The sequence below is a fragment of the Eretmochelys imbricata genome, chromosome 4, assembly GCF_965152235.1.
Source record: "Eretmochelys imbricata isolate rEreImb1 chromosome 4, rEreImb1.hap1, whole genome shotgun sequence".
NCBI classification, from domain to species: Eukaryota; Metazoa; Chordata; order Testudines; family Cheloniidae; genus Eretmochelys; species Eretmochelys imbricata.
In genome coordinates, this window is record NC_135575.1 from 131,171,350 (window position 1) to 131,243,438 (window position 72,089).

At 42.8% G+C, this 72,089-nt stretch overlaps 1 protein-coding gene across 2 annotated transcripts; it reads right to left on the reverse strand.

The window, feature by feature from the left end:
* Window positions 1-16,803: 16,803 nt before the first annotated feature.
* ST3GAL5 (ST3 beta-galactoside alpha-2,3-sialyltransferase 5) lies at window positions 16,804-49,945 on the reverse strand. 2 transcript variants are annotated; one of them, XM_077814679.1, is made up of 7 exons: window positions 49,931-49,945; window positions 40,754-40,860; window positions 34,340-34,454; window positions 32,262-32,605; window positions 25,142-25,328; window positions 20,772-20,930; window positions 16,804-18,419 (listed from the first exon to the last, which is right to left on the reverse strand). In XM_077814679.1, exons 2-7 carry the CDS (start codon window positions 40,795-40,797, stop codon window positions 18,156-18,158), a joined length of 1,113 nt encoding a protein of 370 aa, XP_077670805.1. In that variant the 5' UTR covers window positions 40,798-40,860; window positions 49,931-49,945; the 3' UTR covers window positions 16,804-18,155. The 2 variants fall into 2 exon arrangements, with proteins under 2 accessions (XP_077670805.1, XP_077670807.1); XM_077814681.1 differs by lacking the exons at window positions 34,340-34,454; window positions 40,754-40,860; window positions 49,931-49,945 and adding an exon at window positions 32,933-33,022.
* Window positions 49,946-72,089: the final 22,144 nt, after the last annotated feature.

Here is a 72,089-nt window from a genome sequence, read left to right on the forward strand (position 1 = left end):
CTGGTCAGCTGTCCTGAATGGCCAGAGTCCCCTGCAGCCCCTCCGCGCATCCTAGGGGCTCCCTACGCAGATCGGAGAGTAAGTTCTTCCTTCCTTCAATAAAGCATAGTTTACTATTCTTAGGCCTGAGTGTCCTCCTTTCACTGGTATCTCTCCCCCCGCCCCTGCAGGCACACTGAGTTTTCAATTTGATCCAGAAAACGTGGCCCTTTGTTTCTGTATATTATGTAAATAATCCTAATGGAAATATTACTTACTCCTATAGGTCCAGTTCTTTGACTGCATCCTGTGTTCTTTCTGAGTGCATCCTTGGCAGTTTGCATCAATTTCAGCAGCAGTTCATCCAATGAAAGCCTAAAAACCTATGTTTCAGACTCAAAAGTCTCATGAATACCTCATCTAGTCACTTGCTGCACTGCATTGGCCTTCCTGTTTTGCCCAATATGTTGAATTCATGTACATATTTTTGTGAGCAACATTGGATTAACATTGCAAATATTTATATTCTCAAAGTAGAGTAGGGAGAATGGGCTGGTGGATAGCACACTAAAATAGGACTCAAGGGACCTGGGTTCAATTCCTTGCTTAGCCACAGACTTCCGTGTAACCTTGAGTAAGTCACTTACTGTACTCTGTGTCTCAGTTCCCAAGGGTGCCATTTAGGGAGGGCAGAAGCCTCCCCCTGAGTTTCATATAGGAGGTGTGCAAGCTCCCAAATGAAGGTCTTAACTACCGCATTAGTGTGAAATGTAAGTTCTGAAGAGGACAGGTGCCCCTGGGGTAGGGAGTCAGTGTTTTGTTTACAGACAAAGGCAGGGTGATTAAGATAAGAAAGGGTTGCACTGCATTGGATCTGGATCTGGAAGTCTAGCCTGTAAAACAAAGATTCCTGGGAGGGAGGAAGCAAGGGTTGTTTTAGAGAGAACACCAGGAACTCAGAAAAAATACAGCTCAGACCTCTGAGCCAAGGTTACATTCCGAAAACAGGGAGATTTGGGGGTGAAGGTGAAAAGAAGGGGACAAAACCAAGGGAAGGACTAGCCGTGGTATAGAGAAGATCCCACTCTACCTGTGGTACTCTTGTGGCCCCATCACCATGGTAGCTGATCCTCTCACAAGGTCCAACCTATTTCTTCTCACAGCCCCTCAGTGAGGTAGAGCAGTGCTGTTATCCCCATTGTACAGATGGGGCACTGAGGCACAGAGAGACTAACAGCCAAATTTTCAAAGGTATTTAGGCACCTGGGGTTGCCAGGTGTCCAGTTTTCAACCGGAACACCTTGTTGAAAAGGGCCCCTCCCCAGCCTGTTGAAAATGAGTGAGTGAGTGAGGGTGGGAGAGAGTGAGTGACAGAGGGAGGGGGAATGAAGTGAGCGGGGCAGGGCCTCTGAGAACGGGCAGGGCAAGGGTATTCGCGTTTTGTTTGGTTAGAAAGGATTTTCTAAAGCGCTTAGAAGTTTAGGTGCTTTGTAAAGCCCACTAGATGCCTAGCTGCATCTTTGGGTGCCTAAAAGGTTTTGAAACTCTGTCCTTAAGGCACTGGCCTCAGGTCATACAGGAAATCCATGGTGGGGAGTAGAACCCAGGTCTCTCGGGGCTAGCTCCCTATCCAGCAGACCAGCCTCTCTCTCTGCTGCAAAAAAAGACGACTCTGACAGATGGGAGCAAAACCAAGGCGGCCAGTTCTCTAAGACGCCAGCAAATGGTCGCAGGACATTGGGATGGCTGTCATGGTTGACAGCATGAAAAGCAGCACAGAGGTCGGGAAGGATGGAGAATAAGAGTCAGATGAGAGGAGATCACTTAACCTGCAAGGGGTAGCAGCTTCTGCCCCAGGCTGGGTTGTAGAGCAATGCCTGCTGTGCAATTTTACATTTCAACTGAAAACCATTTTGTTTGGTCATTTTTTGTTCCGAGTTTGAGAAAAGGAAGGAATGAGAAAGTGTCGTATGAATATCAGATGTGTTTATGCCTCAAATTCGTAGAGTTTCAGCTCAATTCCAGAACAAAGATGATGAGGACCTGAAAAGGGGCTAGCCAGGGCTCGACCCTCTCTGGGGCAGCGGGGAGCCACACCAGCTCACTACACCCAGCTGAGGTTTGGGGAATTAGTTCAGCCCTGGGAGTCTTCCCTGGCGGCTCTTGTGGAAGCAGAAAATAAGTACAGTTATGCCGGGGCCCTAGGTCAGGGTGGGGCAATAATGCGTCAGGAGCTCAGGCCGGGCTAAGCAGTGACAGTACAAACAATAGTGAGCCCAGGCCTCCAAACGGTCTGGGAGAGGGGGAGACTGCCACCCGCCAATTGGGTGGCAGGGGGACGCAGGCCCTCCCACTCCACTGAGTCCCAGCCCGGGGCCCTAGCAGTGGCAAACGATCCGCTGCTGTGTCAGTGGGGATCCTGGCCGCAACACACTGACATGGGCTCTGGCAATGCTACAGCCAGACTAGGGTCGGCTGCCCCCAGGCTACTTCCTGACTCCCCCTCTTGTGGTTCCCGAGTCCCAGTGGTGTCCTCCGGGGGGGCCAGCACCATGGGTTCCTTGGGGTAGCGGGCACAGGGCAGGTCCGGCAACTTCGCCGGGTAGCAGGCACAGGGCAGATTGGGCCAGTCCTGGCGTGCACCTTGGGCTGCAGGGGCTTCCCAGTCGTGGGCTAGGCTGTAGGCATCTGGCTTCCCCGGCGTCTGGCCCTCCAGTGAGCTCTGAGAGTGAGCCTTTATACTTCCGGGTCGCCCCCTGAACTTCTGAGGGGCGGGCTCAGAGCTCCCTAGCTCTGCCCACCCAGGTCTCCGGATGGGCTCGTCCCTCTCCGGGGCGGCAAGGAGCCACACCGCCTCACTACAGGGCCATTATAATATGATGATTTTTATGATGCTGTAATGGTGTGGCACCAGGGCCGGCTCCAGGCACCAGCGTTCCAAGCAGGTGCTTGGGGCGGCAGTTAGAAAGGGGTGGCAGTTTTTCTGCCACGGCGGCAATTCGGCGGCAGCTCCTCTGTCCCGCCAGCAATTCGGCGGCAGCTCCTCCTTTTTGCCATCCGCGGCTGATATGAGCAGAATCATCAAGCCTTACCTGAGAGAGAAACAATTTGAGGACTTCCCAAGGTGCATCCTTCATGCCCCCGGGCAGAGAAGTCAAGACTGTGTGAACTAGACCGTAAATTAAGTGAAGTGTAAAAAAAAAAAGAAATTAGTGGTAATTTGTGCATCAAGAGTGTTTTAAATATGATCATATTGGGATATGCCCTGCAGTGCCTCCGTTTAACCCAGGAGCATTCAACTCAAGGGGCAGAGGCAGAGGACCCAGATAAAATATGAGATGAAATAATCAAACTAACAGATAAATGGGGAATGTTGAATGGCTTCTTCATTCAGAAAATTACAAAATCCTGTTGAGCTAAAATCCTAAGTTAGAAGTGGTTTGGGAACAGAATGGGTTATGTTGAAAAAATAAAATAAAAGCACGTGGTTTAAATAAATGTCAGTTGCAAATGATTGTAGGTAGTGTGTTTTGATGGAGTCCCCCAGTATCATACAAACAGATCAATAAACAGCTATACAACCCCTTCTTGGGCAAAGCCTTTCAAAGCACAGCCCCCACCAAGCAAACCAGTATAGGAAAATATAGTCTGTAAAGGCAGTAGTAATGCTTACGTGCTCCACAAAATTGTTGTGTAGCTTCATTTCAGAAATTTACCTCCTAAAACAGGCCGGCACGTCCAGAAAAGCCCAAACATGTTTCAACACGTTCAGACTTGTCTTTTTTGTCATGAGGTTTTGGGTTTGTTTAATAGATGGTACATTTCTGAAAAACTTTTTCATGTTGAAACATGTTCAGGACAAAATTAGAAAGGCTAAGGCACAAAAGGAGTTAACACCTATCAAGGGACATAAAAGGCAATAAAAAGAGATTTTATAAATATATTAAAAGCAAGAGAAAGATGAAGGAAAGCGTAGACAGATATCAAGAAGGCTGAGGTGTTTAATGGCTATTTTGCTTCAGTCTTCACTAAAAAGGTTAATGGCAATTAGATACTTAACACGATTAATATTAACAACAAGGGAGAAGGAATACAAGCCAGGATAGGGAAAGAACAGGTTAAAGAATATTGAGATAAGTTAGATGTATTCCAGTTGGCAGGGCCTGACGAAATTCACCATAGGGTACTTAAGGAACTAGGGTGAAGCAAACTCAGAACCATCAGTGATTATTGTTGAGAATTCATGTAGGATGGGTGAGGTCCCAGATGGCTGGAGAAAGTCAAACATAGTACCTAACTTTAAAAAGGGAAACAAAGGGGACCCAGGGAATTATAGACCAGTCTGCCTATAACTGGAAGAGCACTGAAACAAATTATTAAGCAATCAGTTTGTAAGCACTTGGAAGATAATAGGCTGATAAGTAACAGTTAACATGGATTTGGGTCTTGCCTACTGGATCCTCACGACACTCTGAGATTGAGTTTAGGCTGCAATCCAATTACCCTCCCTATTGAGGGATGTCACAGTTGCTCATGAGACCTCAGGACTGAATCTGAACACTGGAAACTATGGCAAAGGAGTTTCCAAATCGCCTCACCCTGTCATCATGGTTTCTCCTCCCCAGTTGCTCCTTTTACCCATGTCAGATCCACTTGAGAGGTGGACTGCTCTCACCCAGTTTCTAGCTACATTCCCAATAGTTAACATACGCTTAACTGGGGTAGTAGCTTTTATCTTGAACTAAACTGCTAAAAAAGGGCACGTACAAAAACACCAAATCAAACCAAAGAATGATCTTTCCCAGGAACAGCTTAAAAATGGGAGAGAACCTGTTAGCAGGTTTCAAAATATATGAAAGGAATCTTTATACTACTTCCTACACCCAGATGAAAAAACATACTGAAATACTTACTCTATATGTATTCATACCAAAAAAACCCCAAAACAAAAAAAACCCACATTGAAAGGTAACAGTCTCATCTGTGCAATGGTAAAACTTGGCTCTTTGGATTGATAATTCCAAAAGAGGTGTGTGATGAGGACAATGCCCCGCCCCAGCACCTTGTCTGTCACTCAGAATTTGACAATTTGTCGCAGCAGTATCTAGACCCCCCTTTTGCACAAGCCCCAAATCTTCCCCTATAACAGAGACCCTGGTTCAAAAGGTCACTAAAGGTAAGTGTACACCGCAGTTAGACACACACTGACTTGGGCTTATGGGGCTCTTTAATTGCAATGTAGACATTGTGGTTCGGGTTGCAGCCAGAGATCTGGGACCCTCACAGGGTCCCAGAGACCAGGCTGCAGCCCGAACCCAGAAGTCTGTACAGCAATGCAATAGCCCTGCAGCCCAAGCCTGGCAAGCCTAAGTCAGCTGGCATGGGACAGCTGCGGGTGTCTAGTTGCTGTGTAGACATACCCACAGAAGCTGAGACCTGAGAAGGGGCTCCTTGGTCAATCAGACTGATTTGGCACGCTGGCTACTTCCCATTGGCCCTGGTCTGGAGCTCTCTGATAGAGGCCCTTTTGGTCCCCAGATCCCGACTCCTCTTTGCCCGCTCCCCTCTATCCTGGCATAGGAAGAAGGCCAACCAAAAACAAACCCAAAAAGGCAATTTGTGAATGTAACCCAATGAGGGATCTACAAATGCATCCACACATCTGGCAGACGTGACCACGTTTTTGCCAGATCCTGCTTTCTTTGCTGAGTCTTCTCCTTGGCTTTTTCTGCTCTGCTATTCTTGATGGCTTTAACTGCTGACCAACAGGTCTGCTGCTATCCTAATCCTCCAGCAGCAGCAATTTCCCATATGTTCGGGTCGACTTGGCCAGCTTTTAGATGAGTATTGAGAGTGTCCTTATATCATTTCCGTTGCCCCCGCTTGGGGAGTAGGGTATCAAACATACATACGAGACGACTAGCCCAGCGAAGTTGCACCTGTATGATTAGTGTTCAATCCTAGTCGTGCAGCACTGGTCTAAGACTTTATTTTTGGTATCGTGTCCGACTACTGGATGTTACAGACGAGATGCAGACAGTGCATGTGAAAATGCTCTAGGAAAGTTGCTTCAAGTTCCTATTACAGAGTGTCCATGTTTCACACCATAGAGAAGAGTGCTTAACACAATTGCATGATTGATATTAACCCTGGTTGCCCAGCAGAACTGGCTTTAGAAATGTGCTGTGTGATTTCATCATTGATCATGGCATTATTAGATCAAGTGCTGCCAGGATAGCAAACTTTTTCTACTGCATTAAGCAGCATCTCATTGACTGCAATTTCGGTGGCAGAATACATTGTTCCTGGAGCAGGCTTGTAAAGCACCTCAGTTTCCCTGAGGCTGATAGAGAGCCCAAATTGCTTTGCAGATCTGGAAAAGCAGTCGATTAGAGCCACATGTCTTCAAGAGTATGTGCTACAATTGCACAATCAGTGAAGAGGAACTCTCTGACAAGAGAGTCAATCACTTTAGTGACACACACAGGCACGGAGATTGAAGATGCTGCCATCTATGTTGCATTGCTTGTAAACACTCTGGTCACAGTCTTCAAGGATCTCGCAGCATAGCACCAGAAAGAATGGCACATGATGTAGGTGCAAGCATACAGCACAGCTTCATGGCCATTTGTGACAAAGATGAAGCACCATTTCCCAGCACTGTAGCCAGCCTGCCGACAGGGAATAAGGGTATGACGGTGATGAATTTGTGCAAGCACCCAACTTTGTGCAAGATCCACCAGAGACCCTCTTGACTAACAGTGTCGAAGGCCTTTGTCAGATCTACAGACACCATACAGAGGCCACAGTTTTGTTCCCGGCACTTAGCTTGTATTTGACAAGCAGCAAAAATCATATCCGCGGATCCGCACCCTGGGTGGAATCTGTAGTGATACTCTGAGAAAATGTTACTGGTGGTGGTGGAGAGTGTATTGTGCAAGACACATGCCGAAATCTTCCCTGCAATGGAATGAGGCAAGCAGTCTTAGAAGAAAAGCTCCCATCAGAGTTTCTGGAAGAAATTGAGGAACACTGGAGCCAGTTGAAAGCAGTAATTGTCAGTGCCTGTGAGGAAACTATAGGCTACCAAACCAGAAAACATCAGGACTGATTTGACAAGAATGATGCTGAAATGGAGCAACTCACCAGTGAGAAGAGAATGTCATTCCGTGCTTGGCAGAACAACATAAATTGTAATATAAAGAGAGAAGCCCATGCCAAGGTGAGGGCAGAAGTCCAACGTAAAACCAGAGAACTCAAGAACAAATGGTGGACTGAGAAAGTGCAAGAACTCCAACATCTCGTGGACATCCACAATACATGTGGTTTCTTTAGTGCCATCAAGGCTATTTATGGGCCAATTTGTCATGGTATGAATCCTCTTCACTCTAAGGACGGAACTACACTTCTGAAGGACAACAAAGCTATCAATTCTTGCTGGAAAGAACATTTTGAAGGTCTCCTTAACCATAATTCTGTGGTTGCAGATGAAGTCCTTGAGCAAATCCCTCAACAACAATTTAGGGACAAGCTCGGAGACCCTCCAATTTGTATGAGGTACACAATGCCACCAAGCAGATGAAGAACAACAAGGCAGCAGGTCTAGATGGGATCCCCGCTGAAATCTTTAAAGACAGTGGACCAGAGCTAATTCAGCAGCTTTACCTGCTTATCTTTAAAAGCTGGATAAAGGAGGAGATACCCAGTGAATTGAGGGATGCCCTGATTGTCACCCAAGAAAGGGGATAAAGTGGATTGTGGAAATTATCATGGTATCTCCCTCCTAGCCATTGCAGGCAAAGTTCTGGTGCGGATCCTTGCAACCCACCTTCTATACCTGTCAGAAGAAATTTTACTGGAGTCACAGAGTGGTTTCTGAACAAGTCATGGAACTGTGGATATGATCTTCACAGCACAGCATCGCAGGAATAAAAGTTGCAGTAATACATTAAAAATAGCTTTATATGTGTACATTATGTGATATTTTTAGCTAATCTGAATATTTCCCTGAAATTAGTATCTAAAGAAATCCATTATTTCACAAAAGCATCTGGCTTTAAAATAAATTATGCCAAAACTAAAATGGTAGCTATACATTTACCAGACTCTGAGAAGTCATACTTATAGAAAACATTTAGTTACTAATGGGCAGCCAATTCAGGTCTCAAAACAACCTAGAAAAGTTGTATGATTTAAATATTAAACCACTACTTCAGCAAACAAGATTCGGAGTGCTGAGGGAAGTATGCAATTTCTTGGTACGGAAGAACAGCCACAATCAAATTAACATTTTACCAAGGACATTTTTTTTTGTTTTAAAATATTCCTCTAATTATCCCACATAAAACTCTAGCAGGAATACAGAGAATGTTGTTGAAATTTATATGGAATAAGAGTGCATTAAACCTGGGTAGTCTAGCTTTTCCAAATACTATATGGTACTAGCAAGCCGGCCGGCAGAGTGGGGGTGCTCTAATCTCGCCATATACTGAGTCATTATTGAACAAGAAAACTGTTGCAATGTAAATATTACTGTGACATTTCACTCCATATTCTTTATGAAAATATGCTTATGACATCAATATGACATAACTGAGATGTACTTTATGCAAAATGAGTCTTGTAAAAGTATCTTTGGAAAGGTTATGATTTACTCAATGTGATTATCCAGTTTGTATGCCTGTATCATTTCTGTATCTGAAGTTAGGAAAAATAACTATGTGTCTGTATTTCAAATGTGTTACTTTGGGTGTCAACCCCAGCCAGCCCTTCAGGTACAACAATGGAAAAGCCAGACAGGACTAATGGGCCATTAGCAGAGACAATGGACTGTGAAAGAGCTTAGTCTTCCTGAGACTGCTGGAGACAGCCTACGAGCAATGGCTGCCACAGCCATGCAAAGACCGGGGTCTGAGTCACCTGGTACTGGAGCAATGGCTGCCACAGCCATGCAAAGACCGGGGTCTGAGTCACCTGGTCCTGGATACCCCTCATCCCCTTTTGGAATGCCAGTGGTTTTCCATGAGGAGACAAAGCGTTCCCGCCTTACACAACAGCTATATAAGGCAGGGGAGTGACATCATCAAGGTGCTCTTCAGCCTCCCCACCCTAAGAGACACTGAAAAAGACCTGGATGCAAGAATCTCTTATATTCACCTAAAATTAACCTTTTGTAGTTAATACCATTTGTTTTGTTTATTAGTTAAACACAGTTTCTGTAATTTCTAAGTGGGCAGTAAGAGAAGTTGTGCATATCTCCCTCCATGTTGAGGGAGGAGGCGAATTTCATAAAACCTTTGGGTTTGTACCCCTCTAGAGGGAGTGGGCACCAGAGTGTTGGGGCAAGCCCTTAAGGCTGAATCTTTCCTGAGTGGATCTCTGTCTCTCTGTGCAGCTGGGTGTGGCCCTGCCTGTGTGCTTGACTGGAAGAGGCTTGTGAGCCTAACCCAGCAAGGCCAGGTAAAAAGGAGCCAGTCTGGCATAACAGGCCGACTCGATGGTATCTCAGCACATCAGGTGACACCCAAAAGGGCCCCAAATCGTCACAATTACTAGGTTACCATGGACTACTAAAAAACATGCCCTCTGGAAATTTACACACATCACTTAGCAAAGGCTACAGGATAGAACTACTTGGTGGGGAGGACAGGGGAAAGCAGCTCTTTAGTTCTTTTCCTTCATCAATGACACCCATTACAAATAATACCCAAGTCACAAATCAGAGAGTTTTTAAAGACTGGGATAGCCACGGAATACATATGGCTGGCCAACTGTTCACCAAAGAAACTTTTCTAACTTATTTTAAAAATCAAAACTAATTTCAGTGGGCCCACTCTCCCATGGTACCAGTACCTTCAAGTTAGGCACTAGGTTTCTCAACTTTTCTAGGAAAGTTTTTTTATTCAGAAAGCTAACTTTTATCGAAGTGATGGCTTCTTGTCAATTAGGAAACAATCTTTGCAGATACTTTTCTAATAAAGTGGTACACATATGTGACAGGTGTAAAGGAATTTGGATAGACAAATTACTACAGAGGAATAGACTTTGATCTGGAAAAAGAGGACCAGAAACCTCAATCTCTACTACAATAAAAGAAAATTTCTTTAAGATACTGTTTCTGTGGCACCTCATATTTAGTATGGATGGATGGATTGAATGGGAATAAGTGTTGGAGAAATAGTAGTGAAAGAGGAGATATGCATATATGGTGGACACGTTCATTAAAGTTTCCAAAAAATTATAGATAATTTTCTAACACAAATGGTATTGCAACCAAGATGATGTAACTATTTTGGACCTTATGAATTGGTCACTGCACATGAAGATGTTGATTGCCTAGGGACCAATGATTTAAAGAATATAAGAATGGCCATACTGGGACAGACTAATGGTTCATCTAGCTCAATATGCTGTCTTCCAACAGTGGCCAGTGCCTGATGCTTCAGACGGAATGGGCAGAACAGGCCAATTTTCAAGTGATCCATCCCTTCTTGTTCAGTCCCAGTTTCTGGCAGTCAGAAGTTTAGGCATACCCAGAGCATGGGCTTGAAGCCCTGACCATCTTGGCTAATAGCCATTGATGGACCTTGTTATACTTTTTTGGCCTTCACATGGCCTGATATCATTCAATATGAGCAAACAAAAGACAGTCCCAACCAGTAATATAAGACTACACACCCACATACACGTGCTTCAACTGATAAAATAATTAAAGCATAGAAATACAGTTAATGTCAATTCAACATTTTATTGAAAACAGACCTTGTCAAACAAACCTGGTTTTACTCTGATGAGATTACAAATTTGATTAAGGTACCTGCACAGAGATAACATACTTCGATTTATGTTAGGCCTTTGACTTTGTACCATGCCACATTCAGATTTAAAAAGTGGCACTAAACAATAACTACAAAGCACATGTTAAATGGATTAAGAGCTGGCTCACTGATAGATCTCAAAAAGTAGTTGTCAACGAGGAATCTTCACTGAAGGAGGACGTTTCTAATGGAGTTCCGAATGCATTGATACTAGGCTTGACACTATTAAACATTTTCATCAATGATCTGGAAGTAAATATAAAATCACCGCTGATAGTATTTGGGGATGACCAAGATTTCTGGAATGGTAAATGATGAGGGCAGGGCAGTCATGCATAGCAATCTTGATCGCATAGTAAGCTTGGTCCATTCAAAGAAAGCTGGTTTTGATACAGCCAAATGCAAATGAAACGTCTAGGAACAAGGAATGCAGGACCTATCTACAGAACAGGGAACTGCAGCCTTGAAAGCCATGACTCTGAAAAGGATATAGGGGGTCACAGTGGAGAAGCAACTGGACATGAGTTCCCAGTGCAATGCTGTAGCATAAACAATGTATAAACAGGGAAGTAGCGAGCAGGAATAAGGAGGGGATTTTATATGCTATCAGTGAGACCAATCCTTGAATACTGCATGAAGTTCTGGTGTTGTTTTAAAAAGAATACTGAAAAATTGGAAAGGGTGCAGAAAAAGCCACAAAAATTATTCAAGGGCTGGAGAAAATGTTTTACAGTGACAGACTTAAAAAGCTCAATCTCTTTAGTTGATCAAAAAGACAGAGGTGACTTGATTACAGTATATAGGTACCTTCACACAGAGAAAATACCAGGTGCTGAAGTGCTCTTTAATCTACCAGACAAAAGGCATAACAAGAACCAATGGCTGGACGCTGAAGCCAGACATATTCAAATAAGAAATTAAGCACAAATTTCTAAACTACCGTGATTAGCAATTGGAACAAAATTGCCAAGGAAAGTGGTAGATTCTCCATCTCGATGTCTGCACATCAAGACTGGATGCCTTTCTGAAGATATCCTTTAGTCAAACAAGTTACTGCGTTCAGTTACAGGGGTGACTGGTTGAAATTTAATGGCCTATAACACGCAGAAGATCAGACAAGATTACAAAATAGTCCCTTCTGGTCTTAAACTCTATGAATCCAAATAATGTCATAGTCTTGGCACTGCATTTTCTCCACTTTGAGTCTCCTAGTGCAATGCACAAGTACAAACAGTTCATTCATAGAACTTTTCAGGGCACAGTGGCCAAAGCAGCAGGTAATAGCCACATGCCTTTTATGCAAGTGAGGAAAGAATTTGTTGATCCCGTTTTTGCAATGCCGATCTGTAGCCCACTTCCTCTCTTGCCCCCAGCCCTACTTAAATAACAATGACAAGTTACATTATATGGAGATATTGGTATTAGCCCTGCCCACATTACAAAATTCTTAACAGCAGTATTCAGTGCAGGTAGTAGGTGGTACTTTGAACTCACTTTTGATTCCCAATAAATCCTGCAGTTGTGAAGCACATCCTCCACTCAGACTGGGTCTCAGCTGCGAGAAAAACCATGGTCTTCCCAGTTACACAGAGTGTGAACTCTCCAGAGTTTCTTCAAGTTTGTTTTCTTGACCACTTGATTTTCTCCCCTTTGACATTGTACAAAGCACTGGTAAGACCTCATCTGGAATACTATTTACAATGCTGGTCACCCACATTGAAGAATGATGAATTCACACCAGAACAGATAAAGAAAGTGCTACTAGGAAGATCAAGATAAAGGAGAATATATCTATCAGTGGAGACTAAAAACTTGGCTTGTTCAGACTAGCAAAAAACATAGGCTAACAGGGGGTATGAGTACGCTCTGTAAATAGATCGGAGGTAAACAGCAGCAAGGGAGAAAAGCTATTTAAGCTAAAGGGCAATGTTGGCACAATGGATATAAAGTAACAATTATTAAATTTAGGCTGGAAATTAGGTTTTTAGCCATCAGGAGTGGAAGTCTGGAACACAATTATAAAATGGGGTTACCTGTGGTAGCAGGGCAATGGACTTGATGACCCTTGCAGCGCTCTTCCAGTCCTATGTCTTTTGAGCATGCCTGCAAGAAACATAACAGCCCTGGGCTTTGGAACAATGCATCAACGCTACAGACCTGTTATACCACGGGTTTATCTCCATTACAGTCCAGGAAATTAGAACAGGCCTGAATTTGATCCTCTATCTGGAATATAATGCAGTAAAGAAATAGGCTAAAATTGCTCCCCTTCTAAAAAAGCAGAGATGAGGCTGCTCGTGAAGGGTGAGGGAGCTTGGGTAAGTGCATACATGCATTATTCCTTGAAATGTGTTTTTTGCTTTTCCTCTCCCTCAAACCTCACCTCCCTCCCCGCCACCAAGCCACCTTTGTTTCCCATTTAAAAATGGCACCTGGCCCACCTGCAAGTTAAGACCAAGGTATTGACTCTTCTTTGCTTTAGCGGTACAGTGTTAGAAAATAACAGGTTAGGGAACAAGTTCTAAAAAGGGTTGTATGGCAATCCAGTTACACAACCCACATCAGAACAGTCCTGTGCTCAGCCAGAGGTAATCAAACAAAGGTAGAGTCAGCATTCGCTTTTCCTTTCTCTGAGTGCTCAATTTCCCTTCTTTGGCTTGTCTGGCCACGTGTGGTGCTGCTCCATCAATGTCAGCAGCAACCTGGCATTCCCCCACCACCACTATATACACATCAGCATTCAGTCAGCACGTGAGAATTCTGTTGAGCTCAAGAGGGTCCAAGCTTCTGTCAGAGAAATGATGGCAAAGCACTGCATGGAACTGAGGGAGTTTTCAAAAAAAAATGCAAAAATTATGAGATGTGGAAAGTATTATGGGATGAAGAAAGTGGCATGGTGTGAACTTGACCCCTATCTTTAAGAAATCCTGAGACAAATCACGGCTATTCCACAAAGCACTCAAAAATATCACAAAAGGTATTTTGCCAGACAGTGGCATGAGGCATGCTGGGCTACCTGTGTTGCTCCTAACTTTACATCAACACAAACACTCCCGGTACGTATGCACAGCCAACAGCCAACTGTGCACATACGAACCCTGGTGGCTGTTCACAGATGTTACTTGTGCCAATCAAACTTCATTGCGTAGGCACAGCCTTAGTTACATAGAAAACAAGGCTTATGCTCTCCAAGATAGTGAGAGTCACTCTCTGGTAAAAGGAGAGCAAAAGGGTAAGGTTCTGGAAAGTCAGCCTTTAGGAAGAGATCCCACTGCTTATGGAACCAGAGGTGCATGCAAAAATCCCTGCTGCTGGTGGGAAAGAGAAAGGATGCTACCGACCACCTCTGTGTGGTCTCTGTTGTCACCTCTGAAAGAAGCACAGGTTTCAAGCAACCTCCCTGCCTCACCTGGCTGAAAGACACAAGGCCTGGTGACAAAAGCCACCTCATGCTTCTTTTCTGTGCAGGTCTCTCCTTTCTATGTCAGTTGGTTACCTCTTATTCAAGAGCAGGCTGTCGCACTAAAGTCTAAGTTACCACCCGGCACCCACTGGCAGATGAGGTTGGTCTACATTCAGTCTATATACATCTCCAAGTACCTCAAGAGTGGGTCACAATCCCATTTGAATACCATTGGGTTACAGATCTTTCATGGAGACTAAATGCTTTGTAGAGTATTCTCACTATGTTTACACTACTCCATTTGCCTGTATTTTACATACATTAGCATTTTACATGTTCATAGCACTGTACAAACTAATCATAAATTGCACTACCATACAAAAATCCCAAGCTGACATTGCTTTCATCTGGAGGCAAGCCAATCAGGTTACATGCAGGATTCCTGTACATACACACAACAATGAGATCCATACTTTGCATACACAAAATTGTGAAAACCTGTGAAAGCAAATTGGAATGAGCAACCTCTTGCAAGCCAAAATAATTGAGCTGCTCCTAGGTTTGTCTCTTTTGCTATCTGCTAAATAACCCCCCAAATATGAACTAAACTTAGAATTAAAGATTTTTTTAATAAAATATATTTTTAAATGGACAAGCTAGTGCCCTCTTTAAAAAAGTAGTTTAGAGTAGATTACAGGTCTAAATACTTTAAGATTGAACAGATCATCATGTATATCATGTTTTGCCTTTTTCAGATGACAGATGCTGCAAGGTAACAACCCACCACCATTCAAAGTTGAAAAATTAACAAAGTTCTAGACACCAAAGTAAAGACATATCCAGTTACAATGAAAAAAGCATACAGACTGCACTGATTCTGAATATGCATCTGTGCCTCCTCCCACCTATAATGCTATTATAAAAGGTAAATTCTAATGTGAGGTTACTTTATCTTCACTCACAAATTCTTTAAATTTCAATACACGTGAAACACATGTAAACACATTTAGAACACAAAGGACAGTGCTCCAATGAAGACAAATATATTCTCATCTACATTAGCCTCAAGAAGCTGGAGAGCACATTGGCTGTGAGTAGGGGACCAATTCTCACGTACACCAGGGAGATCCAAGAATAACTCTCATGAAATTAATCTTAATCAGGCGTAAGTGAAAAGAAATGAGGCACTATTCCATAAGGTCTCCTCTTTCTAGATTGCCTGCGATCTCATGTCGACTATTAAACTGGATCAGTGAACTCCCTAGCTATATATAATTCTTAATGAAAAAGACAGACTATGTTGTGACCTGTGAAACTACATAAATAGAAAGTGGTTCCATCTGTTTATTGCTTTTCACAGCCTGAATTCCATTGCTGTTTCAGGAATGGTCAAGTCCACATAGGAGTATTCTACATAATACTTACTACTACAGAGAAAAAAGTTTGATCACAGCTGACAAAGTTGGCTGGACTACAGTTTAAGCCCACATTAAAGCATCTGTAGAGCTGATGATAAATGGAAAACCTCAAAGGACACTATTGATTGCTTTAATAATATTTTCATTCTATTAAGTTCACATTTTCAAATTCTTAAGTCATAACAGTGTGAAGTCCTGGTGAACTAACAGTTAATGTACAACAAAACTTTTGGGTAACAGCACTTTGAAAGACTTCAGTGTATTACTGTCCATATGCACATTTTGAACTTTCCCAAACCCTTTCATATTTCAGTAATATTGAATGGAGTTAAGGTAGCTTGCTTTCATCTTAACTATAAGGGGATAATAATCAACCTGTTATATTAAACAAAACACTATCTGTAAAAACTCTTTACATATCAGTAATTTTCAAGTAAACAGTTTTATCTATACTTAAAAGCATACAAAACATGGACTAGAAATTTATTGCTGTTACAAAAATTAGTTTGTTACAAGGAGGAAGTTAGGTTAATATTATTGCTGTTGCACAAATGGAGCCCTGAACACACAGAGTGTGATTTCTAATCATTCACTTTAGGGGATATGTGGGTGCTTAGGAAAGATGAGGCTCATAGCCACTATCTTGTGTTACACTTCGTAAACTGGCATTGTGTTATTGTCTCTCTACAACCATAGCCAGTGCAACTTCTGCGTTCATACACGATCATCCATTAGACCTACTCTTCACGGCAAGTATGAATACTATATTCCATTCCCACATCCTATTTTCTTGATGCAATTTAACCTGATGCTAATTTTAAAAATATGCCTAGTGTATCTTACCATATGATAAGGAACTAATAGGAAGGTTTATCACCTGGAAAGTCAAAAGTGATTCCTGTAATTCATATAATTATGTTTCACCTGTTCACTTCTATTAACTTTCTGATAAGATTTCATGTTCAAATAAAATATTTTTCACTCGCTCTGAGTAACAGACAGCACTCAAAAGCAAGCAGTCCAATAACCACAACTGTGTCATTTGCAAAATATTTTGCAAAAGCAAGCAGTCCAATAACCACAACTGTTATTTGCAAAACAGTTTAGACTTGCTCACAAAAATGCAGTCCTGCTTGCTTTCAATTACGTTGATTTCCGATCATTAGAAAGTACATTTATACAGAAATTTCTAAAAGCAATCTGCACTTAGCAGACATTGTACAGTGCTAGTAGATCATACTACTTCCTCGAAGGCAATTTCTTCTTCGTAAGTTATTTGTGCACACAGAATTGCCAGTTTATTTGGTGGTCTGCAAAGCAAACAATTCCACTCTCTCCCTCCCAATTAAGAAGCATACACCATATTCACACCATAAAAGGGCCACTATCAACTTAAACTATATTTGAGTCTGAATTTTTATTTTACATAATACTGTTGCAAGTTAATACCTATTGTACCACTAAGGAGATTAAACCAAATACTTCCGTTCTTTCAATTTGTTTGTAGTCAGTTTCACTGACTACTACACAGTAAGTTTCCATTTCATTTGTGGGTTTTTCACACAGCAGCAAGGAGTAAAAACATTTTTATAAAATAGCAAAAGGGCAGGTGTACCCCCAAACACTACTTTTTACCTCCCTCCCCAAAAAGGACTGGAATTCGTGTTGATGCTGTTCCTGTAACAGTGATGTTTAAACTTTGTGACCCAACCATATTATGACCAGGTGTTTGGGAGCCAGGAATGGGAAAGAGAAGAGTTTAGGCTCAGGTAGATATCTACTGTAGCCTAAATCTGGTTATAACATGGTCAGGTCCAAATGTGTCAAGTGGTTAACTAGCCAGCATTCTAATCCTAAAGCACTCACATCCGTCAATTATTTAAATACCAGGCATGACTAGATGTGGCATGAATGAACTTACTGTTCAGCTCCACTGCCACATCAGTTTTGCCCTTTCCTGCTCCCTGCCCACCCCACCCCCAAAATAAGTATCAGCACAGAAAGGGACTAGTTTAAATATTTGTTGAAGGTTACACAAGTGGATGATCTACCACAAAGAATAGTGAACCTGCAAGCAACAAAGCAAATTCACTTAGAAAACACACACCTTTTCTTTTCTTTGTATGCACAGAAGATTCATTTACTGACAAATGGACCCACAAAGGCAACATCACTTCAGTGGGAACAATTCTCCTCTCCCCAGATTAGGCAAAACACACCTAGGTTCGTGAGTGCCCTTCACATATAAAACCCTTAAATTTTCTGTTTTCCTTCAGACAGCTTAAAACATGACATATTTTAAATGAATCTCTCTAAACTCAAAACTGTATTGATAATTACCCACAAAAGTGTGCAAGGTAAAAACCTGGACTCAAAATAAATTAAAAAATACAACGAATTCAACTTGACATTAAAAAGCAACAGAAATACAAAGAACAGAGATTCTTCCAAGTCTTTGTGGGATGAGAGCACTGAAAGGGTCATTGCTAGCAAGGCTGCAGGAACCTCTAATCCAGTCTGTGCTCTCAGTTCCAGTCATTAGCTTGGTTTTTTGCAGAATTCACACTCTATTCCTCCACTGAGGTCTTTCACAATCCCTTCTTTGATCAGTTTTTGTAGGAATTTTGTTTCAGTTGTCACATTATGCATAGTTTGTCCTTCCATTACAGCCATGCAGAGATTGTCATAGTAGTGCAAAGGTGTGTTGGGTTGATGGAGGTCATATCCAAATCCTGCTAAACTCACTTCATCACATAAATGTGTGGCCAGAACAACTGCAGTGACCCCAATAGTGGGAACATTCTAAAAAGAAAAATAAACATTTACAATACAACATCTCTCTCCTTGATCAGTTTTCACAGAGTCTTAGAAACTAGGGGTGGAAGAGACCTCTAGAGGTCACGTAGACCACCACCCTGCACTGAGGCAAGACCAAGTATAGCTAGACCATCCCTGCTGTGTTTGTCTAACCTATTCTTAAAAACCTCCAATGACAGGGATACCAAAACCATCCTTGGAAGCCTCTTCTACTACTTATTTATCCTTATAGTTAGAAATTTTTTTTTAACATCTAACCTAAATCTTCCTTGCTGCCACTTAAGTCAACTACTTTTTGTATGGACATGGAAAACAACAGATCACGGTCCTCTTTAAAACAGCTCTTTACAACATGTTTGAAGACTTCTTTTCTCAAGACTATACACGCCCCCCCCCCTTTTTAACCTTTCCTCATAGATCAGATTTTCCAAACTTTGTATCATTTTTGTTGCTCCATTCTGAACTCTCACCCATTTGTCCACCTCTTTCTTACAGTGCGGTGACCAGAACTGAACATAGTACTCGAGTTGAGTACTCACCAATGCTAAATAGAGTGGGACAATTACCTGACATACTACAATCCATATATAAGACATCCCAGAATGATATTAGCCTTTTTAGCACTGCATTACATTTGCAGACTGTTGAGTCAACTCAATTTGAGAACTACTGTACGATAATCCTCAGATCTTTTTATGCAGTTCTACCACCTACCCAGTTATTCCCCATTTTGTAGTTGTGCATTAGATTTTTTTTTTTTTTTGCATCCTAGGAGTAGTAATTTGCACTTGTCTTATTGAATCTCATCTTATTGATCTTAGACCACTTTTCCAATTTGTCAAGGTCTTTCTGAATTCTAATCCTGTCCTCTGAAGTGCTAGCAACCTCTTCCCATCATGGTGTCACCCACAAATTTTAGAAGCACATTCTTCACCCCATTATCCAAGTCATCAGTGAAAATATTGAACAGTACTAGGTCCTGTCTGCATCAACAATGAAAGGAAACAGAAGTTAATGAATGAAGCATGAATCCACAGCTGCGGTCCCTTCCAATCCTGATATTCTATGAGTCTATGAAGTAGGGGTTACCAAATGAAATTAATAGGCAGCAGGTTTAAAACAAAAAAAAAAGGAGGTATTTCTTCACACAACGCACAGTCCACCTGCCGAACTCTTTGCCAGAGGATGTTGTGAAGGCCAAGACTATAACAGGGTTCAAAAAAGAACTAGATAAATTCATGGAGGATAGGGTCCATCAATGGCTATTAGCCAGGATAGGCAGGAATGGTGTCCATAGCTTCTGTTTGCCAGAAGCTGGGAATGGGCAACAGGGGATGGATCACTTGATGATAACCTGTTCTGTTCGTTCCCTCTGGGGTACCTGGCATTTGCCACTGTCGGAAAACAGGATATTGGGCTAGATGGACCTTTGGTCTGACCCAGTATGGCCATTCTTATGTTCTATAGCTCCCACTCCAGCTTTACAGCTGACTATTGATAGCTACTCTGAGGACAGTCTTTCAACGAGCTGTGCACCCATCCTATAGTAATTTCATCTAGCCCACATTTTCCTAGTTTGCTTATGAGAATGTCATGTGTCAAAAGCCTTGATAAAAATCAAGGCATCTCACATCTACAACTTCCCCCACATCCACAAAGCAAGTTATCCTGCAAAGGAAGGATATTAGATTAAGGTTTGGCATGATGTATTCTTGATAAATCCATTCTTATTACCTTACTATCCTCCAGGTGCTTACATACTGATTGCTGTAATAACTGCTATTTTCACCCAAGTGAGCTACCCCAAGTGAAGAACTCACCTATTTTTACAGTGTAGTGTAAACATATTCGTAGGCAAAATCCTCCTCAGCAAAAAAGGGACACACAAATGATTCAAAAAGCCTTAAGTTCTGAATGCTTAAATGCAGTGCATGGCCTACCACTGTACATGGTATTGAGAAGACCTGCATCCTTAATGCATTTCACAGAAGTACTTTCTTTTTAAAACTTTGGGGTATTTATTTAAAAAAAAAATCACAAGCAGGTCACCTTACGTGAACATAAACAAGCCTAACCCCTAACTTTAAAACTAGATTTTTACTTTTTCTATAATTAATGAGAATGCTGAACCCCACTACTCTACAAATATTTAACAGAGAATGTTAAAGAAAATACAAATAGTGTTTGAGAAGAGAAGACTTCGATGTTGTACAATGACTGAGAAATTGCACAAAGAGACTACAAGGCCAACTCTTTTTTATTTGATCTTGTCATATTAGATTTCTAAGGAGCTAAATGTATCTATACAGCACCTCCCCCCCAAAAAAGGTATCTTACCTTATCCCAGCCCCAAAATTTAGATCGAGGCTCAGGGTACTGTAGTATATCCAAGGCAGTCTCTTTAACGATGATCGGATTTAAAATGCGAAACTGTTTTGGTGTTACAGGAATTTTCTCAGCCACCTGCTTCCAAAAAAATAGTCGCACCCATAGTGGCTAAAGAGGAGAAAAAAAATCAGTTAAAACTAGGGAAACAAATACTTGACATGACAAGTTGGTACTGGGGCATAGCATGTAACTCCATACTATTAAAACATGAGATTGTCCACATCTCATCACAAATGATTTATGAAAAAGACTTACTAGGACATTGATGTATAATTCCCAAATGCCTGAATTCTTTTAAACAAATAATACTTAAGTTGAGAGAGAGAGAGCGCGAGCAATTCTTTATCTGTTTAGGTCATTTACTTTGAACGTGTGACTGCATTTCCGAGGACAGTCACTCACCCATCCCTATTGCCTCTATTTGGGCTTTCCGACAGCAACACGCTAGAGAAAGCATTTGAAAAGAGAGGAAAAACATGAACAAAATTCCACAACAGTTGGCTGAGTGACTTGCAAACAGGTGTAGGACACAAAACCAGGGTGACCAAACAGCAAGTGTGAAAAATCGGGACGGGGTGGGGGGTAATAGGAGCCTATAAAAGAAAAAGACCCAAAAATCAGGACTGTCCCTATAAAATCAGGACATCTGGTCACCCTACCTGAAACTATTTTACTCACATTTTCAAATTAACTGTATTTCTAGCAGACAGTGTACATTTAAAGACAAGTGTAGTAGAATGAAAGGAGAGAAGAGCAATGAGACTTAGCATGCCCGATGCTGATCTCATGCCAGAATACGTCAGAATGCTAAAGAAGTCAATAGAGATGCACTGGTGCTAAACTGGTGAAAGATCAGAATCAGGCTCATTTTATGTTTCTCTCCATAAATTGTGTCATGGTGAGCAAATGAGAAAAGTAATTCAAGAAGAGGGTACCTTTTCTGTACATTGGCACATTCTTTCCCAACAAATCCCTATGAAAAACATTTGTTATATCTATTGTTGTAATGTGACTACTCTTCTGATATTACAAAAATACAGGGACTTTTCATTATTAGAATATACTATATGCAGCTTTAAGCACATAAAATGACATTAGAGCCACCAAAGTCAGTCAGATATCCAGTTCAGATCAGAGGGTGCATTCGATAGTTGTTAACATAATGCTGCTATGAGAAATTGTGCCATTTTTTCTGAAAGGTGTGCTGGTGTTCTATAAAATTACACATTGCTTGGGCCCAATGGATCACACAGTGATAGTTCCTCAAAGTTCCACAAATGTAATACGTTTGCCTGTTATCACACTGAATGATTATTGATTGTTAGAGTTATTACCATTATTTAAATTCAAACGATAATTTAAGGATAATTTCTTCATTAATGTCACTTGTATTATATTTAAAGCATTTTTTTACAAAGCAGAACATACAATGCCGAGCACTGTAATAAAACAGTATGTTCTACCTAAATGCGTGTGCAAAGTAATTGGTCAATTCTGCAAGTCTAAAAGCATTCCATAAAACCATCCAGGTTGCAAAACCATAGAATTTAACCTTCCTTTGCATTATCTATAATATTATGTGCACAAACTGCTAAATATCTTGACAGATTTTCTACCAAATATATTGCTAATGAATAATTTATGGCATTTCATGTTTGCATAAACACTCTAATCAATAAAATACAATACTTCAGGTGTCTCTTACATATAGATCCATTTCTTTAAACATACATTAAGCAACGAATGAATCTTCATACAGAATTTGAAGGGCAGTAACCAACACCAGTAATACCTTACATCTATTACACATAACACAAACACCCCTAAATGAGCATGATGTGGTTTAGCGAGTAAGGAAGGGGACTGGCAGTCCAAACATCTGGTTTCTGTTCCTGGCTCTGCAACCTTCACCAAGTCACTTAACCCAAATTCAAAATGAATTTACTGAGCACATAAGGCATTTTGATGTTTACTGTGTGTAAAGGATCAAGATACTTGGATGAAAGGCACCAGTGTGAGCATACAGTATTACATCTATGTACTGACATGAACAATAACTAGAAGTACTGCAACAAATAGATTGCTTGCAAGGTGGATAAAAAAAAACACACAAAATTTGATTTTAATTCAACTTTTTTTTAAAAGATATATTTAAAATTAAATTTGGAATTATGCTACGTTAAAGCCTAAATTAAAATATATTACAATTTAAATATCAAAATAATATTCAAACAGAATATGTTTGCTGCCAGAAAAGCTAAACTACTGAACTAATTGGAGTCATCGGATATGCACCTAGAACCCGGGTTTGTTGAAGTGTTACCCAGCTTTTGACAGACCTAGCCCCTTCTGCAGCTGCAAAGAAAATATTTTCTTCATTTCAGTTTATTCAAGTAGTTCAGTACAATGATTAATTCATTCAAAGTTGTGAAACCAGCTGGAAGCTTAAAAAGTAGAAAACTTGTTTCCCTCTTTTAATCTATCAATAAACACGAGGGGACAGGACGAGATCTACCATTATAAAATCTTGATGGACATGATAACCAGAAAGAAACTACTTCAATTAACTACAGATAATGCTGTCATTGTTTAATAAATCAATTGGTTTTAAATACAAAAAATGTTGATATACTTTTTTTCTTATGTATCCAGCATATTTAAGGTAGTTTTAACAAAAAACAATTTTAAAATGTTATTTTTTTGTACATTTTTAATTAGATTCCAATTTCCATCCAAATAATACCAATAATAATATGACAATTACTTAGTCCTTATATAGCACTTCTCATCTTTTATATCTCAAAACACTTTACAAAAGAGGTCACAGTATCACTATCCCTATTTTATAAATGAGAAAATTAAGGGACATGGAGAAGTGATCTGCCCAAGGTCACACAGACCAGTGGAAGAGCCAGGAATTAAACCCACATCTCCTAAGTCCCAGTTCAGTTCTCTAGCCACTAAGCTATACTATCTCCTATGTAATGCAGCTAGATAAGTCACTGCTAAAAAAAATAAAAATCAATCTAGTATGTAAATGTGTCATTCAGCATTTTCTAACAAAAATATAAAAATTAAGAATCTGACTAAATCTATGTTAAGCCACATACTGCTTAAATGCATGTAAGTCTCAGAAACATAGGACTGGAAAGGATCTCGAGAGGTCATCTAATCCAATCCCCTGCACTCATGGCAGAACTAAGTATTGTCTAGCCCATCCTTGATAGGTGTTTGTCTAACCTGCTCTTAAAAATCTCCAATGATGGAGATTCCACAACTTCCCTGGGCAATTTATTCCAGTGTTTAACCACCAACAGTTTGGAAGGTTTTCCTAATGTCCGAACTAAACTACCCTTGCTGCAATTTAAGCCCATTGCTTTTTGTCCTATCCTCAGAGGTTAAGGAGTACAATTTTTCATCCTCCTCCTTATAACAACCTTTTACGTACTTGAAAACTGTTATCATATCCCCCCCTCAGTCTTCTCTTTTCCAGACTAAACAAACTCCATTTCTTCAATCTTCCCTCATAGGTCATGTTTTCTAGACCTTTAATCAGTTTTGTTGCTCTCCTCTAGACTTTCTCTAATTTGTCCACATCCTTCCTGAAATGTGATGCCCAGAACTGGACACAATACTCCAGTTGAGACCTACTCAGCTCAGCGCGGAGTAGAGGGGAAGAATTATTTCTCGTATCTTGCTTACAACATGCCTGCTAATACATCCCAGAATTATTGCTTTTTTTGCAACAGTGTTCCACTGTGGACTCATATTTAGCTTGTGATCTACTATGATCCCCCAATCCCTTTCTGCAATACTCCTTCCTAGGCCGTCATTTTCCATTTTGTATGTGTGCAACTGATTGTTCCTTCTTAAGTGGAGTACTTTGCATTTGTCTTTATTGAATTTCATCCTATTTACCTCTGACCATTTCTCCAGTTTGTCCAGATCATTTTGAATTTTAATCCTACCCTCCAAAGCACTCGCAACCCTCCCAGTTTGGTATCATCCGCAAACTTTATATGTGTACTCTTTGTGCCATTAAATATTGTGTACCCTCCTGGTTAGCGAAAAGTAGTACCACGTTGTACCAACCAATGAGAATCAACCTTTCTTTCGAAAAATCATTCAGAAGTACAAATGCAAAAAGGATTAAAACTGAATATTTAAATCAAAGTTTCCTGCTTGCTGATTTAAAACAATCCACCCTGACTGCTAGTGAAGGATTCAATACAGTAAAATAGTGACTGGACTGGAAAGTCCATTTTCTGTGCACCAGAAAACCAAGATATGCATGGGATAAATCGACTGTTTATACCTACCAATGCTTCATTTTTTACCATTGCTTGAAGCCAATTGAAATCGACACTTTTAAATAAGACAACAACAAACAAGCTCTGAGGGTTATATTCATTTTCAGAAAGTGGGGCTCCCTCTGGATAGGTCATCCTTATGGTAGTTTTGTTACCAACATGATCTGTGTAGCCCTGAATTGGTGCATCATTTAATCTAAAAAAGTGAAATAAAACACATTAAGTAAACATGGTATCTGATGTCATTAAAATACCACACAAGTGACTTTAAATACCTAAGTAACAAGTTTTAGTTGGCTCACCAAATTTTATTTGAACATAATACATCAATAAATTACTCCCCTGGTAACAAGAACAAACCTCAATGGGTGGCCTCGCTCTGAAAAGCAACCGTACAAATACTATTGCAGTGTTCGTGTTTCTTGTTGCCCCATAGTTCAACTAGGGCTCTGAGGGGCAAACAGCAAGTTTACTGCATATCACCCCTGTAATAAAAGGCTCTTTAAGTCAAAATTACAATGACATCTCAGGAATCCCAATGTCCTCAATGGGTTTGCACAATTCTAACTGACTGGAATTTAGGAGACAAGGTGGATGAGGTATTATTGTTTATTGGACCAGCTTCTGTTGGTGAGAGAGAAGTTTTCAAGCTTAAACAGAGCTTTTCTTCAGGTCTGGGAAATTAACTCAGGCCACCTGTACACTACAAAATTAAATTGACCTAGCTTACGTTGGCATACAGCTGCCATAATAATTACACTGCTTGTGCATATCTATACTTTGCTCCTTGTGTCAGCAGCGTGCCTCCTCACAAGGCGTGCTTGTATCGATTGTACTGTCAGTGTGGGACATTGTGGGATGGCTCCTGAAAGCCAGGAACAGTCAACATATGCAAACAGTGTCTACACTGACACTGCTTCGACCTAACTACATTGACCTTGACTCTACGCCACTCTGGAGGTGGAGTTAAGTCAGCGTAGCAGGGCAGGTACAGTTACAGTGACAATCCAGGAAGTTTTTGGAAAATGTAGGGGACAATTTCCTGGTGCAAGTGCTGGAGGAGCCAACTAGGGGGGGAGCTTTTCTTGACCCGCTGCTCACAAAACGGGAAGAATTAGTAGGGGAAGCAAAAGTGGATGGGAATCTGGGAGGCAGTGACCATGAGTTGGTCGAGTTCAGGATCCTGACACAGGGAAGAAAGGTAAGCAGCAGAATACGGACCCTGGACTTCAGGAAAGCAGACTTCAACTCCCTCAGGGAACTGATGGGTAGGATCCCCTGGGGGAATAACATGAGGGGGAAAGGAGTCCAGGAGAGCTGGCTGTATTTCAAAGAATCCCTATTGAGGTTACAGGGACAAACCATCCCGATGTGTCAAAAGAACAGTAAATATGGCAGGCGACCAGCTTGGATTAACACTGAAATCCTTGCGGATCTTAAACATAAAAAAGAAGCTTACAAGAAGTGGAAGATTGGACAAATGACCAGGGAAGAGTATAAAAATGTTGCTCGGGCATGTAGGAATGAAATCAGGAGGGCCAAATCGCACCTGGAGCTGCAGCTAGCAAGAGATGTTAAGAGTAACAAGGAGGGTTTCTTCAGGTATGTTGGCAACAAGAAGAAAGCCAAGGAAAGTGTGGGCCCCTTACTGAATGAGGGAGGCAACCTAGTGACAGAGGATGTGGAAAAAGCTAATGTACTCAAGGCTTTTTTTGCCTCTGTCTTCACAAACAAGGTCAGCTCCCAGACTGCTGCGCTGGGCAACACAGCATGGGGAGTAGGTGGCCAGCCCTCTGTGAAGAAAGAAGTGGTTCGGGACTATTTAGAAACGCTGGACGTGCACAAGTCCATGGGGCTGGATGCGTTGCATCTGAGAGTGCTAAAGGAGTTGGCTGCTGTGATTGCAGAGTCATTGGCCATTATCTTTGAAAACTCATGGCAATCGGGGGAAGTCCCGGACGACTGGAAAAAGGCTAATGTAGTGCCCATCTTTAAAAAAGGGAAGGAGGAGGATCCTGGGAACTACAGGCCAGTCAGCCTCACCTCAGTCCCCGGAAAAATCATGGAGCAGGTCCTCAAGGAATCAATCCTGAAGCACTTACACGAGAGGAAAGTGATCAGGAACAGTCAGCATGGATTCACCAAGGGAAGGTCATGCCTGACTAATCTAATCTTCTTCTATGATGAGATTACTGGTTCTGTGGATGAAGGGAAAGCAGTGGATGTATTGTTTCTTGACTTTAGCAAAGCTTTTGATGCGGTCTCCCACAGTATTCTTGTCAGCAAGTTAAGGAAGTATGGGCTGGATGAATGCACTATAAGGTGGGTAGAAAGTTGGCTAGATTGTCGGGCTCAACGGGTAGTGATCAATGGCTCCATGTCTAGATGGCAGCCGGTATCAAGTGGAGTGCCCCAAGGGTCGGTCCTGAGGCCGGTTTTGTTCAATATCTTCATAAATGATCTGGAGGATGGTGTGGATTGCACTCTCAGCAAATTTGCAGATGATACTAAACTGGGAGGAGTGGTAGATACGGTGGCAGGTAGGGATAGGATACAGAGGGACCTAGAAAAATTGGAGGATTGGGCCAAAAGAAATCTGATGAGGTTCAACAAGGATAAGTGCAGGGTCCTGCACTTAGGACGGAAGAATCCAATGCACCACTACAAACTAGGGACCGAATGGCTAGGCAGCAGTTCTGTGGAAAAGGACCTAGGGGTGACAGTGGACGAGAAGCTGGATATGAGTCAACAGTGTGCCCTTGTTGCCAAGAAGGCCAATGGCATTTTGGGATGTATAAGTAGGGGCATAGCCAGCAGATCGAGGGACGTGATCGTTCCCCTCTATTCGACATTGGTGAGGCCTCATCTGGAGTACTGTGTCCAGTTTTGGGCCCCACACTACAAGAAGGATGTGGAAAAATTGGAGAGAGTCCAGCGAAGGGCAACAAAATGATTAGGGGTCTGGAACACATGGCTTATGAGAGGCTGAGGGAACTGGGATTGTTTAGTCTGCGGAAGAGAAGAATGAGGGGGGATTTGATAGCTGCTTTCAACTACCTGAGAGGTGGTTCCAAAGAGGATGGTTCTAGACTATTCTCAGTTCTAGAAGATGACAGGACAAGGAGTAATGGTCTCCAGTTGCAGTGGGGCAGGTTTAGGTTGGATATTAGGAAAAACTTTTTCACTAGGAGGGTGGTGAAACACTGGAATGCGTTAGCTAGTGAGGTGGTAGAATCTCCTTCCTTAGAAGTTTTTAAGGTGAGGCTTGACAAAGCCCTGGCTGGGATGATTTAATTGGGGATTGGTCCTGCTTTGAGCAGGGGGTTGGACTAGATGATCTCCTGAGGTCCCTTCCAACCCTGATATTCTATGATTCTATGACAGGAGCGAAACTGAAGTGTAGACATTTCTATAGTTACTTTAACTTAAGCTGCCGTATGTTGACCTAACTCTATAGCGTAGCCTAGGGCTATGTCTATACCACGTGCCTTCTAGTGACACAGCTGTGCCGCTACAGCCAGACCACTAAAAGGTGCGAAGTGTAGCCGCTCTATGTCGGCAGGAGAGAGCTTTCCCGCCAACAAAATAAATCCACTCCCAACAAGAGGAAGGAGAGAGCACTTTTCGTCAGTAACACTTTTGTCATTCGGGGTGTGTGTGTGTGTTTTTCACACCTCTGAACGAAAGTGCAGTGTTAGACAAAACCTTAACCTCAAAGTGTTACTGCTAAACAGATTGTTTAGCAAAAGAAGTTAACACATATTTCAAGGGACTATTCAAGGCAAAGGTTAACATCTTTCCAGTCAGAGGGAGGAAAAGGCAGGGAAAGCAGCTGAGAAGAGGGGCTATTAGTGGGTTATAGATGGCTGTAATAAGCCATAAATCCAGTGTCTCTATTCAGTCCATAATTTTTAGTATCTCACAATTCTATTGGTGACAAGAAAAGTAGTATCTCTGCAGGGCTAACGAGGGTAAAAAGCAGTCAAGACTTACTTTTGTCACTAAAATGAGCAAGCAGTCTATATTTTACATTGCACTTGTCATCTTTTAATTTCAATGAGTATTTAAGATGACCTCTAGCGAGCCCATATTATTCTTTGCCCATGTCATCACTCCCAAACCTTTTTTCTTTTTCTTTTTTTAATAGGAACCTCAGAATTGGTTTTCATTTAAAGAAGACAGTGGTTTATTTCATTTTTATTGACTGCTTATTATGCTTCTGTTATACTATGTGTCTTCCAGAGTGTGTCAACAAGGCAGGTGCATTGAAAATAAAGCTATGTATCACAACTCTGAAACAGAATTCTAACACTAGCAGATCCACTTACCCTTTCACATGAAACACTTAATACTAGAAAAGCAAGATAACTGATCAACTCCCCCCGATAACCAGAAGGTGGAACAGGTTATTTCAAGAGCCTACATTAGAATGATCAGACATCTATTTACTTTAGGAATTTATATAGTACCAACTTCATGTGTACATTGTGCTTTGTCCGTGACTGCAGTAATTTCCAACTCACTATTTTTATTATCCATGTTGTGTGGTATCTGGTGTCTAGAGCAGTTTCTCAACCCACAGGTCACTACCTAAAAGTGGGTCGCATGAATGTACAAAAGGTTCACAGCCACCCCAGCCCTGAGCCCCGCCACCAAGGGCTGAAGTCATGGAAGTCACATAAAATCACGGAATCAGTGACCTCCGTGACCTAGCCTTACCGATTAGCCAATCGAATGCAAGGCGGGAAGAGTTATGGGAAAAGAGTGCTGTGTAGAGTTTCAAGTGAAGAGTGTGTTTTAATCACAAAATGGGTCTTTAGTTAGTGAAATGGATAAATTTTTTGAACTGTGCTGTTGCAACTGCAAGTACCAATGATAGTAGGAATTCATCAAAACCTGGGAAGAAAAGTAATCGTAGGTACAACCCTGCTTACTTAAAGTTTGGGTTTTCATTTACCAAGGACCAAAATGGTGAATACAGGCCACTGTGTGTCATCTGCAGTGAACTGTTAGCAAATTAAAGCCTAAAACCATCAAATTTATGTAGACATTTGGAGACAAAGCACTCTAGCTATAAAGACAAGCCTCTTCATTTTTTCAAACGAAAAAGCAGATTTGGAAATGTCAAAAAAAGCATCTGAACATGTATTTACTGTCCGTGAGCAAACACTGCATGCCTCTTACCCTTGTTGCACACCGCATTGCAAAAAAGCTCACACTGTCGCTGAGGAGTTAATTTTACCTTCTGCTATTGACACATGCACTAAATTGTTGGGCGAGTCAGTGGCAAAAAAATTAAAAGCAATCTCTTTCTCCAACAATACAATATGGAGAAGAATCTGTGATATAGCTCAGAACACACCAAACTGCAAACAACTGATCATCTTTCAGTAAGCGACTGTTTTGCTTTACAACTAGATGAATCTACTGATGTATCAAACCACACTATATTGCTGGTTTATGTGAGGCATGCACAGAAAAGTGATTTGCAAGAACAGTACTTATTTAGTGCGGATTTGCCTATTTCTATTACTACTGCTGATATGTTTCTTGCACTGGATAATTACTTGGAGTTGGTGGGATTAAGCTGGTCGAAGTGTGTTGGTGTTACATATGATGAGAGAGAAACATTCAGTAGTTGCTCAAAGTATCCCTTTGAAAGCATCCAATGCAACATGGAACTATTGTTTCCTGCACAGGGAGGCATTAGCAGCTAAAGACAAGGCACCTGAGCTTCAAGAAACTCTTAAAAATGCTGTCAAAATAGTCACTTACATCAAACAAAATACCAAGAAGTCATGATGCTTTCAAGTTTTCTGTCAGAAAATGGGCAGTACTCACGTACATCTGCTTTACCATGCTGAAGTTTGCTGGCTGTCCCATGGCAAAGTGTCTCAAATTTAAAAATGAGCTGGCAGCTTTTCTTGAAGAAAAAAAGTCTCACCTGCAGAACGCTTCAGTAGCAACACATGGTTTGTTTGTGCTGCATATCTGGCACATATATTTGATCATCTGAATTATTTGAATCTGTCTTTACAGGGCAGAGAGCACAATCGCTTGCAGCTAACTGACAAAATTACTGAGTTTAAAAAAAACCCTCTCTGTGAACAAACATATTTCAAATGATAGGATGGACATGTTTCGTAACGCATATTCAGAAACAAAAAATTTGAAAGATTCCACTAGCCAGGAAGTACTGAAGAAAACGATCAGTAGTCATTTAACTAAATTGCACACAAGATTCTGCAATTACGTTCCAAACAACCTAAGGGCAAAGAATGGATACAGGATCCGTTTGGAGTTGTGTTGGAAAACATGAATCTACCTAAGAAGGAAGAATCTCAGCTGGTCAAGTTATCTTGCATTCGCAATCTATAGAGAAAATATACTGAAATGAGCATTCCTCAGTTTTGGTGCAGTGCTGCTGTTGGAGAATGTCCTGCTTGCCAGTCCTTTTGCCTTTCAGTACAACATACTTGTGCAAAGCTGGATTCTCTGCCTTGACTCAACTGAAGAATAAAAGCAGGAATAGACTGGATGTTGAACACAACCTTCAGATTGTGCTGACTAAAATTACACCAAACTTTGATAAACTTGTCAAAGAGAAGCAAGCTCAAGTTTCTCATTAAGTGGAACCTAGAATTTATTATACTGTTAATGTGTTCCTGTTAATGTTGATTTCTGCCTTTAACTTTCTGGATATTGAGCTGCTTTAACTTTTTATTACTGTTATTGTTATTATTGGTGTTGTTGTTACATACAGTGGGTAATAAGTATTTTGGGGCCAAAATATGTGCATTTTCTACTTTCTATTTACTGGATTGAGACTGGCCATCAATGTTTACAAATGGGACCTGGTCCAAAAAAGGTTGAAAACCACTGGTCTGGAGCACACTGAAATAATGATATATTCCTGGTCCCTGCAGTCTGAATTTGAGTAAGTTTATCTGATTCACCATATTTTGAATATTGTAAAGACAAGTAATATTAATAAAATACTTTCAGTTTCATAAACTAAGTAATAAATGGAGTCTGAGACTCCCCTTTCCCCTCTCAAAAAGAGAGGCTGTTTGAAAACAACACAAATGTTAAATTACTTTGTAACTTTAGACAGAAGAGAAATATGCACCTTATAACAATATCAAACTCATTCAGCACATGGCCTAGCTCCAATCCACGAAGTATTCCACCACTTCCTACAACAACACAACGCTTACAGTGTTTTGACTTCAAGTTCTCGGGCAAGTCATACTCAGGTAAGAGTTTTAAGAGGTTCTGAAGTTTATCAGAGTTCTTGTGAAATCCAAACGGGGGTTTGTATTTAAACACAGCTTCATGTCTGTTTATATCTTCTCTTACAAAGGGAAATATGTTCACGCTGTACTTCTCAGCAAATAATCTGTCCATCTCCTTCTTCACAAAAGAAGGTCGACATTCTCCTTGCTGTATGAGTTTGGCATATTTTTGTGCTCTCTGAAACAAAACGGTATATAAAATTTAAGTCATACAAGCTAGTACATTTCAGTATTATAAATATAGCATCTCCTGTCTGAAGCAACCTCCCACGAGGTCAATAGACATCCGTAAATTAGCAGATGTAGGTTTTAGAAAGACAAACCAAACTGAACCACCAACTGTGGGAAATTTAAAACTAGTCAGTTAAAACAAAGAGCTTCCTGTTTGTGGGGTTATCAAGAGTGCAGGTTTCAGAGTATAACTTACCTCTTTCAGGTGGAAGATTTCTTTAGGAGTAAGTTAGAGTGCAGGTGCAGTCAGAAAAATTACTATGTAAAATGGTACCTTTTTACAAAGCTTGTCTGCTTCCTGAACGTTTTCAAGCAATGACTGGTTATTTTTGTTCATGGCCAATAGAGCTATGGGAAAGGAAGATGGTTTTTGCTCTGCCTTATCCATCAGTAACAAATTTTTCAGCTAAATTTTGATTGCAGAAACTGTACTACCAGAGACATGTAAGCTGGAAAGAAAAACTCTGTCACATCCAAGACAGGACTTGCAGCATTTTGACTTGTGAACTGATTTTAATTTAGATGTTTATGGTCATTTTAAAAATCCCACTATAACCACGCTTAAAATGTTCACCTGGAAGTGAAGGGTCTAAAGTTCTCCTTAAAATGAAGATGAAGTACCAATATAAAAACCTACAGTACCAGCTTTCAGCTGAATCTTCCCCTGCCAAATAAATGATCATCTGTCTCTTTGAAACAAGATCCTCCTGCACATTTTTAGAGAGTAGAACCTGCAAATTGGGGTCTGGTACGAGGGGGAAGCTTTAATACAGTCCAAAGGCAAAGATGCCATTTTATCACTGCTCAACAAATGAGAAGATTTATCATAAAAACAAGAACAAAATGGAGAGGGGGGAGGAACAGAGGCAAGTAGAAAACAAAGAGATGTTTGTGTGATATATGTGGGAGAGTCAAAAATGCAAGCCTGATGTTAAGATTATAGAAAAAGGGGAACAAAGAAAAATGGAAAAAGGGGAGGTTTTTTAAAATTGCAATTAGAAGAACTCCACAGATGTGCAGAACAGACCCTACAGGTACCAAAAAATTTTAAGCAGGCTCAGGGTGTTTTAGACTTCTAATCAGATGTTCAGAATACCAAATTCTTCCTTCTTCCCAATGCAGGGTGAGAGTCAGCACCTTTGTGTTACAGTGTAATAGCAAGCATAATGTTTCAGTTTTTAGAACAACTCCCAAGCCTTCACACTCTCCAGTGTGGCACTACAGAAGCTGGTTTTTAAGTCTGACTAATCATCCCATCCATTCTGCAACTTGCAGCAAGGTCAAAGGCATTCTGTGCATGCAACTGGCAAGATAATCAGGCCACAGAATTCTATATACATATCTAAGTCCTTTTCTTGCAACCTTCCATAAACTTTTTCAAACTATGTATCATATCTGTGATGGCAAACATTACTCTTTCATAAACCATTGTTTTCTTCCTCGTTAATTCTATTCCTAAAACTCTATAATTTTCTCTGTGTAAGTCTCACTGCCTACATAAGCATAAGAATTGAAAACAGCCTCTCAGTCCAGGTAATGGAGCATATAGAAAAGTAAATTCATCTGCCTGCATTGCAGGACTTCAGCCTACAACTCCATAGTTTCAGGTCCTGCGGTGAACTTTCCAACTCTACACAATACATCAGTAACATTTGCTAGATACAGATAAAGACTAGCAAACCTTTACACGTTCAGGGTCCACATAGTGCATTTTCTTCATGTCACATTCTTCAGGGCCAAAACGTAACTTGAGGATATAAAGGAAGTACACCACGACTGCAAGCAGTATAACAGGTCTAAAACGAACAAGAGCCAGTGATTACTTTTAGAGCAGTGGGCCACTGCCAACAGTGCAGTTATTTCCGAACTACTCCTTTGTGAAGCTGATAAAATGTGAGCAAGTTCAAAAAAATTAAAAAAAACTGTAAAAAAGCATGCTTAAATGCAACCCATACTGAGACACTGCACAGTCCTAATGCTGTAAGCCACATTCTTCCTCGCCCCTTCAAAGCTTTTTGCACTAACTTGGATAAATACTGTAATATGGAGACTGGTGCTCAAGGATGCTTTGGCTTTGTAGCGTGGTTCTGCACTGGTAGCGGTTACTTTAAACTAAATGACCTTGATGTGTCCTGCATCAAATTGGACTATATCAACAGGCTGCTCTCTGTAAATTTTGGGACAACACTAAAGTACTTTTTGTTTTCTTTAAAAAGAATAGTTTTGCTTCATTCTTAAAAATGGCCAAAACAAACACTACTTATGTAAAGAGTGCAGTTGCAAACTGGGTTTTCAGTGTCAAAAATACTTAAAATGTTTTTGGTGCTGAAAACCCAATCTGAAAACTTCAGAGGCTAAAATCCCACACCTGGGTGTTCAAACCACCACCTAGGGCCACCAGATCTATTTTAGGTTACTTGGAAGGCTAGAATGCAGGATTTATAAATTTAAAAAGACACCCAGACACCCAACTTTCCGCCCTATATTAAAAAGCCAGCATTCCTAGAATCATTTTAATCCAGGTTTTCCTCAGTGGTTTGAGCATGGTAATGGGCTATGTGAATGTTGAGTATTATTACTGGGAACTACTATCTGAACAACATAAGTAATAAGAACTACCAGTCAGCTGAGCGCTGTTACCTCAGATGGAGCGTTATAGTTAGGGCCCTACCAAATTCAGTCACAAGATTTAAAAAAATCGTCAATTTCATGATTTCAGCTATTAAAATCTGAAATTTCACAGGGTTGTAATTTTAGGGGTCCTGACCCATAAAGGAGTTGTGGGGGGCTTGCAAGGTTATTGTAGGGGGGGTTGCGGTCCTGCTACCCTTACTTCTGTGCTGCTGCTGGCAGCGGCACTGCTTCAGAGCTGGGCAGCGGGAGAGCAGCAGCTGCTGGCCAGGAGCCCAGCTCTGAAGGCAGAGCCACCGCCAGAGCAGCGCCGAATAAAGGATGGCATGGTATGGTACCCTTACTTCTGTGCTGCTGCTGGCAGGACGCAACCTTCAGAGCCGGCTGCCTGGCTAACAGCCACCGCTCTCCTGCTGCCCAGAACTGAAGACAGTGCAGAAGTAAGGGTGGCAATATTTTTGGTGACCCCCCTAAAATAACCTTGACACTCCCTGCAACTCCCTTGTGAGTCAGGCCCCTCAATTTGAGAAATGCTGATCTTCCCTGTGAAATCCGTATAGTACAAGGTAAAAGCACACTAAAGACCAGATTTCACGTGGGAGACCAGATTTCACGGTCTCGGACGCATTTTTCATGGCCATGAATTTGGTAGGGCCCTAGCTATAGTACACTTTAAATATTTATTTGAAAGTATTTTAAACAATAGTTTCTGTCCTCTTGTTCCACTACCATCCCTTCCCCACAGACACTGGCTGGGATAATTTAATTGGGGATTGGTCCTGCTTTGAGCAGGGGGTTGGACTAGATGACCTCCTGAGGTCCCTTCCAACCCTGATATTCTGTGATTCTACGATTCTATGACACAAGCCAAAGCTGTACCTTTAATTTGGGACGTCGGAGAGAGTAATTATAAATTGTTACTATTAAACAGTTATGACTTTATGCTCCCCCCGTCCCCAGTGCTAGTTCCCCTAATGGGGACTACTCCGTAAGAATGTTAATAGACAATGTTTATTAATATTTATTCCCTTGTTCCGAAAGGGATTAAAATAAACTATAAAGAACAGATGTCTTTTGTGCTGCGAACATATGATGGCATGTGATTGTCCGGCCTCTAACCTCACAAAGCATGGGATTAAAGAATGAGAGAAGGTTACTTACTGTAACTGGAGGTTCTTCGAGATGTGTGGTCCCTACCTGGATTCCAAACACAGGTGCACATGCACGCCATGCACTGGAGCCAGAACTGTTCATAGTAGTCTCTGTTGACCTGCACATGCCTCAACCATGTGGCGCATCCAAGGGTTTAAGAGGCTGACACCCCTCCAGTTCCCTCGGACCAGGAAGCAAATGGAGCCCGGAGCATAGGAGAACAAGGGCGGGATTGGAATCCAGATAGGGACCACACCTCTTGAAGAACCTCCAGTTACAGTAAATAACCTTTTCTTCTTCGAGTGATGGTCCCTATGTCAGGATTCCAAACGCAGGAGAGTAGCGAGCAGCGGTCAGTAGGGAAGCAGGCATGAGGGCTCTCGAGAAGACCAAGTCTGCAGGACAGCATGACCAGCTGCTGCATCCATCATCGTTGAGGGGGCAATGGCATAGTGAGAGGAAAAGGTGTAGACAGAGGACCAAGGAGCTGCCTGACATATCTATTGCCACGGAACATCCGCAAGGAAAGCCAACAGGGTTGCACACGCCCATGTGGAGTGGTTATGATGCAACGGGAGATCCATTTGGAGAGGCATTGGGAAGAAAGGGTGCAACTCCGACAGCACTCTGTGATGGCGATGAGGAGCCAATGGGCCACTCGGAAGTCACGGGTGTGGTAGAGATAAAAGGCTAATGCTCGGCAGACATCAAGGGAGTGGAATATGCACTCCATGGGGGAGGCGCATGGCTTAGGGTAGAAGACCAGAAGGTGTGTACTCTGGTTGAGGTGGAAGGAGGAAGTCACCGTGGGCAGGAACTCAGGGTAAAGATGTAAGGAGACCCTGTCTTTATGGAAGATGGTAAATGGCAGATCCGCCATCATGGCGGCCAGTTTGCTGACGCATTATGCGGAGGTGATAGCCACTAAGAAGATCACCTTCGTGGAAAGATGGGAGAAAGAGCAAGTGACGAGGGGTTCAAAGGGTGGCTTGGTGAGGACAGAGAGAACCAGATTCTGAAGCCAAGAGGGGATAGGCCTTCGTACTAGGGGAAAAGCATTGAGAAGGCTGCAGAGGAAGCGGGAGGTTATCGGATTGGTGAAAACGGAGAAGCCATCCACAGGAGGAAGAAAGGCACTGAGTGCCTCCAGGTGGATGCAGACAGAGAAGTGAGCGAGGCCTGACTGGCAGAGATGACAGAGGTAGTCCAGAAGAACAGGAATGGAGACAGAGCCTGGAAAGATGTGATGGCAGTGTGCCCATGAGCTGAAGCGGTGCCACTTAGCCATTTCAGTGAGGGTGTCTTAGATGGGGTCAGAACAAGCCTGGTCTACATGCGAGCCCTATCCAAATACCAGGCCGTGAGGTGGAAAGGGCTCGGGTTGGAGCAGGAGGGGCTCGTCCGCTGGAGAGAGGAGTCTCGGAACAGGCAGGGGTCCAGAGCGTGGCGGAGAGCCAACGAAAGGCAGCATGAGCTAATCTGACGGCATCAGGGGTGATAAGCATGCCAGAGTGCACAGGACTGGGTGGGACAGGCCAGAAGGTCCTGGCGGTGTCGACCGCGCCGAGGGCGAAGGAGGTGGCCCAGGTGCCGAAGCAGAAGACAGTGCCAGTGGCGTACAACGGCTTTTGGAGCAGGAGCATCCACAGCTGCACACGACTTCTTGCCTGACCTAGCACGGCTCGGGGAGGTAACACTGCATTTAGAAGCTGACCCATCGGGTAACCGCTCTTACGCTCATGCTTCTTGTGCATGCAGTGGGGTTTCGGCAGGTGCGGCAGTGCTGCAGGGGAGGGGCCCAGTGAAGCGCTCACCACCGGTGTCAATCACTGTTCCAGCAGATCTGGTGGAGCCATGTCCGGTTATGCACGTGGGTGCATTGCTCCTCCATCAGATATTTGCGGAGGTAAGGTTCACAAGCTGCTCGAGTCCGGGTAACGAGAAACAGTACAAGGCAGTAAAGGCAACGAATGTGCTCGCCTCTCACTGAAAAAGTAGCGAGGGCACAAGTCACAGTTCTTGAAGCTGGTTTGTTGGGGCATAGTCCCCAGGCCAGGAAGAAAGAAACCCCTGAAGGGGTTCTCTCCTGAAGGGGAGAAGTCCAAGGAAAATTAACTAACTACTAAAAACTCACGGACAACCACCATATACAGCAGAAACAAAGAGCAGTTCTCTTGGCAGGGGTTCCAACTCTGGCCACGCGGCAGTAAGAGGGAACTGTAGTGGCGTCAACCCGCACAGCCTCTTACCGCCTCAGACATACCACACAGTTGACACACAAAGCACGTGTGGGTCAATGGACACTACTCTGATCAGTTCCGGCACCAGCACATGGCACGCATGTGCACCTGCGTCTGGAATCCAGATAGGGACCATTACTCAAAGAACAACCTTGACTTAAGCGTTAGTTCACATGAAATGCAGCTAATGGAGGACTAAGCCTCCAAGGTGAATGCAACATCCAGCACTTTTACACTACTTAACAGCATCCTTTTTTTTGGAAACTCAGCTTATTCAAATGTACCATAAGTGTATGTGTTGCATTTGTCTTTTATTTTAAAGCTACAGAATCCTGGAGTGTGCCAGATGCTTTACAATTAAAAAAAAAATACACAAAAATACAAAGCAGCAAGCAATGTCCCTTCATTAAAGTGCTTACAATCAAGATTCTGCCAAGATAGAGTAATACACAATAGAGAAGAAGGGATGAGAAAAACAAAAGCTACAGTAACAAGGTCACACATTTAGTCAGTTTTGCTTATACGCACACGCAGTGTGTTGCGTGAGGTTTTTGGGTTTTTTTATAATTAGACATATGTAGGTCAATCAAAAATTGCACAGAATTTTACAACCCACCACAGAAGTTCTACGGAGACAAAAAATTGATTTTATATCATTATTGCTGCAAAAAAGTTTCAATTCACCTGCTACTGCTTCTGAGAAGGCACAGCCAAGGTGTTTTAGACTGATGGAGTCCTTGCCAATACTCAGCTATAAAAAGTGCATTTTCCTAAGAACTCATGATTTTTTAATATATTTTTACCCAGAACAGAATAAATAATGTTAATTAAGTACTTTCTGACAAAGACTATTGTATAACAGTAATGTTACAATGTCAATAGCCTGTTTTGTCATGTTAAAACACAAAACCAAAAAATGCTATTTGGTCATTGATATCTTAGAAACACTTATACGATAAAGAATAAAAATATTTTTAAATTGACCGTTACAAATGCATATCGTTCTTGTTAGTTAATTTGAATAATTTCTTGTTATTAGGAAATCTGGTTATTGATTTTTGAGGTTTAGTTGTTCATTTATTCCTATGGAACAAAAGCCAACCATTACAATTTATGGATTTTTATACACAATAAATAAATATTAGTTGTCAGTCACTTACAGTAGCGTAGATAATTTTTAATAAATTAATGACTGTATATTTGGTTTCTGCATGTCAGAAGTAAATATACAGTAAAGCCAAGATTTTCACAAATGAGTGACTAAAGTTAAGCTCTGAAGTCTATATTAGGCATCCTAAATAATACCTAGATTGTTAGAAGTGCTGAGCACCCAGCTCCCATTTGACTGTCTTTGACATAAACCTATTCAGTATATGCCAGCCAGACAGCTATTTTAATAAGTTCTATGTGAAAAGCGAAGTTTGCTAATCCACACGCTAGTAAGCTATAAAAACACTGGCAGGTTCTCCACACTTCACAAAGATTTAATGGCCCACACTGTGATGATGTGCCTTAATACAAATATATATCTTTATTTTTTATATAATTTAGCATTTATACTAATATACTACTAGCTATAAAGTATTATCAAATTAGAACTAACTACAAAGGACAAACATTTTTGGTGCAATATTTTTTAAAACAATTGTGTTTAGCAAGTAAATGAACAATGGGAAAATTCAGTGATCTACAATGCATTTCCACTGTACTCTATTTTCATCAAGTACCACACTATGGAAGCGTCTTGGCAAGATGATTTATTGGACACAAAATAAAACTGATATTCCAGGGCTTGCTGCTAAATTCTTATTGGGAGGTGGGGAAATGGGCTGTGTATATTATATATACAAAGAGAGACAGAGGATGGCATCTTGAAAAAAATGACACAGGCACCCAACTTCCATTGGATCTCAATGTGATTGGGTGCTTAACTCCCTTTGGCAGATGTGATGATCCCATTCCCTAGGCTTTTATACCACACATCACTGAGGTATCTTCAGTGCTTACACCCTGCAGCATGTTTGATTAAACAGCAATTTAAATCTAATTTATCATGACAGAGACACACTTACTTGAGAGTACCTTTTAAAAACCAGCTTGGTCTTTTCATCTTCATGTGTGACCAGCTTTGGTTGATCACTTTTCAACTTCACACAATTATCTTCATCACTCAGCATTGCTGTAAAGAAAAACACACCACTTTAAATAAGAATCCTGTTGCTATGCATTCAAAAAGCTTCTGAAGGCATTCAATTACTATGAGCAATTAAAGTGGAAAGTTTCCTGGAATAGATCCGTGGTTTTGTTTACCCTGTTGTCAATGGTGAATCGCAGTTTTAAATTTCTGTATTGTTGAGAATCACTTCATCCCAGTGGGTTGCAATGAATGTATGAATTCATCCCAATCAACTCTCAACTGTATTGCTAGGAAGCAATTCTAAAAATATACAAGTGTTACTATTTACAAAGCATAGATTTCATGCGAGTTTAAATTATAGGAAATGCAACATTTTGAACTATATGAATTACATTACACAGAAGTTGTATAAAGCTATCATAGAACAGAATAACTGACTATAGTCTACATTTACACTTTATATATTACACACACACAAGCCCGATCTCCTATCCAAGACAATTATTGTATCTCTAAATTCTATTCAGCATTACATACATCAATGACAACATACAAGAAAGTAATAAAATATTTAAAGTAGGGAGCCCCTGTAGAGACAGGGCAGGTGTGATGTATTAAATGACCAAGTTTCGAAAAGAATGTCTAAACGGAGGGTAAACCGAAGAGTAGGTTTCAATGGATTTATAAGAAAGCAGTGTTATCTAAAATACAGATAAATATTTTAGTTTATCCAAGAGCAGCTTAACAGGTAACTTGATCACAGTCTATAGGAACCTATATGGGGAGAATATCTGTGATAGTTAAGGACTCCTTAAATCTAGTAGAAGAGGGCATAATAAGATCCAAAAACTGGAGGCTGAGGCCAGACAAATTCAGACTAGAAACAAGGCACAATTTTTTAACAATGAGAACAACAGACCACTGGAGCAACTCAGTCACTTGAACTCTTTAAAATAAAGAATGGATGCCTTTCTAAGGAACACTGTAGCTCAACCAGAAAATTACAGGATTGATGCAGAAAATCAGCCTAGACAGTCATAATGGTGCTTTCTGACCTCAAAAACTATTAATAAAAATTGGCCTCCTCCTCTGGAGTGGCTTAGTGTTTTCTGTTTCTTAAAGATAAATTGTGTCTCCTACACAAGTGTAATTTTCCCTATTCTACGTTATTTCTCAAAGATTCTGCTGCTATTTTGCTTGGATGTGAAAACGCTGTGCTGTTTAACTGCATTTACACACTGCGGGTATCATTTTGCAACACGTCTGTATGCTGGTGAAGTGCTCAGTCTCCCCTGTTTAGCCAATTTGAGTATTAAGAGACTGAAAATATTCAAAAACTGTCTTCAAGATAAATCTTTCTTAATTTGTGGGTTTTTACAAACTGATTTTCCATGGATGAAAATTCTATTACAGAATCTTGTGCAGTTTCTGATTCTGGTATTGATGTTTTATGTTAAAAAATGTACTTACTATCATCAGTCTCTTAAAAAGAAGAGAGAAGCCCCTGGCTGCCAGAACCCCTAGCCACCTACCCCCACCACAGGAGCCCCGGGGCGGCTCAAGCCGGCCGACCAACCCAAGCAGCCCCAGTCTGCTCTGCCACAGACGCCCCAGCCCAGCATCCCACAACAGCAGCTGCAGCCAGGAAAGGCAGAGCCTTCTCTGGTCTATTATACCTGCCGCCCATGATAACAAATGATGATAATAATTATGCCATGGTCTTATATAACATTTTTCATGAACAGACTCCAGAGCACTTCACATTATTTAATATAGTAATCTTCACACTACCACAGTGAGCTGGGGGGAGTGCTATTATCCCCGTTTTACTGATGGAGAACTGAAGCACAGAGAAGGTAAATGACTTGCCCAAGGTCACACTGGAAATCTGTGGCAGAGCAGAAAATTGAACCTATGCCTCCCAGATTATAGACTAGTGTCCTAACCACTGGACCATCCTTCCTCACAAAATATCTTCACACATAGCTCTTGGATCTATTTCACATTTAAACAAAAAATATTCTCACATAACTCAGTGGGAAGACAAGAGTACTCAGCAAATTGAAGCATCCTCAGCTAGAAATGTTTTTACTTTGCTCCTCAAATATCTGCTGACTATACTGACTGTACAACAGTGATTTACTTATGCAGTTTGAAATGGCTGTGGGAGGAGGTAAACAGATTCAGAGCTCTTTCCTCATGTGCTTTGTAAGAATACCAGCCAGTTTGAGCACTCTTCTTTATGTTGTCGTAAATATAAAGGGAAGGGTAACCACCTTTCTGTATACAGAACTATAAAATCCCTCCTGGCCAGAGGCAAAACCCTTTCACCTGTAAAGGGTTAAGCAGCTCAGAAAAACCTCATTGGCACCTGACCCAAAATGACCAATGAGGAGACAAGATACTTTCAAAGCTGGGGGGGCGGAGGGGGGGACAAAGGGTCTGTCTTTCTGTGGGATGCTTTTGCCAGGAACAGATCAGGAATGCTCTTCATAACTCCTTAAGTTAGTAAGCAATCTAGCTAGAAATGCGTTAGATTTTCTTTTGTTTAATGGCTGGTAAAATAGCTGTGCTGAATGGAATGTATACTCCTGTTTTTGTGCCTTTTTGTAACTTAAGGTTTTGCCTAGAGGGATTCTCTATGTTGTGAATCTGATTATCCTGTAAGGCATTTACCATCCTGATTTTACAGAGGTGATTCTTTTACCTTTTCTTTAATTAAAATTCTTCTTTTAAGAACCTTGTTAGGATATAGATATTCAGGCCTGTCTGCAAAGGCCTGTACTTTAAGAATTTAGGTGTATTCTTATCACTTGGCTAGTTCTAGAGGTATAAAAGAAAGAATCAAAATCACTGTCTGCTGGTGTAAGGGCCTTCTCTTACTGTGACAGTCTAAGGCCCTGTTCTTAGGCTAAGGCCTTTGGCTGAGCAGCAGAGGCAGCCATAAGCTAGGAAATGAACAGTCACATCCGCACATTCCAGACTAGTCACATTGAAAGAAGGTGCTATTGGGCTGTTAGGCACTATCAGGACAGGATTGTATTCCTATCACCTCCAGAGAAAGGGAAGTGCCTAGAAAATGTAAAAGGAAACTTAGTTTGATAGCATCCTGTCTGGCAAGAACTCACTTATCAATAGCTGGGATGTGAAATCCTCACTTCTGTATTGTTTTGTCATTATAGTTCCCACTTTGCTATTGTTTGTCTGTATAATCTCTGTCTGGTTCTGTGATTGTTCCTGTCTGCTGTATAATTAATTTTGCTGGGTGTAAACTAATTAAGGTGGTGAGATATAATTGGTTACATAATCATGTTACAATATGTTAGGATTGGTTAGTTAAATTTCAGGAAAATGATTGGTTAAGGTATAGCTAAGCAGAACTCAAGTTTTACTATATAATCTGTAGTCAATGAGGAAGTGAGTGGGTGTGGGTGGGAGGGGGTGGGTGGGGGATATGGGAACAGGGAATGGGGGTAAGAAAATTGGAATCATGTTTTGCTAAAGGGGGAAATGGGAACAGGGAATGGGAGTAAGGAAGTTGGAATCATGTTTGGCTAAGGGTAGGAATGGGAACAGGGACACAGGTGTAAGGCTCTGTGGTGTCAGAGCTGGGAAGGAGGATACTAAGGAAGGAAACTGGAATCATGCTAGAAGTTCACCCCAATAAACATTGAATTGTTTGCACCTTTGGACTTCGGGTATGGTTGTTCTCTATTCATGCGAGAAGGACCAGGGAAGTAAGTGGGTGAAGGAATAAGCCCCCTAACAAACCTGATTGATTTTTCACTGTTCTTAAGATCCAGGGGTTTGGGTCTGTGTTCACCTGTACCAATTGGTGAGGATTCTTACCAAGCCTTCCCCAGGAAAGCGGGTATAGGGCTTGGGGGGATATTTTGGGGGAAGACGTCTCCAAGTGGCCTCTTTCCCTGTTCTTTGTTTAAAATGCTTGGTGGTGGCAGCATACGGTTCAAGGACAAGGCAAAGTTTGTACCTTGGGGAAGTTTTTAATCTAAGCTGGTAAGAATAAGCTTAGGGGGGTCTTTCATGCAGGTCCCCACATCTGTACCCTAGAGTTCAGAGTGGGGAAAGAGCCTTGACAGTGAAAAACAACATATTTTCCCCTAACCTCATTCTGAGCAATGGCAGAGCCTTTTTTACTGATTATTTTTAAAAAAATCCACCTGAGGCAAACCAGCATGGAAAAATTCATCCTCAATGGTTTAAGTTTGGCAAACATATAAGCGACTGAAAACAAGGTCTATACTGGAAAAAGTAGGTAACTTTAACTATAGGTCTTGAAGCCGGTTAGGTTTTTTTGCCCCACTGCTCCCCTTGGAAGGCTGTTCCAGAACTTCACTCCTCTGATGGTTAGAAACCTTTGTCTATTTCAAGCCTAAACTTGTTGATAGCCAGTTTATATCCATTTGTTCTTCTGTCCACTTTGGCACCCAACTTAAATAACTCCTCTCCCGCTCTGGTATTTATCCCTCTGATGTATTTATAGAGAGCAATCATATCTCCCTTCAGCCTTCTTTTGGTTAGGCTAAACAAGCCAAGCTCTTAGTGTCTCCTTTCATAAGGTAGGTTTTCCATTTATCAGATCATCCTAATAGCCCTTCTCTGCACCTGTTCCAGTTTGAATTAATCTTTCTTAAACTCCTTTCAGCATGACGCACTGTAGTCTCCCCTTTATCCAGTCCCTTACCCACCTTTCAATTCTCATATTAATCCCCATCTTCTCCAATTTAACTAAATTTGCCATGTGGAACTGTATCAAATGCCTTACTGAAATCCAGGTCCATGAGATCTACTGCATTTCCTTTGTCTAAAAAAATCAGCTATCTTCTCAAAGAAGCAGATCACGTTCATCTATTGTAGAGTTGGACACACTACCTATTGTAAAACTATGTTGTATTTCATCCAAATTCCCGTTTATCTCTATATCCTTAACTACATTCTCTTTCAAAATTTGCTTCAAGACCTTCCATACAGCTGAGGTCTTGGAACAAATTACTTGCAGGCCTGTAGTTTCCCAGATCACTTTCTTCCCCTTTCTTGAAAATAGGGACTGTATTAGCAATTCTCTCGTCATAGGGTATGTCCGCCAAGTTTACAGATTCTTTAAAAATCCTTGCTATTCGGCTTGTAGTTTCATGTGCCAGTTCCTCTAATATTCTTGGATGGAGATTATCTGGGGCCCCCAATTTAGTCCCATTAAGATGTTTGAGTTTGACTTCCACCTCAGATGTGGTAATTTCTACTTCCATATCTTCATTCCAATAGCCACCCTGTCGCTACCCCTAAATTCTACACTAGCCTTATTAAAAATTGAGGCAAGGTATTCATTTAGGTGTTCGGTCATGCCTAGATTATCCTTAATCTCACCCTATCCTCAGTGCTTAGTGGTCCCACTTCTTCTTTCCTTGTTTTCTTTTTATTTAAATGGCTATAGAACCTTTAACTATGTGTTTTAATTTTCTTTGCAAGGTCCAACTCTGCTTGGCTTTTGGCAGTTCTCACTTTTCTCTACTCTTTCTGATTTCCAAGAGCTAGCTTTCCTTCCTTCCCATCTTCCATTCCTTATAGGCTTTCTGCTTTCTCTTAATAACCTCTTTTGAGATGCTCGCTCATCCAGTTTGGCCTACAACTCTTCCCTATGACTTTTTTCCCCTTGCTTGGGATGCAGGCTTCAGATAGTTGTGGTCCAGTCTACTTCCCTAACTAATTCCCTTAATTTTTTAAAGTTTGGCCTTTTGAAATCAAGGATCCTAGTTGCAGATCTATTTTTGTTTTAAGTGCAGGTATCTCTTTGTTCTTTAACATTAGGCTTGGAAGAATTAGATTTTTACTGGAAACTGTTAGTGTAGGAATATAGGCCCACATTAGAACTGCGTAAACTATGGTTTTAAATTGAGTTTGAATATTAGCACAGGTGATAAAACCAAAAGCATGTGACCACATATAATGAAATCATGAGAAAGAAGAGTTGTTTGTGTTAAACTTGTAGTGATCCTTGAAATACCAGCATTATCTTATTTAAGGTTGAGCTGAGGTAATGGAAACACAGAAAACATGGTTAACTGGATATCAGGTACAGTGTTCAGTCTTAAAACTCCCTCATCTGGCTTCTGCAAAGGTCCAATAACAAGCAGTGACACCACTTGTTTATTATAGTGTATAAGAAGCAAAGTTTTCTAGGAGTCTCTTTGACAGAGCTTTTCCTTACCCCTCTGGAGTCATGCCATGATGGAAAGGCATGTCCTGGGCCTGATCCTGTTAAGAGTAGCTGGCCAATGTTTATAACTGTATTGTTGCTAGAAAGTGGTATAGAAGTGCATATATGCTTGTATTTGTAATTTTGGATGTAACCAACACCAACTGACCTCTGGACAAATAAATGAATGCTTGTGTGGAAACTGAGTCATGGTAAACCTTAATAAACTTATTAAAGAAATTATTTCCAATAGTTGGTAAATGTTGCCTTCACTGTATGCACACAAACCAATTAAAAATATTTCCATAGATGATCATCCAGATTTACAGATAGGCAAAGAAAGAAAAATGCTGCTGAAGAACTAGAGTTTGATTTAAAGATAGTTACTTTGTATATTTTGACATGTGATGTTGACAATTTTTGATTTAACAGTTATAAAGCTTTAACTTTCTGAATCTCAACATCTAGTCATTAAATAACTATTGTCTGACACCCCACATAATTCTCCGCAACTGTGAAAATTTAATTTGATAAAAATTGAAGAAAATGCTTAAAACCCATAATTTTGCACAATTGTGAACATTTAAACGGATAAAAATAAAAAATACTTAAAAATAAACATTGATAATATCAATCAAAATTACAAAACAAAAAATCAAACTGTGCCAAGCCTATTTTCATTATATGCGGCTACAAGTCTTGAAAAGTTCCAAGACGCCAAGTAGTCAGAACGAAAGTTGGAGGGGAAGCAATGCAGTTCAAGGGCAGCAGCTTGGTTGGAATCCCAACCCTGGAAGTTACTCAGAGAGGTGAAGGCACAATTCTTTTTTCTTCCTCCATTTCTCACTTACTACCCATTCTTTTTGGTGTATGAGCATCTCCATTTCCCAGAAAGTTTTCTATATGCCACTATCAGACTTTATTAAAAGAAACATATGAATATAACACCACAGAGCCTAAGTCAATAATACAGGAAAGAGAACACTCAGTGTAAAGTCCTCCCTTTTTCTAAATGCACTGGTCCACTTCCTTTTTCAGAGGCAAGAAACAATCATTTTATAAAAGAAAATAGTATGTTGGTGTATTTGTTGTATTTGGAAAAAATCAAATCAATAAAAAATAAAAATAATTTGCAGAAAAGATGTCAAAATTTTCTAGAAAATGGAAACGCCACCTTTGCTCATGATTAGGGATGATGAAATTCTGGTGTAGAAGTTTAAGCAACAGGAGGTGTTGAATCTGCAGGGCTTTTTGCATAAAGTTAAAAAGGAAGAAAAATAACGTGTTCTATTTTGTAAAATTATGAGTGTATTTTTTAATTACCACCACCATACCTTGGTTTATACCAAAAAACTATTTCTGTGTAGTCAAGACCCTAGGACTCCTGGTTACAGATACCTGTGCACATGAACCACATGTTGGGACGCTCACCTTATCTGTTTAATAAAACATGCATAGATGACACCTAAGAAAAGGAATGCTTTTTTAAAATCGTTTCTATCACATTACACGAAATAAGGGCTTCACAAAATTGTAGAAGAGGTTCGGTACCATTTCTGATTGCTGAAACAGTACTGAACATGTGTCCTCAACTCAACTTTCAGCTAAACAATATTCTCCGGACATCTGTTATTTCTAGCGTAAAAGCCAAGACAAACCTGCTTTCACTTCCAACCTACAACCACTACCAAAACCCACACTCAATTCTTCGAACTCCCATGGGAGACACAACCTTCCTTAAGATAAATATTTTACCAACAGACTTTACTTAAAGAATCTTAGGTTGGTGTGAATGCTGTGCTTGAGTTAACATTGGAGATGTTAACATTGTGGACAGTTTACTTGTGAACCAAATTTATTCAACTATGTCAAAGACACCACGTATAATTGGAGACCTAAGTCCAGGGCTAGTTTAAGTTTAGAGTGTCATCATCAGAATTTAGCTCATAGTACATAAAATACGTTTTTACAAAAGCTAAGACCAAGAGAAACATTTCCGTTATCTCTCTTATTTAAGTCCAACAGAAAGCATTTTAAACAAAAATATTCCCTTGTAGTATCTGCAGCCCAAACACTAAGTCTCAGCATGTAAGAGCCTGAAATTGAAGTCATAGTCTATGTTCACTGTCCAGAGAGAAATATAAATTAAAAACCCAAATGAATAGTTAAGCAAATTAGATGTTTTAAATGTTCATTTTTATTAACCTAAATTTCCATTTGCAACACACAAATAGATTTCTAATCTTTACAATATCTCTTTAAATGTGGCAAAATAAAGAAGCACACACACATTTTGATCACCCTTACAACTTCTGAGTTCAAACAACAGAAATAATCATCCAGGAAGGAAAAGGTTGTTTTCCCAAAAGAAATTCTTAAACATTTTTCCCCCCACATATTTAGAGGTCTAAAGTAGCATTTTACAACTATAAGTTAGAATGGCAAAATGCAGAAGATAAGCAGAATTACTATCTTCCTGGAGTACTTTTAACAGGGCCAGCCTTAGGGAAAATGGAGCCCCGGGCAAACTTGTATTTTGGCGCCCTTTCTTTGAGTTTGAGAACAGCAGCGTGGGGCTCCAAGCAAAAGGGCCAGCTCCTGGCTGCAGAGCCCGGCCGGGCTGAACAGGAAGGAGTCCGGGGCTCCCCTGGCTATGCACCCCCTGAACACCCAGCAGGAGAGCGGGTGCATGAACATACCCACAGGAAGGGGGGACCCAGGGGCTAGCCCACTGGCTCTGCAGGGGTGAGCCCTGCTGCCTGTGCCTCCCCACCAGGCTGGCAGCTCAGGGCAGCATTGCCCACCGCCTGCCCAGGGGCTCCAGCCCCGGGTTCACCCACACTCACCCTGCTCCAGCAGCCTAGGCCCACCAGCTTGCAGCATTCAGACAGCACTCACCTGACTACAGCACCCTGAGTGGCTCCCCACATCACGAGGCTTTGTAAGGCTGGCCCTGACTATTAAAGAGGGGCAGAGTCAGGGAAATGTGTTTTAATAGCAGAAGAAGCTATTTCTTTCCACTCTGCCTCTTTACTGCTTCAAATTACAGCTGCAAAAATACACACCAACCATACACTCAAATGCAAACATACATATTTCAGGGGAAACCCAAAACAACATAAGCCAAAAAAAATTTCTCATCTCAAAAATAGTGCTGAGAAAGACTCACATCCGTTACAGACTCACCTCCACAATCTTAGCACGTCTATCATTTGGAGAAAGCCTTCCTCACTCTAGATTAAAGGCAGTTTTTAAAGTTTTGCTATCTTTTACGGAAAACGGTTTTGCAAATTTCTCTTTCATTTTGAAATCCATTTAATCTCTTTCAATTTGACAGCTGTGAATCTAGTAGATCCTCAACCCAATTTAGAGCATCAGACCACATGACAGAGAGAGAAATGATGCAACAGAATAGGATTTTATTTATTTTAATGGGAAAGCATGCAGCAGAGGCAATTATATAGCCTACTTGTTCCACCCACTCACTCCTGGCTGGCAATAGAACCCCAAATCAAGCTTGCTGCAGCTTCCACAATTTAAATGAGAAACTCTTATTCAGTACAATATGTCCACAGTACTGGTACTTTGGGGTTTTGTGGCCACCTAAGGCAGCCCCCTACTGCGCCATCACCCATTCAACTGCACATGTTCCAGCTATGCACCTTGGTCACTTACAATAGCAAACATGGGGGTTAGAAGACCCCACAGCTAGTTCCAGTTTGTGTGATTGAATATAGCAGGTACCAGGGACGGTACAGCCGAGAACTTGATCTATTTAAAGAGGTAAATTTACCCCATAAACAGGATTTTCCCTTCCTCTGAACAAAATAAACCACTTCTCACAAACTGCCCTCTCAAAAACCAAATCCCCCGCAACCCATCCCTTCTAAGAACGCTCCTCTTCTCCCCGCCTTACTAAGTACCCCAACACTACCCCATTTCCGAAATCTCCAAACCTTCATTATTAGTCACCAACATCAAAACTTCTTCAGTAACCCTCTACAGTCCTTCCCTAACCCAACAGACCCCACACAACACTTCCATAACCCCATATAAACCCAGTAACATCCCCTACAAACTCTCCCACCACCTCACAGCACCAAAACCTTCCCAACAAACTGTAACTAGAGCAGCTGGGGGAAAATATTTCAGCTGACCCAAAACGATTAGTGAATTCGTGTCAAATTCAACAGATATTTTCTTTTTTTTTTTGGTTTGGTCAAAACTGTTTTGACATTACCAAAACGTCATTTTTTGCAGGTTGGAGTCACAAAACAGTTGAATGAAGGGGTGGGGGGGTGCCTCTTTTATAAAGTTTAGTCCAATGGTTAGTGTACTCACCTGGGACTGTAGCAGAGTGCCCTACCTACTGTGCTGGATATTCGGGGGGGCCTCAATCTAGATAATCAATCATTGGAGTAGTGATTGAATTTGGGTCTCCCACATCCTGGGTGAATGCCCTAACCCCCCTGGAGCCAGAGCGTCATTCCACTTCCCTGGCCCACTGTCATTATGACTGACAATGAACAATTGGACCAGGGAAAGAGAATGAGAATGCCTCTATAGCCCGGGAGTCTAGGGCACTCACACAGGATATGGGAGATCCTAGTTCAATCCCTAATTTAAGGACTGTTTATTTAAACAGAGTGAAACAGCTTTAACAGGAGAGAGACCCACACCAGAACATCCAGCCCAGTGGTTAGGGCACTCTCTACAATGTAGCCAACCCAAATTCAAATCACTTCTCCATATCAGAGGGAGGGCGGAATAGAACTTGGGTCTCCCACATCCCAAGTAATTTATAAGGAGAGCACCACCAGCCACCACCACCTCCTCAATCTCCCCCTCCCCTGTTTTGTGAATAGTCATCCTTTTAACAAAATGCCTAAAATCAAAACAAAAAAATATGAGTTGGCTTGAAAAAAATGTTTAATTCGACCCAACTAGAAATGTTTCCTGTTTTTTTATATGCCAAAAAAATTCTAAACAATTTGTTTTCAGTTCAACCCCAAACAAGATTAACGATTTTTTCAGAATTGCCAGAGAACTGAAAAATCCATCACTAGGCAAGTTCTGCCGATAACATTCCCTTACAAGTTTCTGAACACCGCCCTCGCACCCAAACCTGCCCAATAACCCCCTCCAGCCCCCATAACATCCCCTACAAACCTACTACCACCCCAGAACCAACATGCCCACAGCCTCCTACAGGCAACTAATACTCCCTCCCCAGCTCTCCTGTAACCTCTTACAGAACCCTCAAAATACCACCAACAACCCCCCATAACTCCCTTCAGACCCCAAAATATCCCCTACATGACCACTCCATAACCCTAAAATAACCAATACCCAACCCCCACATAACCACCTACAGGCCCCCCAACATACCCTCAAAACACCATCCCACCAACAACCCCCCCAGCCCCTTACACCCCCCACAATAGCATTCCCTACAAAAACCTCTCCCCATAGCCCCTCCCGGCAACCAATACACCCTCCCAGCCCCCCAACAGCCTCACAACACAGCACCACCACCCAACCCCCCCAGCCCTCGCACCACCAACCCCCCCAGCCCCTTACACCCCCACCCCCATAGCATTTCCTACCAAAGCCTCTCCCCATAGCCCCCCGCTGGCAACCAATACAGCCCCACAACACAGCCCCACCACCCATGCCCCACAGCCCCCGCACCACCAACCCCCCCCCCAGCTCCTTACACACACCCCCATAGCATTCCCTACAAAAACCTCTCCCCATAGCCCCCCGCTGGCAACCAATACACCCCCCCAACCCCTCCAGCTCATCCCGCCCCTGCAGGCCCCGCCGCTGCGCCCCCGGGGCCCGCTTCCCAGCCCCTACCTGCGCCGGGCTCCGCGCCGACCCCGTGGCGTTTCCTCCACATGGGGGGCTGGGGGGGAAGGGGAGCGAAGCGCCAGGCAGCCCCCGCCCGCCGTTGCGCTAGGCTCCGCGGCCTAGGCGCCGACTCCACGGGTGCTCCAGCCCTGGAGCACCCAAGGGGAAAATTTGGTGGGTGCACAGCACCCACCGGCAGCTCCCGGCCCCAGCTCACCTCCGCTCCGCCTCCGCCTCCTCCCCTGAACGCGCAGCCGAGCTCCGCTTCTCCGCCCTTCTGAGGGGTGGGGGGTGCAGAGAAGCAGAGCTGGGCGGTGCATTCAGGGGAGGGGGCAGAGCGGAGGTGAGCTGGGGCCGGGCGTGGGGCGGGGAGTCCCAGTGGGGGCTCTGCACCCACCAATTTTCCCCGTGGGTGCTCCAGCCCCGGAGCACCCACGGAGTCAGCGCCTAAGGTGCCACTTTTGATGTATCAGTGGGGGGAGCAGCTGCTCCCCCTGCTCCCCCCCAGCTACGTTCCCCCACCGCTAGGAGCCAGAGGGACCTGCCAGATGCTTCCTGGGAGCTGCCCTAGGTAAGCACCGCTGGGACTCCCACCTTGCCCTGCCCCGCAGGTGCCTCTGGCTCTTGTGGGTGGGGTGGGCACCCACTACAGTGGCCCGCGAGACCCTCCTGCCCAGTTCTGCCTTAGGCGCCGACTCTACGGGTGCTCCAGGGCTGGAGCACCCAAGGGGAAAATTTGGTGGGTGCAGAACACCCACCGGCAGCTCCCCGCCCCACCCCCAGCCCCAAATCACCTCCCCTCCGCCTCCTCCCCTGAACGCGGGGCCGAGCTCCGCTTCTCCGTCCTTCTGGGGAGTTGGGGGGTGCAGAGAAGCAGAGCTGGGCGGTGCTTTCAGGGGAGGAGGCAGAGCGGAGGTGAGCTGGGGCAGGGCGTGGGGCGGGGAGCTCCCGGTAGGGGCTCTGCACCCACCAATTTTCCCCGTGGGTGTTCCAGCCCCGGAGCACCCAGAGAGTCGGCGCCTAAGGCGCCACTTGTGATGTGATCAGTGGGGGGAGCGGCTGCTCTCCCTGCTCCCCCCCCAGCTACGTTCCCCCACCCCTAGGGGCCAGAGGGACCTGCCAGATGCTTCCTGGGAGCTGCCCTAGGTAAGCACTGCTGGGACTTGTTAGGATATAGATATTCAGGTCTGTCTGTAAAGGCCTATATTCTAAGAATTTAGGTGTATTCTTATCACTTGGCTAGTTACAGAGGTACAAAAGAAAGAATCAAAATCACTGTCTGCTGGTGTAAGGACCTTCTCTTACTGTGACAGTCTGAGGCCCTGTGCTTAGGCTAAGGCCTTTGGCTAAGCAGCAGAGGCAGCCATAAGCTGGGAAGCGAACGGGTCACATCCTCACATTCCAACTTAGTCACATTGAAATAAGGTGCTATTGGGCTGTTAGAAATACAATCCTGTCCTGATAATGCCTGTCACCTCCAGAGAAAGGGAAGTGCCTAGAAAATATAAAAGGAAACTTAGTCTGATAGCATCCTGTCCGGCAAGAACTCACTTACCAATAGCTGGGATGTGAAATCCTCACTTCTGTATTGTTTTGTCATTATAGTTCCCACTTTGCTCTTTTTTGTCTGTATCATCTCTGTCTGGTTCTGTTATTGTTCCTGTCTGCTGTATAATTAATTTTGCTGGGTGTAAACTAATTAAGGTGGTGGTATATAATTGGTTACATAATCATGTTACAATGTTAGGATTGGTTAGTTACATTTCAGGAAAATGATTGGTTAAGGTATAGCAAAGCGGAACTCAAGTTTTACTATATAGTCTGCAGTCAATAAGGAAGTGAGTGGGGGAGATGGGAATGTGGGTAAGGAAATTGGAATCATGTTTTGTTAAAAGGGGAAATGGGAACAGGGAATGGGGGGTAAGGAAACTGGAATCATGTTTGGCTAAGGGCTGGAATGGGAACAAGGACACAGGTGTAATTTACGGAGGATACTAAGGAAGGAAACTGGAATCATGCTTGCTGGAAGTTCACCCCAATAAACATTGAATTGTTTGCACCTTTGGACTTTGGGTATTGTTGCTTTCTGTTCATGCGAGAAGGACCAGGGAAGTAAGTGGGTGAAGGAATAAGCCCCCTAACATCTTAGTGCCGGTGACCTGGGTGCATCGCATTGGATAGATGAGTGGCAGCCTGTAAGTCCCCCTTCCCAACAGTCCGCGCAGCTGCTTGGAGGGGGTATCGCAAACTCTCATGATGGTAGTTGCGGGTTCTGGCAAGCCAGGGTAAAGGATTTTTTGGATAAATGGATAAGGAAGAACCAGGGCCCATACCATGTGCAGGGGTCAACCTGGGATGAGATTAAAAAGGAAATGGAGGAAGTGTTAGGGGACCCAGAGGTAAGGGGGGTAGCTGAGGAGCCCACCCTCCTTGGTATATGGGTAGTGGAAGAAGGTCCCTGCCCATGGGGACTGAATGCCTTCCAGGGAAAGGAGGCACTTCAGTCCGCTTGTGAGAGGTTTGAAGTAAGGGCAGCATTATGGGAAGCTGCCAGTAATCTTTCAAGTTTGGTGCTGCTTCAGCAAGGGCTGCTGAAGAGTTGTAAATTAGTTAGGGGTAGTGAAAGATGATTTGGCACAATAGAGTTTAAAGTCAAAAGCAGAGTTAACAGATGACCTTTAGAGACTGGAGCTGGGACTTGGTCCTGGGGGAGTGGAGAGAAAAAAAAAAAAAAGTTTCAAAGTGCAACCTGCCTTTCCACACTTTTGTTTTTTTGAAGTTTTAATGGAGGGTACTTTGGATACTTATGTGAGATGTCAAGAAGGAAGTTTTTGTTTAATGATAAAACCCAGTTCTATAAATGTAACTGTATGTGCAAGTCTGTGCAGTCACATTGGATGGAAGCTTGGTAATTAAATTATCCAAGGGGGTCAGGTCGAGTGGTTACTACCACCACTATGCTTCTGTCCCCAGAAGCCTTTACAGCTATTCTGAGGGGAAAATGGGCCCTTTTCCCACAGAAATGGTCTATAAGGGACTGCTGCAGGCAGCAGGCGGAGAGAGAATCTGATCAAAATTATTTGACTTTTGGGAAATGTAATCAAAATCACTAAAGGATGGAAGGGGTTTCTATTGGAACTTAACTTGGCTGCCCCTGGTTGTGTCTAGTTGCACAAGATGGAAGTGTAATTGGGGTACAGTTGTGTAAAAAAGCGTAATCACAGTGCAAGAAATGTTAGGCAAAAGAGAATTTTGTGTGGTAAAAGGAAAAGGGGAGGAATGATGGGAACACTGAGCCTTGGGGTGGCTCTGGGGGATCAGATTGTTGCTTTGGTGGGTGTGCATGAAAACTCTGTGGGCATGGGGGAGGCAGTTACACCTTGTGTAAAATTAATATGGCTAATATAATGTTATGGAGGTTAAACTATACGGAAGGAATGCATTTTCCCAGGACGTGTGCAGTGTATATTGGAGAAGGGGTAAAAGAAATACAAATAAAACATGGTACTTAATTAAAATCCTATTAGGGCTCCAAAAGGGGCCATAATAGGTTGTGCTTTCTTTTTCAGATCTGTGTGTGTTTTGGAGCAGGAGATGAAAGTGGAAAGTAATCAGAACTCTGGTGGAAGTAAAATGTTTCCCTTTTAATACAGTGTCTGAGCTGCTAACAGCTTTGGATCCAGAAGCAAGCTAGTAAGCCTCTGTGTAAATGCAAATTACCTAGCTGAGGGGCACAAAGGAGCTGCAAATAATGAATACATCTGATCAGCAAACAAGCTACTAGAAGACTCAGATTATGGCCCTCCAGGAAAGGGAGGTGAAAAAAGTCAAGCCTGAAAATAAGGGGGACAGGTTAACTTTAAGGGGTGTGTGTACAGTGCTAAAATCTGAAGCTGTGTCTCCACTATTACCTGAGAATAAACTTAAAGCTTGGTACAGCAGAGAAACTATTGCAAACTTGGTCTATTGTGCAAGAGGGGAAACTGAGGTACACCACCTCATGAATTTCATAAATGACCAGTGAGTGGGGTAATTCACTAGCCTGACTATAGAACAAAATAAGGACAGCCTGGAGGTAATTCTTCTGTTTTTCCTGCAATTAGCAAGGAAATTTTGTAAAAGAAAGTGGTATTATTATTAAGCAATAGTCTGTCCCCACCATGGGGGTGGAAATTGTTTCTTTTGTTTTTCAGATACTCTACAAGCAAGCTGGCGCCAGCGGGAAAAATAACCCAGAATACCATGGATCTGTGTTTTGTGTTTGTCTTGTTGCTAGCATTGTTGTGTTTTAATGAACAGAAAACCTCATGACATGGGTGGGGGATAGCTTCAAAAGGCTGACCTTGGGGGGAAGATGTGTATGGGAATGCAAAATGCTCCCCTAGAAGGCCAGCTACTGTGGTACCTGGAAATGGAATGGCAGCTAAGGTGGCCCCCACAAGCCCTATGGAAATAATGAGAAGGGCAGGAGCTCACTGGGAATCAATGGAGGGGTATGTAAAATAGTGTAAATCAGCAGAAGATGTTTGGATGTGCCCCTCTCCTATGACTATAGAGGAGCAGGATCAATGGCCTATGCAAGGGGTAGACAATTGGGTGTACTGTGTATAAGGTGTTTTGCTGGGAATGTACATATTACTGGGGGCACAATTACACCAGGTCATAACCAAACTACACCCATCTACATGCTGCTATATGGACTTTGGTGCACAAATGGATCTGTGAATCTTATTGCTGTAAATAAGCCAGGGCCTATACCAAGTGGTCAAGCTGGTCTGGACAATATCCCATTTCTCTGTGAACATTCAGTGGACTTATGATATGGACAAAAGCAAGCAAAACCTGCAGGGGCAGCTTGTTGCAACTGCCAGCAACTGGACACATAAGATCGTGACCCCGTTGAAGGAGGAGAGGCAGTGTTTTGGGGGTGTCTCGGATGTTGGACCATACTGCGGTGGTCATGACTCGGTGTTTCTGTGGATTTTGTATTGTTAACTGTACTTGTGTTACGTTGCATAGGGAGATAACCTATAAGTAATAAGCCCTCCAAACCCTGCAGTGTACTAGACAACCCAGACCCAACCTTCTCGGGCCCACTATAATGGGAAGTCTGGAACACTAATTGGAATAGGCGTGGTATGCCCGTACGAGAGAAGGTGCAGGGCACTATACTACACAAGGGGCAGTGGGACAAATGGAATATCGACCCTTCCACCTTGATGCCTGGCCCTATCAGGAAATGTGTCGCCATATGTCCTATGCTTTTCCAGGGATACCTGGGCAGGAGGATCCCAAAAGAAGAAAAGGGGTGGAGTGTTAGGATATAGATATTCAGGTCTGTCTGTAAAGGCCTATACTCTAAGCATTTAGGTGTATTCTTATCACTTGGCTAGTTATAGAGGTACAAAAGAGAATCAAAATCACTGTCTGCCGGTGTAAGGGCCTTCTCTTACTGTGACAGTTTGAGGCCCTGTGCTTAGGCTAAGGCCTTTGGCTAAGCAGCAGAGGCAGCCATAAGCTGGGAAGTGAACGGTCACATCCTCACATTCCAAACTAGTCACATTGAAATAAGGTGCTATTGGGCTGTTAGGAATACAATCCTGTCCTATCACCTCCAGAGAAAGGGAAGTGCCTAGAAAATGTAAAAGGAAACTTAGTTTGATAGCATCCTGTCTGGCAAGAACTCACTTATCAATAGCTGGGAGGTGCCCGTTCCTGCTGGGCTGTTTGCCTGTACTTGAACAGAAATGTTCCCCGCTGTTAGCCATGGGGAGGGGGGAGGGATGAGGGGCTAGCCACGTGGTGGGGGGAGGCAAAATGCGACCTTGGAACGAAAGCACATGTGCTATGTATGTAATGTTAACAGCAAGGTTTACCGTGAAAGAGTGTACCCATTGTTTTATAAAATGTGTCTTTTTAAATACCACTGTCCCTTTTTTTTTCTCCACCAGCTGCATGTATTTCAAGGAGCCCAGGATCTTCTGCTTCCCAGAGGCTAGTGAAGATCAGAAGGCGAAAAAAACGCACTCACGATGAAATGTTCTCTGAGCTTATGCTGTCCTCCCACACTGACAGAGCACAGACGAATGCGTGGAGGCAGACAATGTCAGAGTGCAGGAAAGCACAAAATGAGCAGGAGGAGAGGTGGCGGGCTGAAGAGAGGGCTGAAGCTGAAAGGTGGCGGCAGCGTGATGAGAGGAGGTAGGATTCAATGCTGAGGCTGCTGGAGGATCAAACTAATATGCTCCAGCATATGGTTGAGCTGCAGGAAAGGCAGCAGGAGCACAGACAGTAGCTACAGCCCCTGTGTAACCAACCACCCTCCTCCCCAGGTTCCATAGCCTCCTCACCCAGACGCTCAAGAACGTGGTGGGGGGGCCTCCGGCCACCCAGCCACTCCACCCCAGAGGATTGCCCAAGCAACAGAAGGCTGGCATTCAATAAGTTTTAAACTTTTAAAGTGCTGTGTGGCCTTGTCCTTCCCTCCACCACTACCCATCCTGCTGCTTCTCTCCTCCACCATCCCTCCTGGGCTACCTTGGTAGTTATCCCCCTGTTTGTGTGATGAATTAATAAAGAATGCATGAATGTGAAGCAACAATGATTTTACTGCCTCTGCAAGTGGTGATCGAAGGGAGGAGGGGAGGGTGGTTAGCGTACAGGGAAGTAGAGTGAACCAAGGGTCGGGAGGTTTCATCAAGGAGAAATAAACAGAACTTTCACACTGTAGCCTGGCCAGGCAAGAAACTGGTTGTCAAAGCTTCTCTGATGCGCACCACTCCCTCCTGTGCTCTTCTAACCGCCCTGGTGTCTGGCTGCACGTAACCAGCGGCCAGGCAAGTTGCCTCAACCTCCCACCCTGCCATAAATATCTCCCCCTTACTCTCACAGATATTGTGGAGTGCACAGCAAGCAGTAATAACAGTGGCAATATTGGTTTCGCTGAGGTCTAACCGAGTCAGTAAACTGCACCAGTGCACTTTTAAACGTCCAAATGCACATTCTACTACCCTTCTGCACTTGTTCAGCCTGTAGTTGAACAGCTCCTGACTACTGTCCAGGGTGCCTGTGTATGGCTTCATGAGCCATGGCATTAAGGGGTAGGCTGGGTCCCCAAGGATAACTATAGGCATTTCAACATCCCCAACAGTTATTTTCTGGTCTGGGAATAAAGTCCCTTCCTGCAGCTTTTGAAACAGACCAGAGTTCCTGAAGATGCGAGCGTCATGTACCTTTCCTGGCCATCCCATTTTGATGTTGGTGAAACGTCCCTTGTGATCCACCAGTGCTTGCAGCACTATTGAAAAGTACCCCTTGCGGTTTATGTGCTCGCCGGCTTGGTGCTCCGGTGCCAAGATAGGGATATGGGTTCCGTCTATGGCCCCACCACATTTAGGGAATCCCATTGCAGCAAAGCCATCCATTATGACCTGCACATTTCCCAGGGTCACTACCCTTGATATCAGCAGATCTTTGATTGCGTTGGCTACTTGCATCACAGCAACCCCCACAGTAGATTTTCCCACTCCAAATTGATTCCCGACTGACCGGTAGCTGTCTGGTGTTACAAGCTTCCAGAGGGCTATTGCCACTTGCTTGTGAACTGTGGGGGCTGCTCTCATCTTGGTATTCTTGTGCCTCAGAGAATCATAGAATCATAGAATATCAGGGTTGGAAGGGACCTCAGGAGGTCATCTAGTCCAACCCCCTGCTCAAAAGAAGGACCCATACCCAATTAAATCATCCCAGCCAGGGCTTTGTCAAGCCTGACCTTAAAAACTTCTAAGGAAGGAGATTCCACCACCTCCCTAGGCAACGCATTCCAGTGTTTCACCACCCTCCTAGTGAAAAAGTTTTTCCTAATATCCAACCTAAACCTCTCCCACTGCAACTTGAGACCATTACTCCTTGTCCTGTCCTCTTCCACCACTGAGAATAGTCTAGAACCATCCTCTCTGGAACTACCTCTGAGACCCCCCGCAGGGTCTCTGCCAGTCTGACCTGGGAGAAAATTCCTTATCAAGCCCATGTACTATCTGGGGGTCCGAATTTGGCCCACGGGCCTCCTATTGACTACCCCTGAGTTAGATCCATAGCATGTTGCCAAGACCCACCCAGCCAGACACCTAGGAAAGAATTTTCTGTAATAACTCAGAGCCCTACCTATCTAGTGCCTCATCGTTAGCCATTGGAGATATTGGCTGCTAGAAGTCGTAGATCGGCTACATGCCATTGCAGGCAATCTCATCATGCCATCCCATCCATAAATTTATTAAGGTCAGTCTTGAAGCCAGTTATGTTTTTTTGCCCCCACTGCTCCCCTTGGAAAGCTGTTTCAGAACTTCACTCCTCTGATGGTTAGAAACCTTTGTCTAATTTCAAGCCTAAACTTGTTGATGGACAGTTTATATCCATTTGTTCTTGTGTCCACTTTGGCACTCAACATAAATAATTCCTCTCCCTCTCTGGTATTTATCCCTCTGATGTATTTAGAGAGAGCAATCTTATCTCCCCTCAGCCTTCTTTTGGTTAGGCTAAACAAGCCAAGCTCTTTGAGAATCTTCTCTTAAGGTAGGTTTTCCATTTCTTGGGTCATCCTAGTAGCCCTTCTCTGCACCTGTTCCAGTTTGATTTCATCTTTCTTAACCATGGGAGACCAGAATTGCACACAGTATTCGAGAGGAGGTCTCACCAGTGCCTTGTATAATGGTGCTAACAGTTCCCTGTCTCTTGGAAACATGAACCAAATATAAACTAAAGACTCAAAAGCTGGAAAGGAAAAGAACGAAAAATGTATTATTTCTAAAAAATCTTATGACTTTTAAGCCAGGCTCATGTTCCCCTCCCCCGACCTGCCACGATTTTTGAACACTTGAAGCTGACAATACTGTGTGCACAGACATAAATGACTGCTCAAGGTTCAAAGGCTACGGAGAATCAAGCTCTGCCTGTGCATCACAGTTCTCACCTGGGAGAAGACAAGTATGGTATTACCACCAATGAATGCTGAAGACTGGTCTACCCTTAAAAACGGACATGGGCATAGTTATATCAGCCAGGGAGTGTTGAAAAAACGGCACCCACCCAGTGATGAGCTGCCAAAATCTTAACAATGGGTTCCCTCCTCACCCCATGACGGGGTCATTGCCTGCCCCCCCCCCGGGATTCCTGCCCCATCCAACCCCCCCGCGTTCCTTGATGTGCCCCCCCCCCAGGACCCCTGCCCCATCCACCCCCCTTCCCTGTCCCCTGACTGCTCCCAGAACTGGGCAGAGCACCTACCGGCAGCTCCCCACCCCACCCCCAGCCCCATCGCACCTCCGCTCCGCCTCTGCCTCCTCCCCTGAATGCGCCGCCCAGCTCCGCTTCTCCGCCCTTCGGGGGGGGGGGTGCAGAGAAGCAGCGGAGGAGGCGGAGCGGAGGTGAGCTGGGGCTGTGGGTGGGGCGGGGAGCTGCCGGTAGGTGCTCTGCACCCACCAAATTTTCCCCTTGGGTGCTCCAGGGCTGGAGCACCTGTGGAGTTGGCGCCTAAGGCAGAACTGGGCAGGAGGGTCTCTCGGGCCACCGTAGTGGGTGCCCACCCCACCCCTAAGAGCCAGAGGCACCTGCGGGGGGGGGGTGAGGTGGGGAGTCCTGTTAGGGGGCTTATTCCTTCACCCACTTACTTCCCTGGTCCTTCTCGCATGAACAGAGAGCAACAATACCCGAAGTCCAAAGGTGCAAACAATTTGATGTTTATTGGGGTGAACTTCCAGCAAGCATGATTCCGGTTTCCTTCCTTAGTATCCTCCTTCCCAGCTCTGACACCACAGAGCCTTACACCTGTGTCCCTGTTCCCATTTCCCCTTTTAGCAAAACATGATTCCAATTTCCTTACCCACATTCCCTGTTCCCATCTCCCCCACCCATACACCCACCCCCACTCACTTCCTCATTGACTGCAGACTATATAGTAAAACTTGAGTTCTGCTTAGCTATACCTTAACCAATCATTTTCCTGAAATTTAACTAACCAATCCTAACATACTGTAACATGATTATGTAACCAATTATATCCCACCACCTTAATTAGTTTACACCCAGCAAAATTAATTATACAGCAGTCAGGAACAATCAAAGAACCAGATGGAGATTATACAGACAAACAAGAGCAAAGTGGGAACTATAATGACAAAACAATACAGAAATGAGGATTTCACATCCCAGCTATTGATAAATGAGTTCTTGCCAGACAGGATGCTATCAAACTAAGTTTCCTTTTACATTTTCTAGGCACTTCCCTTTCTCTGGAGGCGATAGGAATACAATCCTGTCCTGATAATGCCTAACAGCCCAATAGCACCTTATTTCAATGTGACTAGTTTGGAATGTGAGGAGGTGACCGTTTGCTTCCCAGCTTATGGCTGCCTCTATTGCTTAGCCAAAGGCCTTAGCCTAAGAACAGGGCCTCAGACTGTCACAGTAAAAGAAGGACCTTACACTGCCAGACAGTGATTTTGATTCTTTTATACCTCTATAACTAGCTAAGTGATAAGAATACACCTAAATTCTTAGAGTTTGGCCTTTACAGACAGGCCAGAATATCTATATCCAAACATCCTCATCCCCAAAACCTGCTTCCGTGTTGCCTCCATCTCCACTGAAGGAGTCAAACAACATGGCTGGCACAGTGGTGACTGAACCCCCTAAAATGGCATGCAGCTCATCATAGAAGTGGCATTTTTGTAGCTCTGACCCGGAGCGGCTGTTCACCTCTCTGGTTTTCTAGTAGGCTTCCCTCAGCTCCTTAAGTTTCATGCGGCACTGCTTCGGGTCCCTGTTATGGCCTCTGTCCTTCATGCCATGGGAGATTTTGACAAATGTTTTGGCATTTCGAAAACTGGAATGTAGTTCTGATAGCACGGATTCCTCTCCCCATACAGCAATCAGATCCCGTACCTCCCGTTCGGTCCATGCTGGAGCTCTTTTGCGATTCTGGGACTTCATCATGGTCACCTCTGCTGATGAGCTCTGCATGGTCACCTGCAGCTTGCCAAGCTGGCCAAACAGGAAATTGAAATTCAAAAGTTCGCGGGCCTTTTCCTGTCTACCTGGTCAGTGCATCTGAGTTGAGAGTGCTGTCCAGAGCGGTCACAATGGAGCACTCTGGGATAGCTCCCGGAGGCCAATACCGTCTAATTGTGTCCACAGTACCCCAAATTCGATCTGGCAAGGCCGATTTCAGCGCTAATCCCCTTGTTGGGGGTGGAATAAGGAAATCGATTTTAAGAGCCCTTTAAGTCGAAAAAAAGGGCTTCATTGTGTGAACGGGTGCAGGGTTAAATCGATTTAATGCTGCTAAATTCGACCTCAACTCCTAGTGTAGACCAAGGCTCAGAGACTAACAAATTTACTAGAGCATAAGCTTTCGTGGGCTACAGCCCACTTCATCGGATGCATAGAATGGAACATATGGTAAGACAGATAGATATAGATATATACACACACACATACAGATAAGTTGGAAATTACCATACAAACTGTGAGAGGCTAATTAGTTTAGATGAGCTATTATCAGCAGGAGAAAAAAACTTTTGTAGTGATAATCAAGATGGCCCATTTAGACAGTTGACAAGAAGGTGTGAGGATACTTAACTTAAGGAAATAGATTCAATATGTGTAATGACCCAGCCACTCCCAGTCTCTATTCAAACCCAAGTTAATGGTATCTAGTTTGCATATTAATTCAAGCTCAGCAGTTTCCCGTTGGAGTCTGTTTCTGAAGCTTTTCTGTTGCAAAATTGCCACCCTTAAATCTTTTACTGAGTGGCCAGAGAGGTTGAAGTGTTCTCCTACCAGTTTTTGAATGTTATGATTCCTGATGTCAGATTTGTGTCCATTTATTCTTTTGCGTAGAGACTGTCTGGTTTGGCCAATGTACATGGCAGAGGGGCATTGCTGGCACATGATGGCATATATCACATTGGTAGATGTGCAGGTAAACAAGCCCCTGATGGTGTGGCTAATGTGATTAGGTCCTATGATGGCATCACTTGAATAAATATGTGGACAGAGTTGGCATCGGGCTTTGTTGCAAGGATAGGTTCCTGGGTTAGTGTTTTTGGTGTGTGGTTGCTGGTGAGTATTTGCTTCAGGTTGGGGGGCTGTCTGTAAGTAAGGACTGGTCTATCTCCCAAGATCTGTGAGAGTGAGGGATCATTTTTCAGGATAGGTTGTAAATCTTTGATGATGCGCTGGAGAGGTTTTAGTTGGGGGCTGAAGGTGACAGCTAGTGGCATTCTGTAATTTTTTTGTTGGTCCTGTCCTGTAGTAGGTGAGTTCTGGGTACTCTTCTGGCTCTGTCAGTCTGTTTTTTCACTTCAGCAGGTGGGTATTGTAGTTTTAAGAATGCTTGATAAAGATCTTGTAGGTGTTTGTCTCTGTCTGAGGGATTGGAGCAAATGCGGTTGTATCGTAGAGCTTGGCTGTAGACAATGGATCGTGTGGTGTGTCCTGGATGGAAGCTGGAGGTATGTAGATAAGTATAGGTTTTCAGTATAGGGTGGTGTTTATGTGACCATCACTTATTAGCACAGTAGTGTCCAGGAAATGGACCACTTGTGTGGATTGGTCTAGGCTAAGGTTGATGATGGGATGGAAATTGAGGAATTCCACCAGAATTTCAACAAGGGCTTCTTTTCCATGGGTCCAGATGATGAAGATGTCATCCGTGTAATGCAAGTAGAGTAGGGGTGTTAGGGGACGAGAGCTAAGGAAGCGTTGTTCTAACTCAGCCACAAAAATGTTAGCATACTGTGGGGCCATGTGGGTTCCCATAGCAGTGCTGCTGACTTGAAGGTATACATTGTCCCCAAATGTGAAATAGTTGTGGGTGAGGACAAAGTCACAAAGGTCAGCCACCAGGTTTGCTGTGACATTATCGGGGATACTGTTCCTGACGGCTTGTAGTCCATCTTTGTGTGGAATGTTGGTGTAGAGGGCTTCTACATCCATGGTGGCCAGGAGGGTTTTCTGGAAGATCATCGAAGGATTGTAGTTTCCTCAGGAAGTCAGTGGTGTCTCAAAGATAGCTGGGAGTGCTGGTAGCATAGGGCCTGAGGAGAGAGTCCACCTAGCCAGACAATCCTGCTGACAGGGTGCCAATACCTGAGAAGATGGGGCCCCAGGATTCCCAGGACTAGATTAGATGACCTTCTGACCTAAAATCGATGAGTCTAAGCTTTTCTTTGCAACTGTGAGAGCTAGAAATGTAATAATTTAATGAAAGCAGCGATTCTCATGCAGTATTGTGAATTCAGCAGCTGTGGCTTAAAGAATAACTCCAAATAGTAGACTTGTAAGAAGAATGTGCAAGAGTTTACAGCTTTGGCACAGTAGATGTAGAATGTCACCCTTCTGATTTGGTAGCATTTTGCACCGGTGTAAATGACTGCAAATTGCAAGGCAGTGAAAATTAGTTCAGTGGACAAATCAGTAAATTGCACTGGGAGACAGAGAAAGAGCATGAATAACAAGCAACTTGAACCATGAGCAGGTCATGCTGAACACATGGGAGCAGACCATAGAGAGCCCACATAGCTGTGGGAGAGAGCAGATTAAACAACAAAACGAACTAGATTGCTACACATCTTGCTAATTTCTTTTTTATATAGTGCCTATCACTATGGTAGCTAAGCACTGATTTATAAACAGAAATCATATTCTATCATAACTGATTAATGCAAAATAATCAGTAAAAATAATTCCAGACATAGGCAGCTCCTAACCAAGTATAGAACTTGTAAACAGCACTAAGGAACATCATGCGCTATAATAACCATGACAAGGGATCTGTCTTGTGTCATGACAAGGGATAAACTTCCTCCCAGATATATTTAAAACATGGTTCTGTCTTTTAATGTAGATGGGACCTAACTAATTTCAAATTATTCCTTGAAAGTTGCTTGGACTGAAGAGGGCTAGTAGCATGGTTCAAACATTATTAGGTCCTATCTACAAGGCAGAACCGCGCTTTTACTGTCTCAGAAAATGGTGTTTTAACATGACATGGTTGCTAAGCATGCAGGAAAAGCGATAGAGTGTGAGATCAATCACCCCTTTGGTCTGGTATCCTGTCTCTGAGGGACCAATAATAGATACTTCAGAGGAAGGTGTAAACCCTTGAATGTACCAGGGTGGATTTGATTTAAATCACTAGTCAGGAAGACTCGATTTAATCATGGATTTCTACATAAAAGTGCATTCTTGTTGGTTGTTATAACCTTAATACATATTCTTCACAACTCAGAGATAGATGTAAGTTTCATTTTTAAAAGGTACACACTATACATTTTTAAGTGATTTATTTTGAAAACTTTTCAGATTAGTTTTACAGCTATATCAGAAAATGAATGATTGTTGGTTATTTCATTTACCAAAGCATATATTTATGAAGTCATTGGGAGGTGAACGATCTCCAATTTAACAGGTTAATCATTAGTATTTGGAGGATTTTCTTGCCTTGTTGTATTAAGAGGAGAACATCACCAGACAGACATTTAAATGTTTTATTTAACTAAAAACAACGTTATGTATTCTGGATTTTTTTCTTCAACAGCAAACATATAGGAGTGATTTTGCATGCTAGAGGCTGTATGAACAGACCAGGAGTGGGTGCTTTCACAGCAAAGAAGTGTGAAAGGCACCCCGGGTTGGAGGGGACACAATTGTTCAGTTGTCCAGATTGTACTGTAGGGAATGTTACACCAACACACTTGGATGACAATGCCCCCTCCCTCCATTTGTGGATTTTCCAACTCCAAAATGATTTCCCACTGACCAGTAGCAATCCAGTGTTGCAAGCTTCCAGAGTGTGATTGCTACTTGCTTTTCCACTGTCAGTGCTGCTTTCATTCTGGTGTCCCTCCACTGCCAGGCTGAGGTGAGCTCTGCACACAGATCCAGAAATGTGGGTTTTCACATCCAAAAGTTCTGCAGCCACTGATCATCAACCCAAACCTGCATTACAATGCAATCCCAACAGGCAATGCTCATTTCTCAAGCCCAGAATGGTCTTAACCATGTGCGGATGTCACCAACAAGCTTGAATTGTTTTCCACTATGTTCCTCAGCAAACTGTCCTCAAAGAAATTGTCATGTCCCCTATTGCTGCAGTACTTCCTGCAGGTCTGCTAATACAGGAGGATCATGCATCCTAACTTCCATGAGAATAGTGCAGAGTTCTGTGGGCTCCATGCTTGTCAGGAATGGTGGACACCAAAAAGTGCTGTGCGGGTTTGCAGAATTCAAAAAAGAGGTGCAAAGATTAGGGAATATGGATGGCATTATGGGATGGAGAAAGTTGCATGCTGAGAAGTTGACCCCCCTAGCTCTCAGAGATTCATGGGGAAATGATTCCTGTCCCAAAAGACATTGCAAAAAATTCCCAAAAGGCATCAAGCTGGGCGGCACCGCATGGCACATTGGGACACCTATCTGTGATGCACTGCCATTTGCATGGACACAAGTGTTCCTGATAGGTATATACAGCACTGCCACACGCTGCCAAATACGCACACGCACGAACAATACAAAAACTTTGATGGCTGTTTGCCGTCATAACTTGCGTCAACCAGAGTTTGTAGTATAGACATGACCTCAGCCTTTTTGATGTTGTCCGTTATTAGCTCGCCTTCCTCGCTAAGTAGAGGACCTACACTTTCCTCTGTCTTTCTCTTGCTCCTGAGGTATTTATAGAACTTCCTATTGCTTTTTATGCCCTTTGATAGGTGTAATTCATTTTGTGCCTTAGTCTTTCTGATTTTGTCCCTACATGCTTGTATAACCCTTCTGCCCATCAGAGTGGGCAGCAACAAGGGCCGGGTTCAGTAGCTAGGGGTTCCATTCCAATAACATAATGCAAAACCGGCTCGAGCCCCCACCCAGTGACCTGGGACAAATATATACCACCTCCGCTGGGTACCTCCAAGAGGCAATACGTCCCCTATCACAAGCACAGAGTCTGAGTGTAGCAAAAAGCCTTTGAGAAACAATTTGGCATTATGTTGGGAAAACACCACCAACAGGATTCATAACACAACCCATGAGCAAAAAACCCACCCCAAGCAAATTGGGGCATGTCCTTTCCCTTTGGTTCTTGAGTCCAGCAACCCAAAATCACCCAAAGACCCAAAAGTCTCTGTCCCTGGTCAGGGGAGCCCCAGAGTTTGAAAGTTTATCTGCAGAGTTTTACCTCCCAACCTGGGTGGAGATGGGGGGGTGTTAAGGGGCACCTTACGTGGTCCAAAGCTGATTGTCCCATCTCTCCATGGGGCTCCGCTCTGCCAGCCGCCCCCATGAGCTGTTCCAGGCATCCAACAAACTGCTCTGCCCCACCAGTCGCTCTGCTCTGCCAGCCGTCCCGCAAACTGCTCCACCGTATATCTTCAGGCTCCCCCACTACTTAACACAACACTCAGTGATTTCAGCTGGTAGTAGGGGAGCCTCAGTGCTGGTGCACTATTAGCCCAAAATGAATTCAGCTCAGCAGCCTGTAACTAGACTCCTAATAGAATCAAAATTCACTCTGATATTCCACATTGAAGAGAGGAGGAAGTGCAATTATCATGTAAGGGGACCCATACCACCAAGTATTAATACCTGTCCCCAGCCTCTCTCCATTCACTGGGTTTTTGGAACTCATGACCCTTGCCTAGCGAGTGCTGCTTAATTGATGGTGAGTCCCTCCATCATAACAAAAGGCCAAGTACAGTTCCACTGTCCTTGAGTCACATAATCTGGATAATAACAGTTTACTCCTGCCCCAATAACAGAGAAACTGGGGCTCCTACAGCAGCCAAAGTGACCACCTAGGCAGGGTGGGTGTGCCTATGCAAATGAGATCAGCCCCTGAAGTTCTTTTCCACAACCACCATGACTCGCCACCAGATGTCAGGGTAGAGCTCATCCTGACTCTGCTTACACTTGTACTATTCTTTTGTACTCATCCTCAGCAATTTGTCAGTGTTTTCAATTTTTGTAGGATTCCTTTTTGATTTGCAGGTCATTAAAGAACTCCTGATGGAGCCATATGGGCCTCTTCCTATTTTTCCAATCTTTCCTTCACATTAGTATAGTTTACTGTTGCACCTTTAATAGTGTCTCTTTGAGAAACTGCAAGCTTTCCTGAATTCAGTTTCCCCTAAGATTTTCTTCTCATAGGACCTTACCAGTTCTCTGAGTTTGTTAAAGTCTACTTTTTTGAAGTCCATTGTTCTTATTCTGGGGCTCTCACCTCCTTTCCTTTCCTTAGAATTATGAAATCTATCATTTCACGATTCACTGTCACCCAAATTGATTTCAGTCTTCAGATTTGCTACCACTTCCTCCTTCTTCTTCAGAATCAAGTCTAAAATGGTTATCCCTCGGTTACTGCCTCCACCTTCTGAAACAAAAAGTTGTCTCCAGTACATTTCAAGAACTTATTGGACATTTTGTGTTTTATTATATTAGTTTTCCAACAGATGTCTGGGTTTTCCCATTACTAGCAGATCTTGTGTTTTGGATATTTCTGTTATTTGTTTTAGAAATGCCTCATCCACCCAGAGATTTCCAACTGGTCTGTCTCTCCCCTCCTTCTGGACTTCAGGTCTAGCATATACATTCTTGACATATAATGCAACACCTCCACCTTCCCCCCACACACACTTCTTGTCCTTCCTGGACAAGCAGTATCCCTCTATTCTAATATTCCAGTCATGAGATATCTTCACAAAGTCTCTGTGATGCCAATTAAGTCATAATTTATCTTGTGTACTAATACTTCCAGTTCTTCCTGTTTAATCCCCATGCTCCTTACAACTAAGTAAAGGCAGCTAAGATGTTGAATCAATTCCTCCGCTGATTTCTCTATTATTCATATGACCCTATTGCAACTTTCCGTTTTCTCCCCCAATATTTAGCCCTCTGTTATTGTCAGCTTTTTTATACCTACCTCTGGGCTCTTATTATTTTGAGGCAGTGAGATCTACAGATGACTGCATTGTTTTTGTGTTCTGCTGGCTCTGAATGTATTTGTTTTTTTAATTTATGGCAGGACCTCTTAGAACTTTGGACAAGCCCCCTCTTTTACTTTTTTACATAAATCAAAAGAAAACAAATAGCGTAAAAAGTGTGTCCTTGTCCGATTTAAATGTGTTCACTTTTCACTTCACTGAGTAATCCCGTTTTTCTGATTATAGTGTCTTAGACATGCAAGCTGGCCGGTACAAACTAATACCTGGATCCTCAAAGGTATCTAGGCTCCCGACTTCCAGCCTAAATACCACCTTTGAGGATCTGGATCTAAGACCTTGATTCTGCAAATACACATGTGTGTAACTTTTACTCACATGACTAGTCCCATTAAAGTCAGTTGGCTTGCTCACATGTGTATGTAATTGCAGGACTGAGTCGAGACTGGAAAGCAAAAACAGGCCAGGTTTTGCAAGCAATGTAAAAAAAAGGGCAATTAAACAGAGAAGCATTATATTCCCCATTGTACAAAAGCAAGGAGATTACTGAGAAATATTGTCTCAAATGATCAGAAACAATAAAAAATTGTAATCTAAACAATGAAGAAGAAAAATTGCCCATGTCTTTCAGAGCAATGAGAAAAACAGCAGCAATTTCAGAATATGTTGCTGTTTGCCATCAGATTAAAAATGTGCTATAAAGAGATTAAAATCTATTTTTCAACCGCTGCTCTATTTGTTGTTCAAAATACATTGTTACACCAGCTTTGACAGACTTGTGTAATTTGTCATGTTTATAAAATATTTCAATATGGGCACTGGCTGTAGGGTTGACACCACTGTGCTGCTGAGAGCCCCAACTCTGTCTTGGCTGAGCTGTTAAAGGTAATGTGGAAATACTGGACATTGGTCTGCGGTCTAATAAAGCAGGCTGAAAGTGTGAAGTTCTTACAAAAGTAGTTGCATTACTCAAATACGTAAACTATCTTGCTATGGCATGGAGAATAGTTAGATTCAAATTAAGCATCCTAACTGGATAGTTCCTGCAATCTGGGCTAGGGGTTATGTAGGGGTACATAAAAGAGGACACTCCACGGAGGGGGGTGGTATTTGCTCATGCCCCCCTGGCCCCACCCCAACTCCACCACTTCCCCACCCCCATTCCAACCCCTTCCCCAAAGTCCCCGCCCCAACTCCGCCCCTCCCTGCCCCAT

Coding starts and splice junctions, on each gene's coding strand:
- ST3GAL5 (XM_077814679.1), bottom strand. CDS start 40,797: ATGAAGATGAAAAGACCAAGCTGGTTTTTAAAAGGTACTCTCAA. Junction 25,329..32,261: donor GAGTTTGATATTGTTATAAG/GTGCATATTTCT, acceptor TCACTTTTTTAG/ATTAAATGATGCACCAATTC. Junction 20,931..25,141: donor TGGTAAAAAATGAAGCATTG/GTAGGTATAAAC, acceptor TCTCCTCTTTAG/CCACTATGGGTGCGACTATT.